We start from the raw sequence: 72,089 nt of genomic DNA, 5'->3' as shown, positions 1-72,089 counted from the left end.
AGATTGAATGGCTGTGTGCTCGATTTTATACACCTGTCAGCAACGGGTGTGGCTGAAATAGCCAAATCCACTACATTTGAAGGGGTGTCCACATACACTATATGTACAAAAGTATGATGGATCTGACAGACAAGGATATGATGGTGCTGAGAGAACCCACCTGCTGGCACTAGAGGGTCAAAGGTTAACAACCTGCTGCCAGGCTAAAGAAAATACACCCAGAGCTACTCAACAGACCGTCAAAATAGCTCATTGAGTTGTTCGGTCTCTGTGTCAAACTGAAGATAGATTCAGGATCCTACCTATCTGTAAGGGCTGTCTGAAGAGAGAGTGGACCAAAACGCAGCGGAGTTAGTGTTCATCATTTAATATTTAATTGAACAACGTGAACACTATACAAAAACAAGAAAAGCGAAAACCGACAGCCAACAGTCCTGTCAGGTGCAAACACTAACAGAAACAATTACCCACAAAACCCAAAGGAAAAACATGCTCCTTATGTGTGACTCCCAATCAGCAACAACGAGCTTCAGCTGTGCCTGATTGTCGAGCCACACACACGGCCCAAAACAAAGAAATACAAAAACATAGAAAAAGGAACATAGAACGCCCACCCAATGTAACACCCTGGCCTAACCAAAATAAAGAACAAAAACCCCTCTCTATGGCCAGGGTGTTACACTATCCTGGGAGAAATCAAGCAAAACCAAGAGTTGAGTCAGCCGCAAATACAAACAGGCATGTAGTTGAGTCAGCCGCAAATACAAAACAGGCATGTAGTTGAGTCAGCCGCAAATACAAAACAGGCATGTAGTTGAGTCAGCCGCAAATACAAAACAGGCATGTAGTTGAGTCAGCCGCAAATACAAAACAGGCATGTAGTTGAGTCAGCCGCAAATACAAAACAGGCATGTAGTTGAGTCAGCCGCAAATACAAAACAGGCATGTAGTTGAGTCAGCCGCAAATACAAAACAGGCATGTAGTTGAGTCAGCCGCAAATACAAAACAGGCATGTAGTTGAGTCAGCCGCAAATACAAAACAGGCATGTCAGGAAAGATTCTCCTTGGATGACTAATAAACACTTTTATGGGTCTCTCTCTCCCTGTCATATATCAGACTCTCAAAGCATACTGACTAGTCCATATAAACCATACTGACTAGTCCATATAAACCATACTGACTAGTCCATATAAACCATACTGACTAGTCCATATAAAACATACTGACTAGTCCATATAAACCATACTGACTAGTCCATATAAACCATACTGACTAGTCCATATAAAACATACTGACTAGTCCATATAAACCATACTGACTAGTCCATATAAAACATACTGACTAGTCCATATAAACCATACTGACTAGTCCATATAAACATACTGACTAGTCTATATAAACATACTGACTAGTCCATATAAACATACTGACTAGTCCATATAAACCATACTGACTAGTCCATATAAACCATACTGACTAGTCCATATAAACATACTGACTAGTCCATATAAACATAATGACTTGCTTATACAAGATGTTTATATTAGCTTATTTTTTTATTGAATCAGATGTTCTGTTTTGACTTCCCCGTAGTCTCTGAAGATAAAGTCTGACTCAGAAAATCCAATGAAGATATCAAAGAGGCTGTGTCCCGAATAGAACCCTACATTCCTGTCCTACACTCTTAGAAAAAAAGCTAGAACCTAAAAAACCTAGAAAAAGGTTATTCGGCTGTCCCTATAGGAGAACGCTTTTTGGTTCCAGATAAAACCCTTTTGGGTTCCATGTAGAACCCTTTCCACAGATGGTTCTACATAGAACCCAAAGGGGTTCTACGTGGAACCGAAAAGAGGTCTACCTGGAATCAAAAAGCATTCTCCTAAAGGGACAGCCCCCAAAAAACTTTTGGAACCCTTTATTCTAAGAGTGTATTCCCTATGGTCAAAAGTAGTGCACTACATGGGAAATAGGGTGCCATTTGGGACACATCCCATGTAATTCTCATCTTGGGGGACAGTGACCCTGTGCAGCGTGTCTCACTGTTATCCCAGATGATATCACCATGGCGTGAGTCAAATCACCCAGAACAACATCAGCACAATAGACACACACACACACAACATGGCAGAAACACCAGAGCCATCATCATTACAGACAGAAGCAACAGAAGTTTTGATCAGAATGAAGCTTCCTTTAATGAGAGAGAGAGACAGACAGATATGGAGATAGAGAGAGATAAAGAGAAAGAGAGAGGAGAGAGACAGACAGAGATGGAGATGGAGAGAGAGATAAAGAGAGAGGAGAAAGAAAGAGAGAGGAGAGAAAAGAGAAAGAGAGAGATATCAAATCATCATCATATGTTTGCTTTGGCAATGCATGTGGTAATACGGTCCATGCCAATAAAGCCATTTGAATTTGAGAGAGAGGAGACAGAGACAGACAGACAGAGGAGAGAGAGAGAGAGAGAGAGAGAGAGATGATGGAAAGAGTGAGAGAGTCAGCAACAACAGGGATAGGGTCAACTCACAGCTTGGATTGTAACTTCTGAACACAAACACACAGCAGAGTCTAACGTAGGCAGGAGGCAAGAGGCAGGAGGCAGGGGACTGGGGGCAGTAGACTGTAGACAGGAGGCAGTAGACATTAAGCAGTAGACATTAAGCAGTAGACAGCAGGCAGTAGGCAGTAGACAGCAGACATTAAGCAGGAGACAGCAGACAATAGACATTAAGCAGTAGACAGCAGACAGCAGGCAGTAGACATTAAGCAGTAGACAGGAGGCAGTAGACAGTAGGCAGTAGACAGGAGGCAGTAGACATTAGACAGGAGGCAGTAGACAGTAGACAGTAGACATTAGGCAGTAGACATTAGGCAGGAGGCAGTAGACATTAGGCAGTAGACAGGAGGCAGTAGACAGGAGGCAGTAGACAGTAGACATTACATTTTACATTTTTAGTCATTTAGCAGACGCTCTTATCCAGAGTGACTTACAGTAGTGAATGCATATATTTCATTTTCATTTCATACATTTTTTTATCTTCTTCGTACTTGGCCCCCCGTGGGAATCGAACCCACAACCCTGGCGTTGCAAACACCATGCTCTACCAACTGAGCTACGGGGAATCTACATTAAGCAGTAGGCAGTAGACGTTAGACATCTGGCAGCAGGTAGTAGACATTAGACAGTAGACATTAGGCAGTAGACAGTAGACATTAGGCATTAGGCAGTAGACAGTAGGCAGTAGGCAGCAGGCAGTAGACAGTAGACATTAGACAGTAGGCAGTAGACAGTAGGCAGTAGGCAGTAGACAGTAGGCAGTAGACATTAGGCATTAGGCAGTAGACAGTAGGCAGCAGGCAGTAGACAGTAGGCAGCAGGCTGTAGACAGTAGGCAGCAGGCAGTAGACAGCAGACAGTAGACAGCAGACAGTAGATATTAGACAGCAGACATTAGACAGCAGGCAGTAGACAGTAGGGCAGTAGACATTAGGCAGTAGACAGTAGACAGCAGACAGTAGGCAGTAGACAGTAGACAGTAGACATTAGGCAGTAGACAGCAGACAGTAGACATTAGACAGTAGACAGTAGGCAGTAGACAGTAGACAGTAGACAGTAGACATTAGACAGTAGGCAGTAGACATTAGACATGAAGCAGTAGACAGTAGACAGTAGACATTAGACAGTAGACAGTAGACATTAGACAGTAGACAGTAGACAATAGATATTAAGCAGTAGACAGCAGACAGTAGGCAGTAGGCAGTAGACAGTAGACAGCAGACAGTAGGCAGTAGACAGTAGACATTAGGCAGTAGACAAGAGGCAGTAGGCAGTAGACAGTAGACATTAAGCAGTAGACATTAGGCATTAGGCAGTAGACAGGAGGCAGTAGACAGTAGACAGGAGGCAGTAGACATTAGGCATTAGACAGGAGGCAGTAGGCAGTAGACAGTAGACAGTAGGCAGTAGACATTAGGCAGTAGACATTAGGCATTAGGCAGTAGACAGTAGGCAGTAGACAGTAGACATTAGACAGTAGGCAGTAGACATTAGGCAGTAGACATTAGGCATTAGGCAGTAGACAGTAGACATTAGACAGTAGGCAGTAGACATTAGGCAGTAGACATTAGGCAGTAGACAGGAGGCAGTAGACAGTAGGCAGTAGACATTAGGCATTAGGCAGTAGACATTAGACATTAGGCAGTAGACATTAGGCATTAGGCAGTAGACAGTAGGCAGTAGACCTTGGGCATTAGGCAGTAGACAGTAGGCAGCAGGCAGTAGATATTAGACAGCAGACAGTAGACAGCAGGCAGTAGACATTAGACATGAAGCATTAGACAGTAGACAGTAGACAATAGACATTAAGCAGTAGGCAGTAGACAGTAGGCAGTAGACAGGAGGCAGTAGACATTAGGCAGTAGACATTAGGCAGTAGACATTAGGCAGTAGACATTAAGCAGTAGGCAGTAGGCAGTAGACAGGAGGCAGTAGACATTAGGCAGTAGACATTACATTTTACATTTTTAGTCATTTAGCAGACGCTCTTATCCAGAGCGACTTACAGTAGTGAATGCATATATTTCATTTTCATTTCATACATTTTTTTTTCTTCTTCGTACTTGGCCCCCCGTGGGAATCGAACCCACAACCCTGGCGTTGCAAACCACATGCTCTACCAACTGAGCTACGGGGAATCTACATTAAGCAGTAGGCAGTAGACGTTAGACATCTGGCAGCAGGTAGTAGACATTAGACAGTAGACATTAGGCAGTAGACATTAGGCATTAGGCAGTAGACAGTAGGCAGTAGGCAGCAGGCAGTAGACAGTAGACATTAGACAGTAGGCAGTAGACAGTAGGCAGTAGGCAGTAGACAGTAGGCAGTAGACATTAGGCATTAGGCAGTAGACAGTAGGCAGCAGGCAGTAGACAGCAGACAGTAGACAGCAGACAGTAGGCAGCAGACAGTAGACAGCAGACAGTAGGCAGTAGACAGTAGGCAGTAGACAGTAGACAGTAGGCAGTAGACATTAGGCATTAGGCAGTAGACAGTAGGCAGCAGGCAGTAGACAGTAGGCAGCAGGCTGTAGACAGTAGGCAGCAGGCAGTAGACAGCAGACAGTAGACAGCAGACAGTAGGCAGTAGGCAGCAGGCAGTAGGCAGTAGACAGTAGATATTAGACAGCAGACATTAGACAGCAGGCAGTAGACAGTAGGCAGTAGGCAGTAGACATTAGGCAGTAGACAGTAGACAGCAGACAGTAGACAGTAGACAGTAGACATTAGGCAGTAGACAGCAGACAGTAGACATTAGACAGTAGACAGTAGGCAGTAGACAGTAGACAGTAGACAGTAGACATTAGACATTAGACAGTAGGCAGTAGACATTAGACATGAAGCAGTAGACAGTAGACAGTAGACATTAGACAGTAGACAGTAGACATTAGACAGTAGACAATAGACATTAAGCAGTAGACAGCAGACAGTAGGCAGTAGGCAGTAGACAGTAGACAGCAGACAGTAGGCAGTAGACATTAGACAGTAGACAGCAGACAGTAGGCAGTAGGCTGTAGACAGTAGACATTAGGCAGTAGACATTAGGCAGTAGACAAGAGGCAGTAGGCAGTAGACAGTAGACATTAAGCAGTAGGCAGTAGACATTAGGCAGTAGACATTAGGCATTAGGCAGTAGACAGGAGGCAGTAGACAGTAGACATTAAGCAGTAGACATTAGGCATTAGGCAGTAGACAGGAGGCAGTAGACAGTAGACAGTAGGCAGTAGACAGTAGACAGGAGGCAGTAGGCAGTAGACATTAGGCATTAGACAGGAGGCAGTAGGCAGTAGGCAGTAGACAGTAGACATTAGACAGTAGGCAGTAGACATTAGGCAGTAGACATTAGGCATTAGGCAGTAGACAGGAGGCAGTAGGCAGTAGACAGTAGACATTAGACAGTAGGCAGTAGACATTAGGCATTAGGCAGTAGACATTAGGCATTAGGCAGTAGACAGGAGGCAGTAGGCAGTAGACAGTAGACATTAGACAGTAGGCAGTAGACATTAGGCATTAGGCAGTAGACATTAGGCAGTAGACAGGAGGCAGTAGGCAGTAGACAGTAGACATTAGACAGTAGGCAGTAGACATTAGGCATTAGGCAGTAGACATTAGGCATTAGGCAGTAGACAGGAGGCAGTAGGCAGTAGGCAGTAGACAGTAGACATTAGACAGTAGACATTAGGCATTAGGCAGTAGACAGGAGGCAGTAGACAGTTGACATTAAGCAGTAGACATTAAGGAATTAGGGAGTAGACAGGAGGCAGTAGACAGTAGACAGTAGGCAGTAGACAGTAGACAGGAGGCAGTAGACATTAGGCATTAGACAGGAGGCAGTAGGCAGTAGGCAGTAGACAGTAGACATTAGACAGTAGGCAGTAGACATTAGGCATTAGGCAGTAGACATTAGGCATTAGGCAGTAGACAGGAGGCAGTAGGCAGTAGGCAGTAGACAGTAGACATTAGGCAGTAGGCAGTAGACATTAGGCAGTAGACATTAGGCATTAGGCAGTAGACAGGAGGCAGTAGGCAGTAGACAGTAGACATTAGGCAGTAGACAGTAGACATTAGGCAGTAGACAGTAGACATTAGGCAGTAGACATTAGGCATTAGGCAGGAGGCAGTAGGCAGTAGACATTAGGCAGTAGACAGTAGACATTAAGCAGTAGGCAGTAGACATTAGGCAGTAGACATTAGGCAGGAGGCAGTAGACATTAGGCATTAGGCAGTAGACAGGAGGCAGTAGGCAGCAGACAGTAGGCAGGAGACAGTAGGCAGTAGGCAGTAGACATTAGGCAGTAGACATTAGACAGTAGACATTAAGCAGTAGACAGTAGACATTAGACAGTAGACAGTAGACATTAGACAGTAGACATTAAGCAGTAGGCAGTAGACATTAGACATCTGGCAGCAGGTAGTAGACATTAGACAGTAGACAGTAGACAGTAGACAGTAGACATTAGGCAGTAGACAGTAGACATTAGGCATTAGGCAGTAGACAGTAGGCAGTAGACATTAGGCATTAGGCATTAGACAGTAGGCAGTAGGCAGCAGGCAGTAGACAGTAGGCAGTAGGCAGCAGGCTGTAGACAGTAGGCAGCAGGCAGTAGGCAGTAGACAGTAGACATTAGACAGTAGGCAGTAGACAGTAGGCAGTAGGCAGTAGACAGTAGGCAGTAGACATTAGGCATTAGGCAGTAGACAGTAGGCAGCAGGCAGTAGACAGTAGGCAGTAGGCAGCAGGCTGTAGACAGTAGGCAGTAGGCAGCAGGCAGTAGACAGCAGACAGTAGACAGCAGACAGTAGGCAGTAGGCAGCAGGCAGTAGGCAGTAGACAGTAGACATTAGACAGCAGACATTAGACAGCAGGCAGTAGACAGTAGGCAGTAGGCAGTAGACAGTAGGCAGTAGGCAGTAGACAGTAGACATTAGACAGTAGGCAGTAGGCAGTAGACATTAGGCAGTAGACAGCAGACATTAGGCAGTAGACAGTAGACAGTAGACATTAGGCAGTAGACAGCAGACAGTAGACATTAGACAGTAGACAGTAGGCAGTAGACAGTAGACATTAGACAGTAGACAGTAGACAGTAGACATTAGACATTAGGCAGTAGACATTAGACATGAAGCAGTAGACAGTAGACAGTAGACATTAGACAGTAGACAGTAGACATTAGACAGTAGGCAGTAGGCAGTAGACAGTAGACATTAGACAGTAGACAGTAGGCAGTAGACAGTAGACATTAGACAGTAGACAGTAGACATTAGACAGTAGACAGTAGACATTAGACATGAAGCAGTAGACAGTAGACAGTAGACATTAGACAGTAGACAGTAGGCAGTAGACAGTAGACATTAGGCATTAGACAGTAGACAGTAGGCAGTAGGCAGCAGGCAGTAGACAGTAGGCAGTAGGCGGCAGGCAGTAGGCAGTAGACATTAGACAGTAGGCAGTAGACAGCAGGCAGTAGGCAGTAGGCAGCAGGCAGTAGACAGTAGACAGTAGACAGCAGGCAGCAGACAGTAGACAGCAGACAGTAGACAGTAGGCAGTAGACAGTAGACAGTAGGCAGTAGACAGTAGACATTAGGCATTAGGCATTAGACAGTAGACAGTAGGCAGTAGGCAGCAGGCAGTAGACAGTAGGCAGCAGACAGTAGGCAGTAGGCAGCAGGCAGTAGGCAGTAGACAGTAGACATTAGACAGTAGACAGTAGGCAGTAGACAGTAGACAGTAGACAGCAGACAGTAGGCAGTAGGCAGCAGGCAGTAGACAGTAGACAGTAGACAGCAGGCAGTAGACAGTAGACAGCAGACAGTAGGTAGTACACAGTAGACAGTAGACAGCAGGCAGTAGACAGTAGACAGCAGACAGTAGGTAGTACACAGTAGCTGGAAGGAGCAGAGCTCTCTTTCACCAGTAATGTCAGTTTGTTTTGCACCCAGACGTTGCTCCTCTTGTGACAGCAGAGCCAGGGTTGGGGACAGGGGACAGAGGGTGAGGTCTGGAGAGGATAGGACAGAGAAGGGAGGACAGGGGATGAGGTCGGGTCTGTGTTGAACCCAGGTCATAAGCACAGCCAAGGCTGTGTTAGACTGCTGGGTGAAGCCTGTGCATTAGTTAGGTGGTCATCATACAACCCCCAGACAACCTCCAATACAGCATCCATCAATCAGCCATAATAATGATCAATAACACTCATGACCTGCTGGGAACCAGAGTACAGTAGTTGATGTTATGTTGTATCCAGATGTACAGGGAACATCTGTGCATAGCCGCAGGAAGTAGTTTGGGGGTGCTGGGATTTTTTGGTCCGTGCTACAAACGGCTAATACAGGACTAGTAAAGGCCCACTGCATTACTTTGTGAGAAAAATATATATATGTTCTCCAAAAACGGTAACTTTTTATATATATACTGCTCAAAAAAATAAAGGGAACACTAAAATAACACATCCTAGATCTGAATGAATGAAATAATCTTATTAAACAACTTTTTTCTTTACATAGTTGAATGTGCTGACAACAAAATCACACAAAAATAATCAATGGAAATCCAATTATCAACCCATGGAGGTCTGGATTTGGAGTCACACTCAAAATTAAAGTGGAAAACCACACTACAGGCTGATCCAACTTTGATGTAATGTCCTTAAAACAAGTCAAAATGAGGCTCAGTAGAGTGTGTGGCCTCCACGTGCCTGTATGACCTCCCTACAACGCCTGGGCATGCTCCTGATGAGGTGGCGGATGTTCTCCTGAGGGATCTCCTCCCAGACCTGAACTAAAGCATCCGCCAACTCCTGGACAGTCTGTGGTGCAACATGGCATTGGTGTATGGAGCGAGACATGATGTCCCAGATGTGCTCAATTGGATTCAGGTCTGGGGAACGGGTGGGCCAGTCCATAGCATCAATGCCTTCCTCTTGCAGGAACTGCTGACACACTCCAGCCACATGAGGTCTAGCATTGTCTTGCATTAGGAGGAACCCAGGGCCAACCGCACCAGCATATGGTCTCACAAGGGGTCTGAGGATCTCATCTCGGTATCTAATGGCAGTCAGGCTACCTCTGGCGAGCACATGGAGGGCTGTGCGGCCCCCCAAAGAAATGCCACCCCACACCATGACTGGCCCACCGCCAAACCGGTCATGCTGGAGGATGTTGCAGGCAGCAGAATGTTCTCCACGGCGTCTCCAGACTCTGTCACGTCTGTCACCTGCTCAGTGTGAACCTGCTTTCATCTGTGAAGAGCACAGGGCGCCAGTGGCGACTTTGCCAATCTTGGTGTTCTCTGGCAAATGCCAAACGTCCTGCACGGTGTTGGGCTGTAAGCACAACCCCCACCTGTGGACGTCGGGCCCTCATACCACCCTCATGGAGTCTGTTTCTGACCGTTTGAGCAGACACATGCACATTTGTGGCCTGCTGGAGGTCATTTTGCAGGGCTCTGGCAGTGTTCCTCCTGCTCCTCCGTGCACAAAGGCGGAGGTAGCGGTCCTGCTGCTGGGTTGTTGCCCTCCTACGGCCTCCTCCACATCTCCTGATGTACTGGCCTGTCTCCTGGTAGCGCCTCCATGCTCTGGACACTACGCTGACAGACACAGCAAACCTTCTTGCCACAGCTCGCATTGATGTGCCATCATTGGATGAGCTGCACTACCTGAGCCACTTGTGTGGGTTGTAGACTCCGTCTCATGCTACCACTAGAGTGAAAGCACCGCCAGCATTCAAAAGTGACCAAAACATCAGCCAGGAAGCATAGGAACTGAGAAATGGTCTGTGGTTCCCACCTGCAGAACCACTCTTTTATTGGGGGTGTCTTGCTAATTGCCTATAATTTCCACCTGTTGTCTATTCCATTTGCACAACAGCATGTGAAATTTACTGTCAATCAGTGTTGCTTCCTAAGTGGACAGTTTGATTTCACAGAAGTGTGATTGACTTGGAGTTACATTGTGTTGTTTAAGTGTTCCCTTTATTTTTTGAGCAGTGTATATAAATATACAGTTGAAGTCGGAAGATTACATACACTTACAGTGTGGGAAAAAAGTATTTGATCCCCTGCTGATTTTGTACGTTTGCCCACTTACAAAGAAATGATCAGTCTATAATTTTAATGGTAGGTTTATTTGAACAGTGAGAGACAGAATAACAACAAAATAATACAGAAAAACGCATGTCAAAAATGTTATAAATTGATTTGCATTTTAATGAGGGAAATAAGTATTTGACCCCTCTGCAAAACATGACTTAGTACTTGCTGGCAAAACCCTTGTTGGCAATCACAGAGGTCAGATGTTTCTTGTAGTTGGCCACCAGGTTTGCACATATCTCAGGAGGGATTTTGTCCCACTCCTCTTTGCAGATCTTCTCCAAGTCATTAAGGTTTCGAGGCTGACATTTGGCAACTCGAACCTTCAGCTCCCTCCACAGATTTTCTATGGGACTAAGGTCTGGAGACTGGCTAGGCCACTCCAGGACCTTAATGTGCTTCTTCTTGAGCCACTCCTTTGTTGCCTTGGCCGTGTGTTTTGGGTCATTGTCATGCTGGAATACCCATCCACGACCCATTTTCAATGCCCTGGCTGAGGGAAGGAGGTTCTCACCCAAGATTTGACGATACATGGCCCTGTCCATCGTCCCTTTGATGCAGTGAAGTTGTCCTGTCCCCTTAGCAGAAAAACACCCCCAAAGCATAATGTTTCCACCTCCATGTTTGACGGTGGAGATGGTGTTCTTGGGGTCATAGGCAGCATTCCTCCTCCTCCAAACACGGCGAGTTGAGTTGATGTCAAAGAGCTCCATTTTGGTCTCATCTGACCACAACACTTTCACCAGTTGTCCTCTGAGTCATTCAGATGTTCATTGGCAAACTTCAGACGGGCATGTATATGTATTCTTGAGCAGGGGGACATTGCGGGCGCTGCAGGATTTCAGTCCTTCACGACGTAGTGTGTTACCAATTGTTTTCTTGGTGACTATGGTCCCAGCTGCCTTGAGATCATTGACAAGATCCTCCCGTGTAGTTCTGGGCTGATTCCTCACCGTTCTTATGATCATTGCAACTCCACGAGGTGAGATCTCGCATGGAGCCCCAGGCCGAGGGATATTGACAGTTCTTTTGTGTTTCTTCCATTTGCGAATAATTGCATCAACTGTTGTTACCTTCTCACCAAGCTGCTTGGCGATGGTCTTGTAGCCCATTCCAGCCTTGTGTAGGTCTACAATCTTGTCCCTGACATCCTTGGAGAGCTCTTTGGTCTTGGCCATTTTGGAGAGTTTGGAATCTGATTGATTGATTGCTTCTGTGGACAGGTGTCTTTTATACAGGTAACAAACTGAGATTAGGAGCACTCCCTTTAAGAGTGTGCTCCTAATCTCAGCTCGTTACCTGTATAAAAGACACCTGGGAGCCAGAAATCTTTCTGATTGAGTGGGGGTCAAATACTCATTTCCCTCATTAAAATGCAAATCAATTTATAACATTTTTGACATGCGTTTTTCTGTATTTTTTGTTGTTATTCTGTCTCTCACTGTTCAAATAACCCTACCATTAAAATTATAGATGGATCATTTCTTTGTCAGTGGGCAAACATACAAAATCAGCAGGGGATCAAATACTTTTTCCCTCACTGTAGGTTGGAGTCATTAAAACTCGTTTTTCAACCACTCCACAAATTTCTTGTTAACAAACTATTGTTTCGGCAAGTCGGTAAGGACATCTACTTTGTGCATGACACAAGTAATCTTTCCAACAATTGTTTACAGACAGATTATTTTGCTTATAATTCACCGTATCTCAATTCCAGTGGGTCTGAAGTTTACATACAGTAAGTTGACTGTGCCTTTAAACAGCTTGAAAAACATCTATATCCACAGTAAAATTAGTCCTATATCGACATAACCTGAAAGGCCGCTCAGCAAGGAAGAAGCCACTGCTCCAAAACCGCCATAAAAAAGCCAGACTACGCTTTGCAACTGCACATGGGGACAAAGATCGTACTTTTTGGAGAAATGTCCTCTTATGTTTGGAGGAAAAAGGGGGAAGCTTGCAAGCCAAAGAACACCATCCCAACCGTGAAGCACGGGGTTGGCAGCATCATGTTGTGGGGGTGCTTTGCTGCAGGAGGGACTGGTGCACTTCACAAAATAGATGGCATCATGAGGGAGGAAAATTATGTGGACATACTGAAGCAACACCTCAAGACATCAGTCAGAAAGTTAAAGCTTGGTCGCAAATGGGTCTTCCAGATGGACAATGACCCCAAGCATACCCCAAGCATACTTCCAAAGTTGTGTCAAAATGGCTTAAATGGGTCTTCCAGATGGACAATGACCCCAAGCATACTTCCAAAGTTGTGTCAAAATGGCTTAAAGGACAACAAAGTGAAAGTATTGGAGTGGCCATCACAAAGCCCTGACCTCAATCCTATAGACAATTTGTGGGCAAAACTGAAAAAGCATGTGCGAGCAAGAAGGCCTACAAACCTGACTCAGTTACTCAGTTACTCCAGCTCTGTCAGGAGGAATGGACCAAAATTAACCCAACTTATTGTGGGAAGCTTGTGGAAGGCTACCCGAAATGTTTGACCCAAGTTAAACAATTTAAAGGCAATGCTACTGTCACAGTTGTCAAAAGGAGAAGCGGACCAAAGTGCAGCGTGTGTGTCGTTCCACATTTTATTTACTCTGTGAAACTATGCAGTACATAAATAAACTTGTAACGGTTGTCGTCGGGAATGGAGGACCAAAACGCAGCAGGAATGTGGATGCTCATCTTGAATTTATTTGAAAATAAAGTGAACACCAAAATAACAAAAACGAAGAACTCACGAACAACAAAACAGTCTTGTCATGCTCACACACGCAAAACAAGAAACAATCTCCCACAACACTACACCAAACAATTACCCATATATAGGACTCTCAATCAGAGGCAACGAGAAAGCACCTGCCTCCAATTGAGAGTCCAACCTCCCATTAACCTACACATAGAAATACACCAACCCAGAAAGAACATAGAACATAAACCAAAACCCGGAAATAATAAATCAAACGCCCTACTAAATAAACCACCACCCCGAACCACATAAAACAAATACCCTCTGCCACGTCCTGACCAAACTACAATAACAGATAACCCTTATACTGGTCAGGACGTGACAAAACTGAATACACAAAACAATAAACTGCGACACAGAGGTGAAACAAACACTACTCAAAAATAATCACTCACAAAACCCAGGTAGAAAAAAACCCTACTTAAGTATGATCTCCAATTAGAGACAACGAGGACCAGCTGCATCTAATTGGAGATCATCCCAAACAAACCAACATAGAAATACAAAAACTAGAACCTAACAACATAGAAATAGAACACATAGAATAAACCCCCTTGTCACGCCCTGACCTGCTCTACCATAGAAAATAACAGCTTGCCATGGTCAGGACGTGACAGCTACCAAATAATAATGAAGTGTATGTAAACTTCTGACCCACTGGGAATGTGATTAAAGAAATATATATATATATATATATATATATATATATATATATATATATATATATATATATATAAAAATTCAGGGGGTACTGCAGCACCCTCAGCACCCCTACTTCCCACGGCTATGCATCTGTGTAATAGTTAATGTACTGTAACTCCAATGGTCTTAACATGGAGTTCTTCATTATCTCCACACTCATCAGAGAGGCTGTGAGCTTTACTGTAACATAAAGGACTTATTCACTAGTCTCCACAATCATCAGAGAGGCTGTGAGATTTACTGTAACCGTGCCAACGCCTCCACACAGAGTTACCATGACGACCGCAGAGGTCCTGCTCCCAACAGGAAGTGTTGTGCTGCGAGGGGTTAATGAGAGCTTCCGTGTTGCCAGAGGGAATTGGAAAAGACCCTTTGTTCCTGCTGCGTCATTCTGACCCCATCACAGGGGTTTTCCATCTTCTGACACGTCAACAATTATTATAATCTTTTTAATATATATACAGTATATACCTACTCATTCAAGGGTTTTTCTTTATTTTTACTATTTTCTACATTGTAGAATAATAGTGAAGACATCAAAACTATGAAAAAACACATATGGAATCCAATCATGTAGTAACCAAAAAGTGTTAAACAAATCAAAATATATTTTAGATTTTAGATTCTTCAAAGTAGCCACCCTTTGTCTTGATGACAGCTTTGCACACACTTGGCATTCTCTCAACCAGCTTCACCTGGAAAGCTTTTCCAACAGTCTTGAAGGAGTTCCCACATATGCTGAGCACTTGTTGGCTGCTTTTCCTTCACTCTGCAGTCCAATTCATCCCAAACCATCTCAATTGGGTTGAGGTTGGGTGATTGTGGAAGTCATCTGATGCAGCAGTCCATCACTCTCCTTCTTGGTCAAATAGCCCTTACACAGCCTGGAGGTGTGTTGAGTCATTGTCCTGTTGAAAAACAAATGATAGTCCCACTAAGCGCAAACCACATGGGATGGCGTATCGCTGCAGAATGCTGTGGTAGCCATGCTGGTTAAGTGTGCCTTGAATTCTAAATAAATCACTGACGGTGTCACCAGCAAAGCACCCCAACACCATCACACCTCCTCCTCCATGCTTCACAGTGGGAACCACACATGCGGAGATCATCCGTTCACCTACTCTGCCTCTCACAAAGACACAGCGGTTGGAACCAAAAATCTCAAATTTGGACTCATCAGACTAAAGGACAGATTTTCACCGGTCTAATGTCCATTGCTCATGTTTCTTGACCCAAGCAAGTTTTTTCTTGTTATTGGTGTCCTTTTGTAGTGGTTTCTTTGCAGCAATTTGACCATGAAGGCCTGATTCTGTCCTCTGAACAGTTGATGTTGAGATGCGTCTGTTACTTGAACTCTATGAAGCATTTATTTGGGCTGCAATTTCTGAGGCTGGTAACTCTAATGAACTTATCCTCTGCAGCAGAGGTAACTCTGTGTCTTCCTTTCCTGTGGCGGTCCTCATGAGAGCCAGTTTCATCATAGCGCTTGATGGTTTTTGCGACTGCACTTGAAGAAACTTTAAAAGTTCTTGACATTTTTCGTATTGACTGACCTTCATGTCTTAAAGTAATGATGGACTGTCATTTCTCTTTGCTTATTTGAGCTGTTCTTGCCATAATATGAACTTGGTCTTTTACCAAATAGGGCTATCTTCTGTATACCACCCCTACCTTGTCATAACACAACTGATTGGCTCAATTGCATTAAGAAGGAAAGAAATTCCACAAATTAACTTTTAATGAGGCACACCCTCTAATTGAAATGCATTCCAGGTGACTACCTCATGAAGCTGGTTGAGAGAATGCCAAGTGTGTGCAAAGCTGTCATCAAGGCAAAGGGTGGCTACTTTGAAGAATCTCAAATATAAAATATATTTTGATTCGTTTAACACTTTTTTGGTTACTACATGAGTCCATATGTGTTATTTCATAGTTTTGATGTCTTCACTATTATTCTACAATGTAGAAAATAGTAAAAATAAAGAAAAACCCTTGAATGAGTAAGTGTTCTAAAACTTTTGACTGGTACTGTATATATATATATTTTTTAATCACCAGGTGTTGCAGCACCCTCAGCACCCTACTTCCCACGGCTATGCATCTGTGTAATAGTTCATATAACTCCAATGGTCTTAACATGGAGTTCTTCATTATCTCCACACTCATCAGAGAGCCTGTGAGCTTTACTGTAACATAAAGGAGTTATTCACTAGTCTCCACAATCATCAGAGAGGCTGTGAGCTTTACTGTAACCGTGCCAATGCCTCCACACAGAGTTACCATGACGACCGCAGAGGTCCTACTCCCAACAGGAAGTGTTGTGCTGCGAGGGGTTAATGAGAGCTTCCGTGTTGCCAGAGGGAATTGGAAAAGACCCTTTGTTCCTGCTGCGTCATTCTGACCCCATCACAGGGGTTTTCCATCTTCTGACACGTCAACAATTATTTTTAGGGATCTTATTATTTTAACAGTCATTATATCCCAGATAATCAGAGCAGTGTTATATTTGTTTTATTTTTCCGTCTGCGGATATGTTTTATGTTTTTATGTTTTCCTGTCTTTGTGTGTGTGTGTGATAGTGTGATAGTTGTCACAGGTGTTGTGTTTTCACACACACACACACACACACACACACACACACACACACACACACACACACACACACACACACACACACACACACACACACACACACACACACACACACACACACACACACACACACACACACACATGTCTGACAAGGCTGGAGTCTGGATTATGGTGAGATATAAAAACTTTTAATGACAGCAGTCAGCCAGGGAAAAGGAACTGCATGGAGTCTTTGTTGTCCTAAATCTCTGGACTTGGTCTCACGCAGCTCTCTGACTGTTTGGCTAGACTCCAGATCAGTGAACAATGGTAGTGCGTGCTGCTGGTGAGTGTTTTGGAGCCAGTGACACTGCTCACAGGTCAGTTCTTAAATTATGGTGTGGATTCCAAATGGCACCCTATTCCCTACATAGTGCACTACTTTTGGCCAGGGTCCAGTGGGAGCCCCATAGGGTTCTGGTCAAAAGTAGTGCACTGTGTAGGGAATTGGGGACCATTTGGGAAGCAGATTTGGTCAGGGCTGATGTTCAGCAAAGTGGTCACCTCCCTGTTCTGTCAATGCAGAGGGCCCCAGTGGGCTGATACACTGAACAAACACAGAACCACCTTGTTGGTTTTGGCAGATCATCAAGATTATCGGCTCTACCCCTCCTCTCCTTCTTCCCTCTTCTCGTTCATCCCTCCCCTCATTCACCCCTCCTCTCGTTCATCCCTCCTCTCGTTCTCCCCTCCTCTCCTTCTTCCCTCCTCTCGTTCATCCCTCCCCTCGTTCATCCCTCCTCTCGTTCATCCCTCCCCTCGTTCATCCCTCCTCTCGTTCATCCCTCCCCTCGTTCATCCCTCCTCTCGTTCTTCCCTCCTCTCGTTCTTCCCTCCTCTCGTTCTTTCCTACTCTCGTTCTTCCCTCCTCTCGTTCTCCCCTCCTCTCGTTCATCCCTCCTCTCGTTCTCCCCTCCTCTCGTTCTTCCCTCCTCTTGTTCTCCCCTCCTCTCGTTCACCCCTCCTCTCCTTCTCCCCTCCTCTCGTTCTCCCCTCCTCTCGTTCATTCCTCCTCTCGTTCTCCCCTCCTCTCGTTCTTCCCTCCTCTCGTTCTTCCCTCCTCTCGTTCACCCCTCCTCTCCTTCTCCCCTCCTCTCGTTCATCCCTCCTCTCGTTCTCCCCTCCTCTCGTTCTTCCCTCCTCTCGTTCATCCCTCCTCTCGTTCTTCCCTCCTCTCGTTCTCCCCTCCTCTCGTTCATCCCTCCTCTCCTTCTTCCCTCCTCTCGTTCTTCCCTCCTCTCGTTCTTCCCTCCTCTCGTTCTCCCCTCCTCTCGTTCACCCCTCCTCTCCTTCTCCCCTCCTCTCGTTCTCCCCTCCTCTCGTTCTTCCCTCCTCTCGTTCATCCCTCCTCTCATTCTCCCCTCCTCTCGTTCTTCCCTCCTCTCGTTCATCCCTCCTCTCGTTCTTCCCTCCTCTCGTTCATCCCTCCTCTCGTTCTTCCCTCCTCTCGTTCTTCCCTCCACTCGTTCATCCCTCCTCTCGTTCATCCCTCCTCTCGTTCATCCCTCCTCTCGTTCATCCCTCCTCTCGTTCTTCCCTCCTCTCCTTCTTCCCTCCTCTCGTTCTTCCCTCCTCTCGTTCTTCCCTCCTCTCGTTCTCCCCTCCTCTCGTTCACCCCTCCTCTCCTTCTCCCCTCCTCTCGTTCTCCCCTCCTCTCGTTCTTCCCTCCTCTCGTTCATCCCTCCTCTCATTCTCCCCTCCTCTCGTTCTTCCCTCCTCTCGTTCACCCCTCCTCTCCTTCTCCCCTCCTCTCGTTCATCCCTCCTCTCGTTCTCCCCTCCTCTCGTTCTTCCCTCCTCTCGTTCATCCCTCCTCTCGTTCTTCCCTCCTCTCGTTCTCCCCTCCTCTCGTTCATCCCTCCTCTCCTTCTTCCCTCCTCTCGTTCTCCCCTCCTCTCGTTCTTCCCTCCTCTCGTTCATCCCTCCTCTCATTCTCCCCTCCTCTCGTTCTAACTATTCAAGGATAGTTATATTGCACACAGTAGGCTGGACACATGACATTTTTAACAATGCTTTTTTCTGATAAAAACTAGTTCATCATCACCGTGGAGCCCAGTTTCATAATATTACCATATGTCCCAGCTGCCTGCCATAGTTTTGAAGTACTCACAAAAAAACAGGTCTTATTTTAGGGCACTGTGGTACCAACCCGCCTCCGAACGTCCTATTCCCAGTTTATTGTTCTACGTCACAATGCCTGCTTTGCTATTGTTGGCAATGAAGACCAACAATAGTCCACGTTGTTTGTAGTTAAAATGTAATCAACAAAAAATGACTCATGGAACTCTGTGGTCGTCCCATTGTTTACTAGAGGGATATATAGGTATGTCTGACTATTTCGCCAAATATCTCGCAATTGTTTTTTTACATTGGATACCATTTTATTCATGAGAATCTCCTCTTTCTAATTGTGTAAGGCTGAGCAGTGTATTCTGTTGCCATCAAACGCTAGCCCCGAAATACCTTTTGTCCTTGGAACGATGAGCTCCCCCCATTGTTTTCCTATGATGTCACGCCCTGACCTTAGAGAGACGTTTTTATTTGGTTAGGTCAGGGTGTGATGTGGGGTGGGCAATCTAGTTTTCGTATTTCTTTGTTTTGGCCGGGGATGGTTCCCAATCAGAGGCAACTATCTATTGTTGTCTCTGATTGGGAATCATACTTAGGCAGCCTTTTCCCCACCTATGTTTGTGGGTAATTATTATTTCTGTGTGTGTTTGTGTGCGCCACAGTTGCGTCACGTTCATTTCTGTTTACCTGTTTATTGTTTTGTTCGGTTTCACTTCAATAAAGGATGTGGAATTACATGCACGCTGCGCCTTGATTGATTTACGACAGGGAGTTTGAGGACAGTGAACGTGACATATGGAGAGGCATGCTGGTATATTTCGGCAAATATCTCGCAATGTGTATATTTACATTTTTTCAAGTCGGACACCATTTTAATCATGATAATCTCCTCTTCTTAATTATGTAAGGCTGGGCAGTGTATTCCGTAGACCAGAAATAGTCAAAAGCATTTTTTTTCCGACTTCCTTGTTATGCAGACATGAGCACACTTGGCACCATCGAGGTGCGGATGTTTACTTTCTACACGAGTTGTTATTTTTCAATTTCGTCCTAAGAACAGATTGTTTTGGTGCCATTTAGGCGAAATGGAATTATAAGCATCACTCCAGTCAAAACAGGCTCTGCGAACGTTCGATTCCATTCATTTGCTATGGTCTCGCGCTAGTGTTCCAGCTTAGCCAACGTTCCTTTGCCATTTTCAGCCTTGGGTGAATTTTGACTAATTCTATTGTCCAGCCTGCACGCAAAGACATGCGCGCACACACACACACACACACACACACACACACACACACACACACACACACACACACACACACACACACACACACACACACACACACACACACACACACACACACACACACACACACACACACACACACACACACACACACACACAACACACAGATATACACAAACAGACACAAACACACATATGTGTATGTGTGGGTTCTGTGGACCCTGTGTGTTAAAGAGAGAGTATCAGGTCTATTCTGGCAACCGAGCAGCATTTCATTCACATCCTAATCATCATGATACCTTCCTGTTTCTCCAAGTCCATTTCCAGCTGGATACAGGATCCTCAGGGGTCTCATCCTCTGATGTGTCATTTCCAGTCCAGTATAACCACATCATGATGTTGGTTCAAACTCTGAATCAGTCAACACCCCTCCAGTATAACTACATCATGATGTTGGTTCAAACTGAGTCAGTCAACACCCTTCCATTATAACCACATCATGATGTTGGTTCAAACTCTGAATCAGTCAACACCCCTCCAGTATAACTACATCATGATGTTGGTTCAAACTGAGTCAGTCAACACCCTTCCATTATAACCACATCATGATGTTGGTTCAAACTGAGTCAGTCAACACCCTTCCATTATAACCACATCATGATGTTGGTTCAAACTGAGTCAGTCAACACCCTTCCATTATAACCACATCATGATGTTGGTTCAAACTGAGTCAGTCAACACCCTTCCATTATAACCACATCATGATGTTGGTTCAAACTCTGAGTCAGTCAACACCCCTCCATTATAACCACATCATGATGTTGGTTCAAACTGAGTCAGTCAACACCCCTCCATTATAACCACATCATGATGTTGGTTCAAACTGAGTCAGTCAACACCCTTCCATTATAACCACATCATGATGTTGGTTCAAACTGAGTCAGTCAACACCCTTCCATTATAACCACATAATGATGTTGGTTCAAACTGAGTCAGTCAACGCCCTTCCATTATAACCACATCATGATGTTGGTTCAAACTGAGTCAGTCAACACCCCTCCATTATAACCACATCATGATGTTGGTTCAAACTCTGAGTCAGTCAACACCCCTCCAGTATAACCACATCATGATGTTGGTTCAAACTGAGTCAGTCAACACCCTTCCATTATAACCACATCATGATGTTGGTTCAAACTGAGTCAGTCAACACCCTTCCATTATAACCACATCATGATGTTGGTTCAAACTGAGTCAGTCAACGCCCTTCCATTATAACCACATCATGATGTTGGTTCAAACTGAGTCAGTCAACACCCTTCCATTATAACCACATCATGATGTTGGTTCAAACTGAGTCAGTCAACACCCCTCCATTATAACCACATCATGATGTTGGTTCAAACTGAGTCAGTCAACACCCTCCATTATAACCACATCATGATATTGGTTCAAACTGAGTCAGTCAACACCCTTCCATTATAACCACATCATGATGTTGGTTCAAACTGAGTCAGTCAACACCCCTCCATTATAACCACATCATGATGTTGGTTCAAACTGAGTCAGTCAACACCCTTCCATTATAACCACATCATGATGTTGGTTCAAACTGAGTCAGTCAACACCCCTCCATTATAACCACATCATGATGTTGGTTCAAACTGAGTCAGTCAACACCCCTCCATTATAACCACATCATGATGTTGGTTCAAACTGAGTCAGTCAACACCCCTCCATTATAACCACATCATGATGTTGGTTCAAACTGAGTCAGTCAACACCCCTCCAGGATAACCACATCATGATGTTGGTTCAAACTGAGTCAGTCAACACCCCTCCATTATAACCACATCATGATGTTGGTTCAAACTGAGTCAGTCAACACCCCTCCATTATAACCACATCATGATGTTGGTTCAAACTGAGTCAGTCAACACCCTTCCATTATAACCACATCATGATGTTGGTTCAAACTGAGTCAGTCAACACCCCTCCATTATAACCACATCATGATGTTGGTTCAAACTGAGTCAGTCAACACCCTTCCATTATAACCACATCATGATGTTGGTTCAAACTGAGTCAGTCAACACCCTTCCATTATAACCACATCATGATGTTGGTTCAAACTGAGTCAGTCAACACCCCTCCATTATAACCACATCATGATGTTGGTTCAAACTCTGAGTCAGTCAACACCCTTCCATTATAACCACATCATGATGTTGGTTCAAACTGAGTCAGTCAACACCCTTCCATTATAACCACATCATGATGTTGGTTCAAACTGAGTCAGTCAACACCCCTCCAGTATAACCACATCATGATGTTGGTTCAAACTGAGTCAGTCAACACCCTTCCATTAAAACCACATCATGATGTTGGTTCAAACTGAGTCAGTCATCACCCTTCCATTATAACCACATCATGATGTTGGTTCAAACTGAGTCAGTCAACACCCTTCCATTATAACCACATCATGATGTTGGTTCAAACTGAGTCAGTCATCACCCTTCCATTATAACCACATCATGATGTTGGTTCAAACTGAGTCAGTCAACACCCTTCCATTATAACCACATCATGATGTTGGTTCAAACTGAGTCAGTCAACACCCTTCCATTAGAACCACATCATGATGTTGGTTCAAACTCAGAGTCAGTCATCACCCTTCCATTATAACCACATCATGATATTGGTTCAAACTGAGTCAGTCAACACCCTTCCATTATAACCACATCATGATGTTGGTTCAAACTGAGTCAGTCAACACCCCTCCATTATAACCACATCATGATGTTGGTTCAAACTGAGTCAGTCAACACCCCTCCAGGATAACCACATCATGATGTTGGTTCAAACTGAGTCAGTCAACACCCCTCCATTATAACCACATCATGATGTTGGTTCAAACTGAGTCAGTCAACACCCCTCCATTATAACCACATCATGATGTTGGTTCAAACTGAGTCAGTCAACACCCTTCCATTATAACCACATCATGATGTTGGTTCAAACTGAGTCAGTCAACACCCTTCCATTATAACCACATCATGATGTTGGTTCAAACTGAGTCAGTCAACACCCCTCCATTATAACCACATCATGATGTTGGTTCAAACTCTGAGTCAGTCAACACCCTTCCATTATAACCACATCATGATGTTGGTTCAAACTGGGTCAGTCAACACCCCTCCAGTATAACCACATCATGATGTTGGTTCAAACTGAGTCAGTCAACACCCTTCCATTAAAACCACATCATGATGTTGGTTCAAACTGAGTCAGTCAACACCCTTCCATTAGAACCACATCATGATGTTGGTTCAAACTCTGAGTCAGTCATCACCCTTCCATTATAACCACATCATGATATTGGTTCAAACTGAGTCAGTCAACACCCTTCCATTATAACCACATCATGATGTTGGTTCAAACTGAGTCAGTCAACACCCCTCCATTATAACCACATCATGATGTTGGTTCAAACTGAGTCAGTCATCACCCTTCCATTATAACCACATCATGATGTTGGTTCAAACTGAGTCAGTCAACACCCTTCCATTATAACCACATCATGATGTTGGTTCAAACTGAGTCAGTCAACGCCCTTCCATTATAACCACATCATGATGTTGGTTCAAACTGTCATCACCCTTCCATTATAACCACATCATGATGTTGGTTCAAACTGAGTCAGTCAACACCCTTCCATTATAACCACATCATGATGTTGGTTCAAACTGAGTCAGTCAACACCCTTCCATTAGAACCACATCATGATGTTGGTTCAAACTCTGAGTCAGTCATCACCCTTCCATTATAACCACATCATGATATTGGTTCAAACTGAGTCAGTCAACACCCTTCCATTATAACCACATCATGATGTTGGTTCAAACTGAGTCAGTCAACACCCCTCCATTATAACCACATCATGATGTTGGTTCAAACTGAGTCAGTCAACACCCCTCCAGGATAACCACATCATGATGTTGGTTCAAACTGAGTCAGTCAACACCCCTCCATTATAACCACATCATGATGTTGGTTCAAACTGAGTCAGTCAACACCCCTCCATTATAACCACATCATGATGTTGGTTCAAACTGAGTCAGTCAACACCCTTCCATTATAACCACATCATGATGTTGGTTCAAACTGAGTCAGTCAACACCCTTCCATTATAACCACATCATGATGTTGGTTCAAACTGAGTCAGTCAACACCCTTCCATTATAACCACATCATGATGTTGGTTCAAACTGAGTCAGTCAACACCCTTCCATTATAACCACATCATGATCATCCTGCCAGGACAACATATTGTACCAAGGTCCTGCCAGGACAACATATTGCACCAAGGTCCTGCCAGGACAACATATTGTACCAAGGTCCTGCCAGGACAACATATTGTACCAAGGTCCTGCCAGGACAACATATTGTACCAAGGTCCTGCCAGGACAACATATTGTACCAAGGTCCTGCCAGAACTCAACATATTGTACCAAGGTCCTGCCAGGACAACATATTGTACCAAGGTCCTGCCAGGACAACATATTGTACCAAGGTCCTGCCAGGACAACATATTGTACCAAGGTCCTGCCAGGACAACATATTGCACCAAGGTCCTGCCAGGACAACATATTGTACCAAGGTCCTGCCAGGACAACATATTGTACCAAGGTCCTGCCAGAACTCAACATATTGTACCAAGGTCCTGCCAGGACAACATATTGTACCAAGGTCCTGCCAGGACAACATATTGTACCAAGGTCCTGCCAGGACAACATATTGTACCAAGGTCCTGCCAGGACAACATATTGTACCAAGGTCCTGCCAGGACAACATATTGTACCAAGGTCCTGCCAGGACAACATATTGCACCAAGGTCCTGCCAGGACAACATATTGCACCAAGGTCCTGCCAGGACAACATATTGTACCAAGGTCCTGCCAGGACCAACATATTGTACCAAGGTCCTGCCAGGACAACATATTGTACCAAGGTCCTGCCAGGACAACATATTGCACCAAGGTCCTGCCAGGACAACATATTGCACCAAGGTCCTGCCAGGACAACATATTGCACCAAGGTCCTACCAGGACAACATATTGTACAGGTTTACACACATGAGGTCATAGATGTTAGTAAGCGGTTCTGGCCGGTTCCATTTCTGTTCATTCAAAGTAAAAGAGACATTGTTTCAATAGAACACATGATGTCACAGATGTCTTCTTTTACTTCCTGACTCCAGATGGATTATTACTGTGTTATACATGTCATCTGATCCTCCACTGGTTTCTGTTCATAATGGTGAGTCCAGGGACAGACCACTGGACCACAGGATACAGCAGGGCTAACACACACACAGAGCTGGGCTGGAGTAGGGCTGGAGTAGGGCTGGATCAGGGCTGGATCAGGGCTGGATCAGGGCTGCAGTAAGGCTGGGGGGATTGGACAGGAATATGTAGCAGGGCTGGAGCAGGGCTGGGGGGATTGGACAGGAATATGTAGCAGAGCTGGAGCAGGGCTGGGGGGATTGGACAGGAATATGTAGCAGAGTTGGAGCAGGGCTGGGGGGATTGGACAGGAATATGTAGCAGAGCTGGAGCAGGGCTGGGGGGATTGGACAGGAATATGTAGCAGAGCTGGAGCAGGGCTGGGGGGATTGGACAGGAATATGTAGCAGAGTTGGAGCAGGGCTGGGGGGATTGGACAGGAATATGTAGCAGAGCTGGAGCAGGGCTGGGGGATTGGACAGAAATATGTAGCAGAGCTGGAGCAGGGCTGGGGGGATTGGACAGGAATATGTAGCAGAGCTGGAGCAGGGCTGGGGGGATTGGACAGAAATATGTAGCAGAGCTGTGGGGATTGGACAGGAATAAGTAGCAGAGCTGGAGCAGGGCTGGAGCAGGGCTGGGGGGATTGGACAGGAATATGTAGCAGAGCTGGAGCAGGGCTGGGAGGATTGGACAGGAATATGTAGCAGAGCTGGAGCAGGGCTGGGAGGATTGGACAGGAATATGTAGCAGGGATGCGGGGATTGGACAGGAATATGTAGCAGGGCTGGAGCAGGGCTGGAGCAGGGCTGGGGGGATTGGACAGGAATATGTAGCAGGGCTGGAGCAGGGATGCGGGGATTGGACAGGAATATGTAGCAAGGCTGGAGCAGGGCTGGGGGATTGGACAGGAATATGTAGCAGGGCTGGAGCAGGGCTGGGGGGATTGGACAGGAATATGTAGCAGAGTTGGAGCAGGGCTGGGGGGATTGGACAGGAATATGTAGCAGAGCTGGGGGGATTGGACAGGAATATGTAGCAGGGCTGGGGGGATTGGACAGGAATATGTAGCAGGGCTGGGGGGATTGGACAGGAATATGTAGCAGAGCTGGGGGGATTGGACAGGAATATGTAGCAGAGCTGGGGGGATTGGACAGGAATATGTAGCAGAGCTGGGGGGATTGGACAGGAATATGGAGCAGGGCTGGGGGGATTGGACAGGGATATGGAGCAGGGCTGGAGCAGGGCTGGGGGGATTGAACAGGAATATGTAGCAGAGCTGGAGCAGGGCTGGGGGGATTGGACAGGGATATGTAGCAGAGCTGGAGCAGGGCTGGGGGGATTGGACAGGGATATGTAGCAGAGCTGGAGCAGGGCTGGGGGGATTGGATAGGAATATGTAGCAGAGCTGGAGCAGGGCTGGGGGGATTGGATAGGAATATGTAGCAGAGCTGGAGCAGGGCTGGGGGGATTGGACAGGAATATGTAGCAGAGTTGGAGCAGGGCTGGGGGATTGGACAGGAATATCCACCCATTGATTAGGAGGTGTTGACATGGGAACAGGTCTGTGTTTTAACCTAGCTGAACATCATCATGACTCATGAGGTGTGTGTGTGTGTGTGTGTGTGTGTGCGTGCGTGCGTGCGTGTGTGTGTGTGTGTGTTTATCTGTGTGCTCAGTCTCAGAGCTCTCTCTGGCACAGCTAGACTTCCAGCATAGTTTGTCCATAAACAGGCATGATATGCATCACCATCCTCATCATCAGGAGACCCAGACGTTGCTACTCTCTTTAATCATCCCTTATGTCTCACTCACTTGTTTATGGCCTCTTTATGTGGTCTTTATTTTCATAGGTAGTCATCGGTGCCCTTCAATAACTGGACTAAAGACACAGCAGTTTTTAAGGAACACATTTCTGATCTTCAGATCAGTGAGTGTTTACATTAGATGTGTAATGTTGGACACTCAGTTGTTTGTGCCAGAACCAGCACCTTGTTGTCTAGGAGACACACTGCTGCCTGTGCACAGGGCCACGCCCACAGGACCTGTTGTGGACAGGAATGTGAGAAATGAAATGGTTCAGCAGCAACATGAACATACAGAGATGCAGCTCAATCACTGACAAGAGCACTGGCGCTGCAAGGGGATGGAAGATAACATGAACACACAACTCTTCTCTGCCAATGATCTGATATGATCTCCCCTGGGTTCAGCTGTAGTTCTGTCTGTTTAAATGATCTGATGTGATCTCCCCTGGGTTCAGCTGTAGTCCTGTCTGTTTAAATGATCTGATGTGATCTCCCCTGGGTTCAGCTGTAGTCCTGTCTGTTTAAATGATCTGATGTGATCTCCCCTGGGTTCAGCTGTAGTCCTGTCTGTTTAAATGATCTGATGTGATCTCCCCTGGGTTCAGCTGTAGTCCTGTCTGTTTAAATGATCTGATATAATCTCCCCTGGGTTCAGCTGTAGTCCTGTCTGTTTTTAATTAAGACGTGGGAAGTAAAGCCCATTAGCAAGAACTCCCTGTTACGCTGGACGGAGGAAGGGGACAGGGAGGAGGAGGAGGAGAGGAAAGGAGGCCAAGATCACCCCTCACAGGGGACAGAAAAGTGAGGATGAAGGAGGTGTTGGATGGCTGGATGGATGGATGGATGGATGGAGGAGTATTGTCATGGACTGGTCCAGATTAGTATATTTCGAGCATAGATTTGGCTGAGAAAGACAATTCAGCCAGTCCAAGGCAGCACATAATGTAGAACCACAGTACAGTAGCTGTATGAGCTCCTATGTGCATGCACGTGTGTGTGTGTGTGTGTGTATGTGTGTGTGTGCGTGCGTGCGTGCGTGCGTGCGGGTGCGTGCATGCGTGCGTGTGTGTTTAGGTAGGTTGTGGACTGGAGCGGGGGCCACAGACAGGAAAGGTGTTGTCTGTTTGGAAGTGTGTATCCATCAGGGTGTTCTGTATATCCCACCGTCAGGATCTCAGGAAGTCTATTTCCATGTGGAACTGGAAGTGTGTGTTTCTGTAACTGACACTGCATCCCAAATGGCATCCTTTTCCCTATATAGTGCACTACTTTTTTTTACCACAGCCCTGTGCCCGTGGTCTAAAGTAGTGCACTATATAGGGAATAGGGTGTCATTTGGAACGCAGATTCTGACACTGTAGTAACCAGGGGGAGTGCTGAGGCACACCGTTAGGGAACTCTGGGAACAGGGAGCGGTTCCTTTTGGACCCCGACTCCGGTCCCTGGCACTAGGCTCTCAGATCTGTGAGACTACAGGGACCTGACACACACACACATCTCTGAGTGATACTACAGGGACCTGACACACACACATCTCTGAGTGATACTACAGGGGCCTGACACACACACATCTCTGAGTGATACTACAGGGACCTGACACACACACATCTCTGAGTGATACTACAGGGGCCTGACACACACACATCTCTGAGTGATACTACAGGGGCCTGACACACACACATCTCTGAGTGATACTACAGGGACCTGACACACACACATCTCTGAGTGATACTACAGGGACCTGACAGCTCATGGATCTGTAACAGCTGTTCTCAGAACTGTGTTCACAACACTAATAGAACACAGATGATACTGTATTATGATTGGGAAGATAACGTGTTGGCTTGATACACTGTTGGTTCTGTTTCATATCAGGCCATTTCTTCAGAACTTGGAACTTGGAATTTGGAATCCACTTCGATGGGAATGGAATGGAACACAGTGTGTTCATTACTGTAATACATTTTGAGCCTAAGCTTCCATCATGGTATCCTCTGATTGAATGACAGTTGTTTGTCTACTGATGTCACAATGATCCCTATAAGGGCTTCTTCCCAGCGTTCTACTGTAAAGGTCAAGCGAGGAGAAATATGTCAGAGTGGAGCTTTTATAAGCTTTGAGAACTTAAGCTGAGACAAGCAGCCTTTTATAAACTGAGACAAGAAGTTGTTGTTGGGAAAGATGCCAAAGTAGAGCTTTATAAAGTTGAGACAATAGTTTGTTGTTATTCTTTTAATGTTTAGAGAAGTGTGTCAGTGATTGGTGTTTGCATAGTTCAGAGTGATTTGCTGTTACACTTAGTGCAGTATACAGTCTGCCATATTGTTTAGTCTGTCATATTGTTGACAGTCTGTCATATTCTTACAGTCTGTCATTATCTTTACAGTCTGCCATATAGTTTACAGTCTATCATATTCTTACAGTCTGTCATATTCTTACAGTCTGCCATATAGTTTACAGTCTATCATATTCTTACAGTCTGTCATTATCTTTACAGTCTGTCATATTGTTTACAGTCTGCCATATTGTTTACAGTTTGCCATATTGTTTACAGTCTGCCATATTGTTTACAGTTTGTCATATTGATTACAGTTTGCCATATTGTTTACAGTCTGCCATATTGTTTACAGTTTGTCATATTGATTACAGTTTGCCATATTGTTCACAGTCTGCCATATTGTTTACAGTCTGTCATATTGTTTACAGGCTGCCATATTGTTTACAGTCTGCCATATTGTTTACAGTCTGCCATATTGTTTACAGTCTGCCATATTGTTTACAGTCTGCCATATTGTTTACAGTCTGTCATATTGTTTACAGGCTGCCATATTGTTTACAGTCTGCCATATTGTTTACAGTCTGTCATATTGTTTACAGGCTGCCATATTGTTTACAGTCTGCCATATTGTTTACAGTCTGTCATATTGTTTACAGGTTGCCATATTGTTTACAGTCTGCCATATTGTTTACAGTCTGTCATATTTGTTACATTGTATCTTATTGTATCTGTGTCACGTCATGCTCAGCTCTAGTCAAGTGGGTTAGAGGGATGCCTCTGACCATTGCTGCTTGAGTAACTGACCGGGTATCGAACCCGGTTCATCAGCATGCCACAAGACTATCTCGACCCACTGAGCTAAAGCCTAGGAATGATCTCAGGTGGTTAACACAAGTCTTTAGGTCTCAGACAAGGTTACTCATCATGCGAGAGTGGGTTCACCAAACCCCTTCCGTTACCCTTGGTCATGTCCAGGGCAGGGTAGGACAGGGGTAGAAGGATGATGGTGGGCTGATGGTGGGTGTTGTATGGCATGTGTGTAGTGAATTGTGTGTTCTGCTTTCGTTGTGGTGAAACATCTGGAGTCACTAATAAACTTACAGCCAAACAAAGTCTGTACTGCCAGTAAAGCTGGGATATCGATTTGATCTGCTGCCCTGTTGATCTGCTGCCCTGGGAAACTGGAACTGCACACACCTATCTCTCTTTCTTTCTCTCTCTCTTGTAACTCCCTCCCGCCTCCCCCTCTTATATCCCTCCTGTCTTGCCCTCATAACCTCCTTCTCTATCACCCATATTCTCCCTGCTCCTCCTCTCTGGCCCTCATACTCCCTTACTTTCTGAGGGTAGTGACCTGATGCAATGCTAGAGAGAGATAGAGAGAGAACCCTACTGCCAGACTTTCCCTGACTTATCAATAGTTGTCAATAATTGAAGGGCTGCTTTCAACAAGGTTTCAGAGGGCTGCATTCAACAAGGTTTCAGAGGGCTGCATTCAACAGGGTTCAGAGGGCTGCTTTCAACAAGGTTTCAGAGGGCTGCATTCAACAGGGTTTCAGAGGGCTGCATTCAACAGGGTTTCAGAGGGCTGCTTTCAACAAGGTTTCAGAGGGCTGCATTCAACAAGGTTTCAGAGGGCTGCATTCAACAGGGTTTCAGAGGGCTGCATTCAACAGGGTTTCAGAGGGCTGCATTCAACAGGGTTTCAGAGGGCTGCTTTCAACAAGGTTTCAGAGGGCTGCATTCAACAAGGTTTCAGAGGGCTGCATTCAACAGGGTTTCAGAGGGCTGCATTCAACAGGGTTTCAGAGGGCTGCCTTCAACAGGGTTGCAGAGGGCTGCATTCAACAGGGTTTCAGAGGGCTGCATTCAACAGGGTTTCAGAGGGCTGCATTCAACATGGTTTCAAAGGGCTGCCTTCAACAGGGTTTCAGAGGGCTGCATTCAACAGGGTTTCAGAGGGCTGTCTTCAACAGGGTTTCAGAGGGCTGTTACAGTGCAGTCATGATAACAGGTCCATGGGTCTAAGACAGGACTGGATCATATGAGTAATGATTGGGTTTATTGGTATCAGAGCACACAAGAGAAGAGATCAGTGATTTAAGAGGGGGGAGAAGGTGGTTATCCCCATGTCTCATACAGATGTAGGATCTTCATTTGAGCCAGTTTGCTACTGCAGAAAAATAATCCTGCAGCAACAGGAAATGCGAATTATTATATAGATGATAATTCATGGGTGTTTTTGTAAGGGTTAATACATTTTTCATTAGGGCGAATCAAGTCTGAAATGTCAAAGTGGAAATTACAAAGTTTATAAGACTTTAACACTCAAATACACCTAGAAGTTCCTGCAATGCAGGAAAATTCTCAGCAACAAAATAGTGATCAAATGAAGATCCTACATCTGTAGATAGGGCGCGGCTCTGCGGAATCCCTCTGCTCCAGGCTGCCCAACCTAATGTGTTTATATATGTGTCAGTGTGTATCGGAGCTGTTGGGGAAAAAAGCAGAACACACATTTCCATCCCGTATGGACTAATAAAGTATATCGTATGTCTCAGTGTAGCTAGCTATAGTTGTGGTGAGAGTCATAGGTCTGGGACCAGAGACACATGTTTCAGGGAGGAAGTCCATCTTGTTCTAATAATTCTAGGGGAGGAGGCAGGGAGCAAACACGTGTACGCAATCAATCAACTATACAGACCACAAGCGCACACATAATTTCTGTTGATTTTTTTCATTCACATACTATAGGTTCCACACAACTCCTAGTACAGAGGCAAGAAAAAGTCAGTGAACCCTTTGGAATTACCTGTACTTCTGCATAAATTGGTCATAAAATTTTATCTGATCTTCATCTAGGTCACAACAATAGACAAACAGTCTGCTTAAACTAATAAAACACAAACAATTATGCGTTTTCATATATTTTTTGAACACACTCTGTAAACATTCACAGTGCAGGGTGGAACAAGTATGTGAACCCTTGGATTTATTAACTGGTTAACCCTCCTTTGGCAGCAATAACCTCAAACAAACGTTTTCTGTAGTTGCGGATCAGACCTGCACAACGGTCAGGAGGAATTTTGTACCATTCCTCTTTACAAAACTGTTTCAGTTCAGCAATATTCATGGGATGTCTGGTGTGAACCGCTCTTTTGAGGTCATGCCACAGCATCTCAATCGGGTTGAGGTCAGGACTCTGACTGGGCCACTCCAGAAGGCGTATTTTCTTCTGTTGAAGCCATTCTGTTGTTGATTTACTTCTGTGTTTTGGGTCGTTGTCCTGTTGCATCACCCAACTTCTGTTGAGCTTCAATTGGCAGACAGATAGCCTTACATTCTCCTGCAAAATGTCTTGATAAACTTGGGAATTCATTTTTCCATCGATGATAGCAAGCTGTCCAGGCCCTGACACAGCAAAGCAGCCCCAAACCATGATGCTCCCGCCACCATACTTTACAGTTGGGATGAGGTTTTGATGTTGGTGTGCTGTGTCTTTTTTTCTCCACACATAGTGTTGTGTGTTCCATCCAAACAACTCAACTGTAGTTTAATCTGTCCACCGAATATTTAGCCAGCAGCACTGTGGAACATCCAGATGCTCTTTTGCAAACTTCAGACATGCAGAAATCTTTTTTTTGGACAGCAGTGGCTTCTTCCGTGGTGTCCTCCCACGAACACCATTCTTGTTTAGTGTTTTACGTATCGTAGACTCGTCAACAGAGATGTTAGCATGTTCCAGAGATTTCTGTAAGTCTTTAGCTGACACTCTAGGATTCTTCTTAACCTCACTGAGCATTCTGCTCTGTGCTCTTGCAGTCATCATTGCAGGATGGCCACTCCTAGGGAGAGTAGCAACAGTGCTGAACTTTCTCCATTTATAGACAATTTGTCTTACCGTGGACTGATGAACATCAAGGCTTTTAGAGATACTTTTGTAACCCTTTCCAGCTTTATGCAAGTCAACAATTAGGTCTTCTGAGATCTCTCTTGTTCGAGACATGGTTCACATCTGGCAATGCTTCTTGTGAATAGCAATCTCACATTTTGTGAGTGTTTTTTATAGGACAGGGCAGCTCTAACCAACATCTCCTATCTCGTCTCATTGATTGGACTCCAGGTTAGCTGACTCCTGACTCCAATTAGCTTTTGGAGAAGTCATTAGCCTAGGGGTTCACATACTTTTTACAACCTACACTGTGAATGTTTAAATGATGTATTCAATATAGACAAGAAAAATACAATAATTTGTGTATTATTAGTTTAAGCACACTATGTTGTCTGTTGTTGTGACTTAGATGAAGATTAGATCTAATTTTATGACCAATTTATGTAGAAATCCAGATAATTCCAAAGGGGTTCACATACTTTTTCTTACAACTGTGTGTGTACAGATAAGTAGCAGTGTGAGAGGACTGGGAAAGAAGAGACTGATACAGAGAGTCCACTAACTAACAAGCTAAAATAACCTCTTCTTGAACTTCAGCAGAACATACATCATAGTTTGTATCCCAAATGGCACCCTATTCCCTTCATAGTGCACTACTTTTGACCAGAGCCCAATGGAGCGTAGTGCACTATGTCGGGAATTGGGTGCCATTTGGGATGCATCCCATACTCTGTGTAATGAAGCCGACACATGCACTTCTCCCCCTCATTCACTCCCTGCAGTCTTTCATCCATCCTCTCTCCCTTCTGCACCTCTCCTCCTTGACTGTACTCCATCCCTCCATCCCTCCATCTATCTTCTACTATCTCTGATTAACAGACAGTCATCCTTCTCTCCCTCCTCGAGACCTTCTGCTCTATCACACCCCCTAGTGTTTGTTATACGTCATCACAGACTAGTTGGCCAGTTTGTGCACTGGAGAGAATGGTAACTAGGTAAGAGATGAGTCCACAGCCAATGGGTCATTTTGTTGACCGACAGGATTGGTTAAGCTGCTTTACGATCAATCAAAGATGACAAAACACACACACACACACACACACACACACACACACACACACACACACACACACACACACACACACACCAAAACATACAAAAAATAATAATAATACAGAAGAGCAGAAACAAACACTCATGAAGGCATGATTAACACACACACTCAATTAGCCTGCAAGCACAAACATATTAAAGTATTATCCTTCACAGACTGGTGTTTATTTATAGGATTAAGTCTAAGATTTGTAGTCTTCTGATGATTGTTCAGGGTTGGAGTCAATTCTATTTAAATTCCAGTCAATTCAGGAAGTACACTGAAATTCCAACTCCAATTATCTTCGATGCTTTTCAATGAGGCAAATTTGGAATTTGATTTACTTTCCGAAATTGACTGGAATTGAAATGGAATTGACTGGAATTGAAAAGGGATTGATCCCAGCTCTGTTGCGGTTACACATCATGCGTTCCACCAGACTGGTCTCAGAACATATTTTAGATTTTACTAAAATCCGTGCCACTCCAATAGAACATCTCCTTTTTAGCATATGTAAATCCAGGAACACTCAAATGAGCATGATATGTTACGTTGGTATGACAGTAGGTTACTTAAGGCAGAGCAAACGTTCAGCAAGCCAAAGGTTACGTATTTCAATCTAATCACAGACAACTTTAGCATTTTAGCTAATTAGCCGCTTTGCAGCTACATACTACTTTTTAGGTACTTTGCAACTACTTAGCATGCTAGCTAACCCTTCCCCTAACCCTTTAATCTAACTCCTAACCTTAACTCCTAACCTAATGTAGCATATCATACTAAAGCAGTTGAGTGTGATATATCATACTAAAGCAGTTGAGTGTGATATATCATACTAAAGCAGTCGAGTGTGATATATCATACTAAAGCAGTCGAGTGTGATATATCATACTAAAGCAGTCGAGTGTGATATATCATACTAAAGCAGTCGAGTGTGATATATCATACTAAAGCAGTCGAGTGTGATATATCATACTAAAGCAGTTGAGTGTGATATATCATACTAAAGCAGTTGAGTGTGATATATCATACTAAAGCAGTTGAGTGTGATATAGCATACTAAAGCAGTTGAGTGTGATATAGCATACTAAAGCAGTCGAGTGTGATATAGCATACTAAAGCAGTCGAGTGTGATATATCATACTAAAGCAGTCAAGTGTGATATATCATACTAAAGCAGTCGAGTGTGATATAGCATACTAAAGCAGTTGAGTGTGATATATCATACTAAAGCAGTTGAGTGTGATATATCATACTAAAGCAGTTGAGTGTGATATATCATACTAAAGCAGTTGAGTGTGATATAGCATACTAAAGCAGTTGAGTGTGATATATCATACTAAAGCAGTTGAGTGTGATATAGCATACTAAAGCAGTTGAGTGTGATATAGCATACTAAAGCAGTTGAGTGTGATATATCATACTAAAGCAGTTGAGTGTGATATAGCATACTAAAGCAGTTGAGTGTGATATATCATACTAAAGCAGTTGAGTGTGATATATCATACTAAAGCAGTTGAGTGTGATATAGCATACTAAAGCAGTTGAGTGTGATATAGCATTCTAAAGCAGTTGAGTGTGATATGTCATACTAAAGCAGTTGAGTGTGATATATCATACTAAACGGGTCAAAGGATACTGGTGCGATCAAGACGTAGGATACGTCCTACAATTTGTATTATATTACGACCGCTATTATGTTGTTAAGCCAATGTAATGTAATCTAATGTAAAGTAACATATCATACTAAATGGAGTGGCATGGATACGTTTGCTCTGAGACCAGGTTTCAGCGGTCTACACCATGAGGCGAGAGCCAGGGATGTAGTGAGACTCTTTCCAGATGTTTGTCTCTCCACAGTTCTCTGTTTTCCTCTTGCACTGGTAACAGCGGCGGTACTGCTCACACTGGTCAATCAGCAGACTGCTCCCAGACCTGTCAAAGACATCAGATATCAACCTCAGAATGTGGTAAATCAATCAGCAGACTGCTCCCAGACCTGTCAGAGACATCAGAGATCAACCTCAGAATGTGGTCAATCAGCAGACTGCTCCCAGACCTGTCAAAGACATCAGAGATCAACCTCAGAATGTGGTCAATCAATCAGCAGACTGCTCCCAGACCTGTCAGAGACATCAGAGATCAACCTCAGAATGTGGTCAATCAGCAGACTGCTCCCAGACCTGTCAAAGACATCAGAGATCAACCTCAGAATGTGGTCAATCAATCAGCAGACTGCTCCCAGACCTGTCAGAAACATCAGAGATCAACGTCAGAATGTGGTCAATCAGCAGACTGCTCCCAGACCTGTCAGAGACATCAGAGATCAACCTCAGAATGTGGTCAATCAATCAGCAGACTGCTCCCAGACCTGTCAAACACATCAGAGATCAACCTCAGAATGTGGTCAATCAATGAGCAGACTGCTCCCAGACCTGTCAAAGACATCAGAGATCAACCTCAGAATGTGGTCAATCAATCAGCAGACTGCTCCCAGACCTGTCAGAGACATCAGAGATCAACCTCAGAATGTGGTCAATCAGCAGACTGCTCCCAGACCTGTCAGAGACATCAGAGATCAACCTCAGAATGTGGTCAATCAATCAGCAGACTGCTCCCAGACCTGTCAAAGACATCAGAGATCAACCTCAGAATGTGGTCAATCAATCAGCAGACTGCTCCCAGACCTGTCAAAGACATCAGAGATCAACCTCAGAATGTGGTCAATCAATCAGCAGACTGCTCCCAGACCTGTCAAAGACATCAGATATCAACCTCAGAATGTGGTCAATCAATCAGCAGACTGCTCCCAGACCTGTCAGAGACATCAGAGATCAACCTCAGAATGTGGTCAATCAGCAGACTGCTCCCAGACCTGTCAGAGACATCAGAGATCAACCTCAGAATGTGGTCAATCAATCAGCAGACTGCTCCCAGACCTGTCAAAGACATCAGAGATCAACCTCAGAATGTGGTCAATCAATCAGCAGACTGCTCCCAGACCTGTCAAATACATCAGAGATCAACCTCAGAATGTGGTCAATCAATCAGCAGACTGCTCCCAGACCTGTCAGAGACATCAGAAATCAACCTCAGAATGTGGTCAATCAGCAGACTGCTCCCAGACCTGTCAGAGACATCAGAGATCAACCTCAGAATGTGGTCAATCAATCAGCAGACTGCTCCCAGACCTGTCAAAGACATCAGAGATCAACCTCAGAATGTGGTCAATCAATCAGCAGACTGCTCCCAGACCTGTCAGAAACATCAGAGATCAACGTCAGAATGTGGTCAATCAGCAGACTGCTCCCAGACCTGTCAGAGACATCAGAGATCAACCTCAGAATGTGGTCAATCAATCAGCAGACTGCTCCCAGACCTGTCAAAGACATCAGAGATCATCCTCAGAATGTGGTCAATCAATCAGCAGACTGCTCCCAGACCTGTCAAAGACATCAGAGATCAACCTCAGAATGTGGTCAATCAATCAGCAGACTGCTCCCAGACCTGTCAGAGACATCAGAGATCAACCTCAGAATGTGGTCAATCAGCAGACTGCTCCCAGACCTGTCAAAGACATCAGAGATCAACCTCAGAATGTGGTCAATCAATCAGCAGACTGCTCCCAGACCTGTCAGAGACATCAGAGATCAACCTCAGAATGTGGTCAATCAGCAGACTGCTCCCAGACCTGTCAAAGACATCAGAGATCAACCTCAGAATGTGGTCAATCAATCAGCAGACTGCTCCCAGACCTGTCAGAAACATCAGAGATCAACGTCAGAATGTGGTCAATCAGCAGACTGCTCCCAGACCTGTCAGAGACATCAGAGATCAACCTCAGAATGTGGTCAATCAATCAGCAGACTGCTCCCAGACCTGTCAAACACATCAGAGATCAACCTCAGAATGTGGTCAATCAATCAGCAGACTGCTCCCAGACCTGTCAAAGACATCAGAGATCATCCTCAGAATGTGGTCAATCAATCAGCAGACTGCTCCCAGACCTGTCAAAGACATCAGAGATCAACCTCAGAATGTGGTCAATCAATCAGCAGACTGCTCCCAGACCTGTCAGAGACATCAGAGATCAACCTCAGAATGTGGTCAATCAGCAGACTGCTCCCAGACCTGTCAAAGACATCAGAGATCAACCTCAGAATGTGGTCAATCAATCAGCAGACTGCTCCCAGACCTGTCAGAGACATCAGAGATCAACCTCAGAATGTGGTCAATCAGCAGACTGCTCCCAGACCTGTCAAAGACATCAGAGATCAACCTCAGAATGTGGTCAATCAATCAGCAGACTGCTCCCAGACCTGTCAGAAACATCAGAGATCAACGTCAGAATGTGGTCAATCAGCAGACTGCTCCCAGACCTGTCAGAGACATCAGAGATCAACCTCAGAATGTGGTCAATCAATCAGCAGACTGCTCCCAGACCTGTCAAACACATCAGAGATCAACCTCAGAATGTGGTCAATCAATGAGCAGACTGCTCCCAGACCTGTCAAAGACATCAGAGATCAACCTCAGAATGTGGTCAATCAATCAGCAGACTGCTCCCAGACCTGTCAGAGACATCAGAGATCAACCTCAGAATGTGGTCAATCAGCAGACTGCTCCCAGACCTGTCAGAGACATCAGAGATCAACCTCAGAATGTGGTCAATCAATCAGCAGACTGCTCCCAGACCTGTCAAAGACATCAGAGATCAACCTCAGAATGTGGTCAATCAATCAGCAGACTGCTCCCAGACCTGTCAAAGACATCAGAGATCAACCTCAGAATGTGGTCAATCAATCAGCAGACTGCTCCCAGACCTGTCAAAGACATCAGATATCAACCTCAGAATGTGGTCAATCAATCAGCAGACTGCTCCCAGACCTGTCAGAGACATCAGAGATCAACCTCAGAATGTGGTCAATCAGCAGACTGCTCCCAGACCTGTCAGAGACATCAGAGATCAACCTCAGAATGTGGTCAATCAATCAGCAGACTGCTCCCAGACCTGTCAAAGACATCAGAGATCAACCTCAGAATGTGGTCAATCAATCAGCAGACTGCTCCCAGACCTGTCAAATACATCAGAGATCAACCTCAGAATGTGGTCAATCAATCAGCAGACTGCTCCCAGACCTGTCAGAGACATCAGAAATCAACCTCAGAATGTGGTCAATCAGCAGACTGCTCCCAGACCTGTCAGAGACATCAGAGATCAACCTCAGAATGTGGTCAATCAATCAGCAGACTGCTCCCAGACCTGTCAAAGACATCAGAGATCAACCTCAGAATGTGGTCAATCAATCAGCAGACTGCTCCCAGACCTGTCAGAAACATCAGAGATCAACGTCAGAATGTGGTCAATCAGCAGACTGCTCCCAGACCTGTCAGAGACATCAGAGATCAACCTCAGAATGTGGTCAATCAATCAGCAGACTGCTCCCAGACCTGTCAAAGACATCAGAGATCATCCTCAGAATGTGGTCAATCAATCAGCAGACTGCTCCCAGACCTGTCAAAGACATCAGAGATCAACCTCAGAATGTGGTCAATCAATCAGCAGACTGCTCCCAGACCTGTCAGAGACATCAGAGATCAACCTCAGAATGTGGTCAATCAGCAGACTGCTCCCAGACCTGTCAGAGACATCAGAGATCAACCTCAGAATGTGGTCAATCAATCAGCAGACTGCTCCCAGACCTGTCAGAGACATCAGAGATCAACCTCAGAATGTGGTCAATCAATCAGCAGACTGCTCCCAGACCTGTCAAAGACATCAGAGATCAACCTCAGAATGTGGTCAATCAATCAGCAGACTGCTCCCAGACCTGTCAAAGACATCAGAGATCAACCTCAGAATGTGGTCAATCAGCAGACTGCTCCCAGACCTGTCAAAGACATCAGAGATCAACCTCAGAATGTGGTCAATCAGCAGACTGCTCCCAGACCTGTCAGAGACATCAGAGATCAACCTCAGAATGTGGTCAATCAATCAGCAGACTGCTCCCAGACCTGTCAAAGACATCAGAGATCAACCTCAGAATGTGGTCAATCAATCAGCAGACTGCTCCCAGACCTGTCAAAGACATCAGAGATCAACCTCAGAATGTGGTCAATCAATCAGCAGACTGCTCCCAGACCTGTCAGAGACATCAGAGATCAACCTCAGAATGTGGTCAATCAGCAGACTGCTCCCAGACCTGTCAGAGACATCAGAGATCAACCTCAGAATGTGGTCAATCAATCAGCAGACTGCTCCCAGACCTGTCAAAGACATCAGAGATCAACCTCAGAATGTGGTCAATCAATCAGCAGACTGCTCCCAGACCTGTCAAAGACATCAGAGATCAACCTCAGAATGTGGTCAATCAATCAGCAGACTGCTCCCAGACCTGTCAAAGACATCAGAGATCAACCTCAGAATGTGGTCAATCAATCAGCAGACTGCTCCCAGACCTGTCAGAGACATCAGAGATCAACCTCAGAATGTGGTCAATCAGCAGACTGCTCCCAGACCTGTCAGAGACATCAGAGATCAACCTCAGAATGTGGTCAATCAATCAGCAGACTGCTCCCAGACCTGTCAAAGACATCAGAGATCAACCTCAGAATGTGGTCAATCAATCAGCAGACTGCTCCCAGACCTGTCAAATACATCAGAGATCAACCTCAGAATGTGGTCAATCAATCAGCAGACTGCTCCCAGACCTGTCAGAGACATCAGAGATCAACCTCAGAATGTGGTCAATCAGCAGACTGCTCCCAGACCTGTCAGAGACATCAGAGATCAACCTCAGAATGTGGTCAATCAATCAGCAGACTGCTCCCAGACCTGTCAAAGACATCAGAGATCAACCTCAGAATGTGGTCAATCAATCAGCAGACTGCTCCCAGACCTGTCAGAAACATCAGAGATCAACGTCAGAATGTGGTCAATCAGCAGACTGCTCCCAGACCTGTCAGAGACATCAGAGATCAACCTCAGAATGTGGTCAATCAATCAGCAGACTGCTCCCAGACCTGTCAGAGACATCAGAGATCAACCTCAGAATGTGGTCAATCAACCAGCAGACTGCTCCCAGACCTGTCAGAGACATCAGAGATCAACGTCAGAAGGTGGTCAATCAACCAGCAGACTGCTCCCAGACCTGTCAGAGACATCAGAGATCAATGTCAGAATGGGATGGTACAGATAGCAGACGTCAACTATCATGATAGTGATCGACTCATTCAGCCGGTCCCAAATCACTACTTTTTATCCTTCTTGACCCTAACCCCCAATGCTAGCATGTCTGAAGGGTCTGGATAGGTATAAACAGTGTAGTAGTGGATCTGAAGGATCTGGATAGGTATAAACAGTGTAGTGGTGGATCTGAAGGGTCTGGATAGGTATAAACAGTGTAGTGGTGGATCTGAAGGGTCTGGATAGGTATAAACAGTGTAGTGGTGGATCTGAAGGGTCTGGATAGGTGTAAACAGTGTAGTGGGGGATCTGAAGGGTCTGGATAGGTATAAACAGTGTAGTGGTGTATCTGAAGGGTCTGGATAGGTATAAACAGTGTCGTGGGGGATCTGAAGGGTTTGGATAGGTATAAACAGTGTAGTGGGAAAGCTTCCATCATATTGTGTCCATCTTACAGATCTGTAAACATAGAAGGGTTAGGGCCAATCCAGGTTGTGATTTGAGTACATTACCTGATGAATTCCTTCTCCTCTCTGTCTCGGTGGCGTTTCAGGTCGGCGCTGCGTCTCCAGGTCTCCTCCAACGAGGCCCGCAGGTTACGCAGCTTCTCAAAGCGGTTGATGTGGTCGTTTATCAGTCTGCCAGGAGAGAGTGAGATGAAATATAGAAACAGAACATATAGACAAGACATCTCATTTAAAATGGCCTTTAACTTTTAACCTTGAACCGTTCCACAAACCAATTTTTTCTGCATTCTCATTGTATTTACTCATTTTCTGAATTTCAAGTGGAGAATTTCACCCTCCCCACACCCCCGTCTCTCCATGACTCCCTCTCTCTCCCTTTCCCCCACCTCTCTCCCCCCCACTCACTCCTTCCTGTTCCTGTTGAGCATCTCTCTCTCGTTCTTCTGTTTGGTGCTGCGGTTAAGGAGCAGCTCTTTTCTCTTGTTATTAGCCGTGGTCAGCTGTTCCTGGTAGACCTTCTCCGCCCGCTGCCTCTGCTCTGACAGCCCAGCAGGGGTGCAGTCCAGCTGGCCAAACACAGGGCCGTCTGAGTCGGGCAGGCGCGCTGGGAGGCCCAAGCCCTGGTACTTCACCTGGTAGATACGTTAGTTAAATAACATCCATTAGATTTGTGGAGCATCAAGATCATCAAATGACTTATCTACTCAATCTGGGTGAAGATTACAATCACAGAGGAGCTCACAACTACTGGAAACTCATCTGTATCTATAAGTACTGGAATCTCTCAACTATGACTTCCTGTTCTCGGTTAAAGAAGAGCCATTTGATTGGCAGAGCATGAAGATCACCAGTGTGCTGGGATTGTTTTCTACTCAACCTGGACTAGTCATAGACACCACAGAGGAGCTGGACTACTGTTCAACCTGGACTAGACATAGACACCACAGAGGAGCTGGACTACTGTTCAACCTGGACTAGACATAGACACCACAGAGGAGCTGGACTACTGTTCAACCTGGACTAGACATAGACACCACAGAGGAGCTGGACTACTGTTCAACCTGGACTAGACATAGACACCACAGAGGAGCTGGACTACTGTTCAACCTGGACTAGTCATAGACACCACAGAGGAGCTGGACTACTGTTCAACCTGGACTAGACATAGACACCACAGAGGAGCTGGACTACTGTTCAACCTGGACTAGTCATAGACACCACAGAGGAGCTCGACTACTGTTCAACCTGGACTAGACATAGACACCACAGAGGAGCTGGACTACTGTTCAACCTGGACTAGACATAGACACCACAGAGGAGCTGGACTACTGTTCAACCTGGACTAGTCATAGACACCACAGAGGAGCTGGACTACTGTTCAACCTGGACTAGTCATAGACACCACAGAGGAGCTGGACTACTGTTCAACCTGGACTAGTCATAGACACCACAGAGGAGCTGGACTACTGTTCAACCTGGACTAGTCATAGACACCACAGAGGAGCTGGACTACTGTTCAACCTGGACTAGACATAGACACCACAGAGGAGCTGGACTACTGTTCAACCTGGACTAGTCATAGACACCACAGAGGAGCTGGACTACTGTTCAACCTGGACTAGTCATAGACAGCACAGAGGAGCTGGACTACTGTTCAACCTGGACTAGACATAGACACCACAGAGGAGCTGGACTACTGTGCAATTCCCTCATCTACTGCATTTCCTTCCTCAACTGCCTTCTTTATGTACTTCAAGTCTAGCTCAACTGTCCTTCTTTACCATGCATTTTACCTCCTCTTCCTCCCCCATTTCTCCTTCCTCTTTCCTTCCCTCTCTATCCCTTCCCTTCTTTATCTTAAACCTCTCCATCTGTTTCCCCCCTCTCCTCTCCTCTCCTCTCCTCTCCTCTCCTCTCCTCTCCTCTCCTCCTCCCTCTCCCTCTCCTCTCCTCTCCATAGAGACTTGTCTATATTATGTTTCCTGCCTGCTCTGAGTCATCTCCTGGTGCTGTCTGTCCCTGGATGGGCGGGAACATCACTCTCCTATCTCCCTTGGCTTTCTGCGGCTTGCCCTTTCCTGTTTCCACCTGTACAACAAGACAGTAAGTCAGGTAAACATCAATCTGTAGTGGTCCCCTCTGCCTTGCTCAGCCTTAACCTGTGCAGCACACCTGGGAGTTCAGTTATTCAATCCACAGCCTTGTAATCAACATAATAAATATCCCTCCACTTCAACCTGCACTTGTGTAACACATGGTGGGAGGCATGTCTTTGGTAGGTATGGTCTGGTAGGTATGGTCTGGTAGGTATGATCAGGTAGGTATGGCCTGGTAGGTATGATCAGGTAGGTATGGCCTGGTAGGTATGATCAGGTAGGTATGGCCTGGTAGGTCTGGCCTCATTGGTAGGGTCTGGTAGGTATGGCCTGGTAGGTATGATCAGGTAGGTATGGCCTGGTAGGTATGGCCTGGTCTGGTAGGTATGGTCTGGTAGGTTTGGTCTGGTCTGGTAGGTATGGTCTGGTCTGGTAGGTAGGGTCTGGTAGGTCTGGTAGGTATGGTAGGTAGGGTCTGGTAGGTAGGGTCTGGTAGGTATGGTCTGGTAGGTCTGGTCTGGTAGGTATGGCCTGGTAGGTAGGGTTTGGTAGGTCTGGCCCGGTAGGTAGGTTCTGGTAGGTATGGTCCGGTAGGTAGGGTCCGGTAGGTATGGTCTGGTAGGTAGGGTGCGGTAGGTAGAGTCCGGTAGGTAGGGTCTGGTAGGTAGGGTCCGGTAGATATACTATATAATATATGGTATAGTATGGTCTGGTAGGTATGGCCTGGTAGGTATGATCAGGTAGGTATGGCCTGGTAGGTATGGCCTGGTCTGGTAGGTATGGTCTGGTAGGTTTGGTCTGGTCTGGTAGGTATGGTCTGGTAGGTAGGGTCTGGTAGGTCTGGTAGGTCTGGTCTGGTAGGTATGGTAGGTAGGGTCTGGTAGGTAGGGTCCGGTAGGTATACTATATAATATATGGTAGGTATGGTCTGGTAGGTATGGCCTGGTAGGTATGATCAGGTAGGTATGGCCTGGTAGGTATGGCCTGGTCTGGTAGGTATGGTCTAGTAGGTTTGGTCTGGTCTGGTAGGTATGGTCTGGTAGGTAGGGTCTGGTAGGTCTGGTAGGTCTGGTCTGGTAGGTATGGTAGGTAGGGTCTGGTAGGTAGGGTCTGGTAGGTATGGTCTGGTAGGTCTGGTCTGGTAGGTCTGGCCTGGTAGGTAGGGTTTGGTAGGTCTGGCCTGGTACGTTTGGTAGGTAGGGTCTGGTAGGTCTGGCCTGGTACGTTTGGTAGGTATGGTCTGGTAGGTATGGCCTGGTAGGTATGGTAGGTCTGGTCTGGTAGGTATGGCCTGGTAGGTTTGGTAGTTATGGTCTGGTAGGTATGGTCTGGTAGGTCTGGCCTGGTAGGTAGGGTCTGGTAGGTCTGGTCTGGTAGGTCTGGTCTGGTAGGTAGGGTCTGGCCTGCTAGGTAGGGTTTGGTAGATCTGGCCTGGTACATTTGGTAGGTATGGTCTGGTAGGTATGGCCTGGTACGTTTGGTAGGTAGGGTCTGGTAGCTCTGGCCTGGTACATTTAGTAGGTATGGACTGGTAGGTCTGGCCTGGTACGTTTGGTAGGTATGGTCTGGTAGGTATGGCCTGGTAGGTTGGTAGGTCTGGTCTGGTAGGTATGGCCTGGTAGCTTTGGTAGGTCTGGTCTGGTAGGTAGGGTCTGGTAGGTAGGGTCTGGTAGGTAGGGTCTGGTAGGTTTGGTCTGGTAGGTAGGTATGGTCTGGTAGGTAGGGTCTGGTAGGTATGGCCTGGTAGGTAGGGTCTGGTAGGTCTGGCCTGGTAGGTATGGCCTGGTAGGTCTGGTCTGGTAGGTAGGGTCTGGTAGGTATGGCCTGGTAGATCTGGTCTGGTAGGTAGGGTCTGGTAGGTATGGCCTGGTAGATCTGGTCTGGTAGGTAGGGTCTGGTAGGTATGGTCCGGTAGGTAGGGTATGGTAAGTATGATCAGGTAGGTATGGTCTGGTAGGTATGGTCTGGTAGGTCTGGCCTGGTAGGTAGGGTCTGGTAGGTCTGGCCTGGTAGGTATGGCCTGGTAGGTATGGCCTGGTAGGTAGGGTCTGGTAGGTCTGGCCTGGTAGGTATGGCCTGGTAGGTATGGCCTGGTAGATCTGGCCTGGTAGGTATGGCCTGGTAGGTATGGCCTGGTAGGTAGGGTATGGTAAGTATGATCAGGTAGGTATGGTCTGGTAGGTATGGTCTGGTAGGTCTGGCCTGGTAGGTAGGGTCTGGTAGGTCTGGCCTGGTAGGTATGGTCTGGTAGGTAAGGTCTGGTAGGTAGGGTCTGGTAGGTATGGTCTGGTAGGTATGGCCTGGTAGGTCTGGCCTGGTAGGTAGGGTCTGGTAGGTCTGGCCTGGTAGGTCTGGTCTGGTAGGTAGGGTCTGGTAGGTATAGTCCGGTAGGTAGGGTCTGGTAGGTAGGGTCCGGTAGGTAGGGTCCGGTAGGTAGGGTCCGGTAGGTAGGGTCCGGTAGGTCTGGTAGGTAGGGTCTGGTAGGTAGGGTCCGGTAGGTAGGGTCCGGTAGGTAGGGTCCGGTAGGTATGGTCCGGTAGGTAGGGTCCGGTAGGTAAGGTCCGGTAGGTATGGTCTGGTAGGTAGGGTCTGGTAGGTAGGGTCTGGTAGGTATGGTCCGGTAGGTAGGGTCCGGTAGGTATGGTCTGGTAGGTAGGGTCCGGTAGGTAGGGTCTGGTAGGTATGGTCCGGTAGGTAGGTTCTGGTAGGTATGGTCCGGTAGGTAGGGTCCGGTAGGTATGGTCTGGTAGGTAGGGTCCGGTAGGTAGGGTCCGGTAGGTAGGGTCTGGTAGGTAGGGTCTGGTAGGTATGGTCTGGTAGGTAGGGTCCGGTAGGTAGGGTCCGGTAGGTATACTATATAATATATGGTAGGACAGACTCTTACCTGTGTATCCAGGGCTTTCTTGTAGCAGCTAGTGTTCTTCTGTTTCAGGTGGAGCTGCTGGGACTTATGCAAGGCGATTCTGAGACACACAACAGCTATTCACACACTGTAGAAACTGAGACATAGGTACAATGACCACAGCATTCTGTATGTAGAGTAGAGACCACAAGCCTGTTTACATGGGTTCATTCCTTTTAGACAAACATATTGACGCGGTACCCTACTCCCTTTATAGTGCACTGAAGAGCCCTGGCCAAAACAAAGTAGTGCACTACACAGGGAATGGGGTGCCATTTGGGACTCAGATGCATCACCTACTCATGTGCCAGCTGGACCTGTTGTAGCAGGTCAATAAGCTCCTGGTCCTGCTGAGTCTGGCTGACCTGGCCCTTCCTCCACTCTGCCTGGGCCCGCAGATCCTGCATGTAGCCGCGCTGCTTATGGACCCTGGGAGGGGTGAGGGGACGGCCCCTGAAGATGTACGAACCCTGTGGGAGGGGGTTCAATATCATCACAACATCATTCATTGATACGTTTAGACCATTGGCTAAGTGTTGCAATAGTAACTGTGCATAGACCAATGCATGCGAAATGCAGCAACTGAAAAGCCGTGAACCATTTGAACTAGAACAAACCCCCTGAGGATCAGTGTGCTGATTGGACAAGGCCAGGGCTCACATGGAAGTGGGAGGAGCGAGCAACCTTCTTCTCCTTCATGGCTTCAGACACTGCCAGGTTGAACGCTGCCACCTTCTGGTTGTTCTCACGTATCTCCAGACGGTCCTCCTAACACACACACACCACCACATCACACACACACACACACACCACACACACACACACACACACACACACACACCCCACATCACAAAAACAAACACACACACACCACCACGTCACAAATACACACAGAGGGACCACACACATGCTCAGTGTCACCTCACTACTGAGTTTAATCTGACTACTGAGTTTAATGTGACTACTGAGTTTAATCTGACTACTGAGTTTAATCTGACTACTGTGTTTCATCTCACTACTGAGTTTAATCTGACTACTGAGTTTAATGTGACTACTGAGTTTAATCTGACTACTGAGTTTAATCTGACTACTGTGTTTCATCTCACTACTGAGTTTAATCTGACTACTGAGTTTAATGTGACTACTGAGTTTAATCTGACTACTGAGTTTAATGTGACTACTGAGTTTCATCTGACTACTGAGTTTCATGTGACTACTGAGTTTCATCTGACTACTGAGTTTAATGTGACTACTGAGTTTAATCTGACTACTGAGTTTCATCTCACTACTGAGTTTAATCTGACTACTGAGTTTAATCTGACTACTGAGTTTCATCTCACTACTGAGTTTAATCTGACTACTGAGTTTAATGTGACTACTGAGTTTAATCTGACTACTGAGTTTAATCTGACTACTGAGTTTAATCTGACTACTGAGTTTAATGTGACTACTGAGTTTAATCTGACTACTGAGTTTCATCTGACCACTGAGTTTAATCTGACTACTGAGTTTAATGTGACTACTGAGTTTAATGTGACTACTGAGTTTAATCTGACTACTGAGTTTAATGTGACTACTGAGTTTAATGTGACTACTGAGTTTCATCTGACTACTGAGTTTCATCTGACCACTGAGTTTAATCTGACTACTGAGTTTAATGTGACTACTGAGTTTCATCTGACTACTGAGTTTCATGTGACTACTGAGTTTAATCTGACTACTGAGTTTAATCTGACTACTGAGTTTAATCTCACTACTGAGTTTAATGTGACTCCAGGACTAAAACAAAAGTAGAAATGCAGACTCTCCCTGGGCTTTTAGTGGAGTAGTATTCTGTCTATTCATCACTCCAAGACAAAGAATAAAAGACAATAGGGAACATGTAACATGTTCCTCATCTCATCATCAGAGTGGTGTTGGCCTCACCTGCTCCCTCTGTAGGTAGTACTGGTCTCTGCGCTGCTCGTTGAATAGTAACACCCTCTCTTCCTCCTGCTGTTCCCTCAGCCTCTCCTCTGCCAGGTAATAGGGGATGTTACGCTGGGCCCGCTGCATGCACAGATAACACAACTCCTATAGGGAAAGATAGGTGATGTTATATACACAGGTAACACAACTCCTATAGGGAAAGATAGGTGATGTTATATACACAGGTAACAACCCCTATAGGGAAAGATATGTGATGTTATATACACTGGTAACACAACTCCTATAGGGAAAGATAGGTGATGTTATATACACAGGTAACACAACTCCTATAGGGAAAGATAGGTGATGTTATATACACAGGTAACACAACTCCTATAGGGAAAGATAGGAGATGTTATATACACAGGTAACACAACTCCTATAGGGAAAGATAGGTGATGTTATATACACAGGTAACACAACTCCTATAGGGAAAGATAGGTGATGTTATATACACAGGTAACAACTCCTATAGGGAAAGACAGTTATTGATTGAGTGATTGATTGATTGATTGATACCCCTCATACACACTCATAAAAGCAGAGTGTCCGGCACACACACACACACCTGTCCAGCCCTGTTGTGGTTGACACAGCGCATGTCCAGGTGAGAGTCCGCCCACTTCACCTTCCCCTCCTTCAAAGCAGCGCCCTCCAGTGGTAGGATAGACACTGTGGACCTACAGGACAGCAGGTTAGAAACAGATAGCAGTCCTGGGTTATCTTTCAGATCAGGGGCTATTCAACCACAGTCCTGGGTTATCTTTCAGATCAGGGGCTATTCAACCACAGTCCTGGGTTATCTTTCAGATCAGGGGCTATTCAACCACAGTCCTGGGTTATCTTTCAGATCAGGGGCTATTCAACCACAGTCCTGGGTTATCTTTCAGATCAGGGGCTATTCAACACAGTCCTGGGTTATCTTTCAGATCAGGGGCTATTCAACACAGTCCTGGGTTATCTTTCAGATCAGGGGCTATTCAACACAGTCCTGGGTTATATTTCAGATCAGGGGCTATTCAACACAGTCCTGGGTTATCTTTCAGATCAGGGGCTATTCAACCACAGTCCTGGGTTATCTTTCAGATCAGGGGCTATTCAACCACAGTCCTGGGTTATCTTTCAGATCAGGGGCTATTCAACACAGTCCTGGGTTATCTTTCAGATCAGGGGCTATTCAACCACAGTCCTGGGTTATCTTTCAGATCAGGGGCTATTCAACCACAGTCCTGGGTTATCTTTCAGATCAGGGGCTATTCAACCACAGTCCTGGGAGACCAAAATAAATCTGGTTATGTACCCCAAATGGCACCCTATTCCCATAGTGCACTACGTTTGACTAAAAGTAGGGAATAGGGCGCCATGTGGGACGCAAAACTGGTTCCCTTTCTTTCCTGTTAATCAGAGAGTGTACCCTCTGGCCAATCAATGATGACCAGCAGTACTTATTTTAATCAGAGAGTGGACCCTCTGGCCAATCAATGATGACCAGCAGTACTTATTTTAATCAGAGAGTGGACCCTCTGGCCAATCAATGATGACCAGCAGTACTTATTTTAATTAGAGAGTGGACTGTCTGGCCAATCAATGATGGCCAGCAGTACTTATTTTAATCAGAGAGTGGACTATCTGGCCAATCAATGATGACCAACAGTACTTATTTTAATCAGAGAGTGGACTGTCTGGCCAATCAATGATGACCAGCAGTATTTATTTTAATCAGGGAGAGGACTGTCTGGCCAGTTAATAGTGACCAGCAGTACTTGGGCCCCTAAGGGCCAGTAATTGAATAGCTCTGTGTCAGCTTACCCAACAGCTCTATTAGCACGTCAGCCTCCCTCAACCTTCCCTCCCTTTCCACTTTAGCTGGTGACAAACACTGAATACAGGCAGTTGCCCAAAATGCGTCTCGAATGGCACCCTATTCCCTATATAGTGCACTACTTTTGACCAGGGCCCATGGCACCCTATTCCCTATATAATGCACTACTTTTGCCCAGAGCCCTATGGGTTTCCTCAGAGCCATACATTAAGAGAGTTGGGCCAGGTTTCAGAACAGACACCATATTCTCAACATGTTGATGATATAACAATACGAGAGCCTCCGACAGTTCCCTGTGAAATGACCTGCTGTAAACAAGCAAAACAGAGCAGCGGATTTAACAGAAATGTTCAAATGATCATGTGTATCCAAGTCTGTAGTGTGTTGTAGTGTCAACAAACGGCATATCTGCTTTCACCGGACATGTTCATAAGTTTAGGAAACTAGCAGCAGTAAACAGCACAATGTGGAAGCCTTCAATTATCACTTGGCTCCGGCTGTGCAGGAGAAAGTGACGCTCTCAGAATGTTCAACAGCATTGACTCAACTCTCTCTACTGTATATATATGACTCTGGGTTTCCTGATGGGCCCTGGTCAAAAGTAGTGCACTATATAGGGAATAGGGTGTCATTTAGGATGCAACCAGTGTCTGTATGGACGGAGGAACGTCCAGAGGGGTCTAGTTTCAGAGCCCAGGGCCACGGGACCGCTGTGGGGGGTACAGGGCAGGCTAAACCTCAGGGCACACTGTCTGTATGATCAGGTGGTGACAGGTGAGGGACTGTCCCACACAGGGAGAGCTGCATCATTCATGGAGCTACTGCCCCAGGACAGGAGAGTAACACCCTCTCCTAGACTCCCGCAGACTCCCAAGGGTGTGTAAATCTAAAAGCATTGAATTGGAGGCATGGGGCTACTGGGAGTTTCCACCATATTTCTTATACCAGTCATTTCCTTTCAAATCAGTGAAGGGAAGTGAACAAGTGCACACTTTGGGAGGAAGGAGAGATAATTGGGACATAGCCTAGGTATTGGGTCTTCAGGTTTTAGTCAAGGCTACTCACTGAATTTAACTTATTATTGGGTCAGAGAGCTAACGCCGTCTTCAGGTTTTAGTCATGGCTACTCACTGAATTTAACTTATTATTGGGTCAGAGAGCTAACGCCGTCTTCAGGTTTTAGTCAAGGCTACTCACTGAATTTAACTTATTATTGGGTCAGAGAGCTAACGCCGTCTTCAGGTTTTAGTCAAGGCTACTCACTGAATTTAACTTATTATTGGGTCAGAGAGCTAACGCACGTCTTCAGGTTTTAGTCATGGCTACTCACTGAATTTAACTTATTATTGGGTCAGAGAGCTAACGCACGTCTTCAGGTTTTAGTCATGGCTACTCACTGAATTTAACTTATTATTGGGTCAGAGAGCTAACGCACGTCTTCAGGTTTTAGTCAAGGCTACTCACTGAATTTAACTTATTATTGGGTCAGAGAGCTAACGCCGTCTTCAGGTTTTAGTCAAGGCTACTCACTGAATTTAACTTATTATTGGGTCAGAGAGCTAACGCACGTCTTCAGGTTTTAGTCAAGGCTACTCACTGAATTTAACTTATTTGGGTAAAACATATACAACTAGATGTACATTGGCTCCCTATAGGATAGCACTTAGAAGTGATGATTAAAACACTTGTTTCCAAACTGGTTTTCTGTTACATTATGCAATCTGCTGTAGGCTGGGAGTGGGGTCTTGTGTTACTGTCCTGGATTAACAGGTTTAGAGAGGAGACCAACCAGGGTCTTGTGTTACTGTCCTGGATTAACAGGTTTAGAGAGGAGACCAACCAAGGTCTTGTGTTACTGTCCTGGATTAACAGGTTTAGAGGAGACCAACCAGGGTGTTGTGTTACTGTCCTGGATTAACAGGTTTAGAGGAGACCAACCAGGGTCTTGTGTTACTGTCCTGGATTAACAGGTTTAGAGAGGAGACCAACCAGGGTCTTGTGTTCCTGTCCTGGATTAACAGGTTTAGAGAGGAGACCAACCAGGGTCTTGTGTTCCTGTCCTGGATTAACAGGTTTAGAGAGGAGACCAACCAGGGTCTTGTGTTCCTGTCCTGGATTAACAGGTTTAGAGAGGAGACCAACCAGGGTCTTGTGTTACTGTCCTGGATTAACAGGTTTAGAGGAGACCAACCAGGGTCTTGTGTTACTGTCCTGGATTAACAGGTTTAGAGGAGACCAACCAGGGTCTTGTGTTCCTGTCCTGGATTAACAGGTTTAGAGAGGAGACCAACCAGGGTCTTGTGTTACTGTCCTGGATTAACAGGTTTAGAGAGGAGACCAACCAGGGTCTTGTGTTCCTGTCCTGGATTAACAGGGTTAGAGGAGAGACCAAACAGGGTCTTGTGTTACTGTCCTGGATTAACAGGTTTAGAGAGGAGACCAATCAGGGTCTTGTGTTCCTGTCCTGGATTAACAGGGTTAGAGGAGAGACCAACCAGGGTCAAGCGTCACTCACTATCCTGTGGCAGTGTGTGGCTATGTCTCAAACGGCACCCAAACAGCCCTATGAAGTAGTGCACTACGTAACATATGGAATATGATGCCATTTGGGATGCAGCCTGGTCAGTAGGAGATGAGGTTAGCAGTGTTAGCCGACAATAGCTGGGGTTAGCAGTGTTAGCCGACAATAGCTGGGGTTAGCAGTGTTAGCCGACAATAGCTGGGGTTAGCAGTGTTAGCCGACAATAGCTGGGGTTAACAGTGTTAGCCGACAATAGCTGGGGTTAGCAGTGTTAGCCGACAATAGCTGGGTTAACAGTGTTAGCCGACAATAGCTAGGGTTAGCAGTGAGGCCTACAACAGGTGGGGTTAGCAGTGAGGCCGACAAAAGCTGGGGTTAGCAGTGTTAGCCGACAATAGCTGGGGTTAACAGTGTTAGCCGACAATAGCTGGGGTTAACAGTGTTAGCCGACAATAGCTGGGGTTAGCAGTGTTAGCCGACAATAGCTGGGTTAACAGTGTTAGCCGACAATAGCTAGGGTTAGCAGTGAGGCCTACAACAGGTGGGGTTAGCAGTGAGGCCGACAAAAGCTGGGGTTAGCAGTGTTAGCCGACAATAGCTGGGGTTAACAGTGTTAGCCGACAATAGCTGGGTTAACAGTGTTAGCCGACAATAGCTAGGGTTAGCAGTGAGGCCTACAACAGGTGGGGTTAGCAGTGAGGCCGACAAAAGCTGGGGTTAGCAGTGTTAGCCGACAATAGCTGGGGTTAACAGTGTTAGCCGACAATAGCTGGGGTTAGCAGTGTTAGCCGAAAATAGCTGGGGTTAGCAGTGTTAGCCGACAATAGCTGGGGTTAACAGTGTTAGCCGACAATAGCTGGGGTTAGCAGTGAGGCCGACAACAGCTGGGGTTAGCAGTGGGGTTAGCCGACAATAGCTGGGGTTAGCCGACAATAGCTGGGGTTAACAGTGTTAGCCGACAATAGCTGTGGTTAGCTGTGTTAGCCGAAAATAGCTGGGGTTAGCAGTGTTAGCCGACAATAGCTGGGGTTAGCAGTGAGGCCGACAACAGCTGGGGTTAGCAGTAGGGTTAGCCGACAATAGCTGGGGTTAGCCAACAATAGCTGTGGTTAACAGTGTTAGCAGACAATAGCTGGGGTTAGCAGTGTTAGCCGACAATAGCTGGGGTTAGCACTGTTAGCCGACAATAGCTGGGGTTAACAGTGTTAGCCAACAATAGCCGGGGTTAGCAGTGAGGCCGACAATAGCCGGGGTTAGCAGTGAGGTCGACAATAGCCGGGGTTAGCAGTGAGGCCGACAATAGCCGGGGTTAGCAGTGAGGCCGACAATAGCCGGGGTTAGCAGTGAGGCCAACAATAGCCGGGGTTAGCAGTGAGGCCGACAACAGCTGGGGTTAGCAGTGAGGCCGACAACAGCTGGGGTTAGCAGTGAGGCCGACAACAGCTGGGGTTAGCAGTGAGGCCGACAACAGCTGGGGTTAGCAGTGAGGCCAACAATAACAATACCTGTCAGTGTTGGTCTCTGCTGGAGGTCTGGGCTCCAGGTCATCAGTGAGACTGATCCCGTTGACCTTGGCTGGGTGCAGGGTGTATCTAGATCTGGACCGCGGAGTAATCAGGGACTCTGGGTACACATGGTAACATAACTATAGATCAGAAAGACTTGACAGATGAAGCTACCGTAGGAAGAGAAATACATGTTCTGGGATACGCCCCTAAATCTAGATAATGTTATATTAGCTTACCTTTCTCTCCAACACAGGGTTATCAAGGTTAAGTGAGCCCAACACATATCTCTCACCAGAGACATTACACCCATTAAAACCCCTCAATCTGATCGAGATATTCACTGAGCAAATCCAAAGCAATTGAATTTGGCCATAAAAACCCTTAATGTTTTTAGAGGACTAGATTACACCACTGTCTCTCCCTCACCTCTATTCTCCTCCTTCCTGTCTGAGTCTGTCTGGACCTGGGCCAGGGCCTCCTCTCCCCAGTCCTTCCCCCGCTGTTTGGAAGAGATCCTGGGGAGGATGATGGTGCTGCTGGTCCCTGGTATGCTGGATCTCCCAAACAGGACAGAGTTGCTGGTGCCAGGTCTCTGGGATAGAGAGTGGATAGGGGGATTGTCATCAACACAAATACAAACGCACTTGTACAATCATACACACCTGCTCACTCTCTCTCTCTCTCTCTCTCTCTCTCTCACACACACACACACACACACACACACACACACACACACACACACTTACACACACACACACACACACACACACTTACACACACACACACACACACACACACATACTGTACACACACACACACACACACACACACACACACACACACACACACACACACACACACACACACACACACACACACACACACACACACACACACATACTGTACACACACACACACACACACATACTGTACACACACACATACTGTACACACACACACACACACACACACACACACACACACACACACACACACACACACACACACACACACACACATACTGTACACACACACACACACACACACACACACACACACACACACACACACACACACACACATACTGTACACACACACACACACATACACACACCCTACCCAATCCCCCCACACACCCACACACACACACACACACACACACACACACACACACACACACACACACACACACACACACACAATTTACCCAACCCCCGTCCCCGATACACATACTACCTACATGGCATATCTAATCCACCCTACTGACATTGGAGAGCGCCAAGAGCAGCTTCCCGCTGCCGTCCAGGGCTGTGACAAAGTCGTGGTAGAACTTCATCTTGACTTTGCTCTGGCAGAACAACAGCTCTCCGATGGCGTGGAAGGTGAAGAGGACTGAGCGTCCGGTGGCCACGGCTCTCAGCAACACCAGCAAAGTCTCTCTCACACAGCCCTCCACCACGTGACGCTCAAACGGGCTCTCCACAGACAGGGCTGTGAAGTTGAGCTGGACCAGTGGCACGTCCCCTGCTGTGATGACAGATGGATGACACACATTCCTAGTGTTAGTGTACTGGACTCCTGTGATGACAGATGGATGACACACATTCCTAGTGTTAGTGTACTGGACTCCTGTGATGACAGATGGATGACACACATTCCTAGTGTTAGTGTACTGGACTCCTGTGATGACAGATGGATGACACACATTCCTAGTGTTAGTGTACTGGACTACTGTGATGACTAACCTGCTTGTCTGAGACCTGAAGACTTTGTTATCCAAGTTAAAGCTATAGGCTTTAGCTCAGCAGGCTAACAGTCGTGTATAGACAGACAACCCGGGTTGGATAAGGCTCAGCCACACCAAGATGGCTCTCTCTATCCCATTCCCAACAGACTCTCCACAGACAGACATATTAACACACCAAGATGGCTCTCTCTATCCCATTCCCAACAGACTCTCCACAGACAGACATATTAACACATCAAGATGGCTCTCTCTATCCCATTCCCAACAGACTCTCCACAGACAGACATATTAACACATCAAGATGGCTCTCTCTATCCCATTCCCAACAGACTCTCCACAGACAGACATATTAACACATCAAGATGGCTCTCTCTATCCCATTCCAAACAGACTCTCCACAGACAGACATATTAACACACCAAGATGGCTCTCTCTATCCCATTCCCAACAGACTCTCCACAGACAGACATATTAACACATCAAGATGGCTCTCTCTATCCCATTCCCAACAGACTCTCCACAGACAGACATATTAACACACCAAGATGGCTCTCTCTATCCCATTCCCAACAGACTCTCCACAGACAGACATATTAACACATCAAGATGGCTCTCTCTATCCCATTCCCAACAGACTCTCCACAGACATATTAACACATCAAGATGGCTCTCTCTATCCCATTCCCAACAGACTCTCCACAGACAGACATATTAACACATCAAGATGGCTCTCTCTATCCCATTCCCAACAGACTCTCCACAGACATATTAACACACCAAGATGGCTCTCTCTATCCCATTCCCAACAGACTCTCCACAGACAGACATATTAACACATCAAGATGGCTCTCTCTATCCCATTCCCAACAGACTCTCCACAGACATATTAACACACCAAGATGGCGCTCTCTATCCCATTCCCAACAGACTCTCCACAGACAGACATATTAACACATCAAGATGGCTCTCTCTATCCCATTCCCAACAGACTCTCCACAGACATATTAACACATCAAGATGGCTCTCTCTATCCCATTCCCAACAGACTCTCCACAGACAGACATATTAACACATCAAGATGGCTCTCTCTATCCCATTCCCAACAGACTCTCCACAGACATATTAACACACCAAGATGGCGCTCTCTATCCCATTCCCAACAGACTCTCCACAGACAGACATATTAACACATCAAGATGGCTCTCTCTATCCCATTCCCAACAGACTCTCCACAGACAGACATATTAACACATCAAGATGGCTCTCTCTATCCCATTCCCAACAGACTCTCCACAGACATATTAACACACCAAGATGGCGCTCTCTATCCCATTCCCAACAGACTCTCCACAGACAGACATATTAACACATCAAGATGGCTCTCTCTATCCCATTCCCAACAGACTCTCCACAGACAGACATATTAACACATCAAGATGGCTCTCTCTATCCCATTCCCAACAGGCTCTCCACAGACAGACATATTAACACATCAAGATGGCTCTCTCTATCCCATTCCCAACAGACTCTCCACAGACAGACATATTAACACATCAAGATGGCTCTCTCTATCCCATTCCCAACAGACTCTCCACAGACAGACATATTAACACATCAAGATGGCTCTCTCTATCCCATTCCCAACAGACTCTCCACAGACAGACATATTAACACATCAAGATGGCTCTCTCTATCCCATTCCCAACAGGCTCTCCACAGACAGACATATTAACACATCAAGATGGCTCTCTCTATCCCATTCACAACAGACTCTCCACAGACAGACATATTAACACACCCAGATGGCTCTCTCTATCCCATTCCCAACAGACTCTCCACAGACAGACATATTAACACATCAAGATGGCTCTCTCTATCCCATTCCCAACAGACTCTCCACAGACAGACATATTAACACACCAAGATGGCTCTCTCTATCCCATTCCCAACAGACACAGACATATTAACACACCAAGATGGCTCTCTCTATCCCATTCCAAACAGACTCTCCACAGACAGACATATGAACACACCAAGATGGCTCTCTCTATCCCATTCCCAACAGACTCTCCACAGACATATTAACACACCAAGATGGCTCTCTCTATCCCATTCCCAACAGACTCTCCACAGACAGACATATTAACACACCAAGATGGCTCTCTCTATCCCATTCCCAACAGACTCTCCACAGACAGACATATTAACACATCAAGATGGCTCTCTCTATCCCATTCCCAACAGGCTCTCCACAGACAGACATATTAACACATCAAGATGGCTCTCTCTATCCCATTCCCAACAGACTCTCCACAGACAGACATATTAACACATCAAGATGGCTCTCTCTATCCCATTCCCAACAGGCTCTCCACAGACAGACATATTAACACATCAAGATGGCTCTCTCTATCCCATTCCCAACAGACTCTCCACAGACATATTAACACACCAAGATGCTCTCTCTATCCCATTCCAAACAGACTCTCCACAGACAGACATATGAACACACCAAGATGGCTCTCTCTATCCCATTCCCAACAGACTCTCCACAGACATATTAACACACAAGATGGCTCTCTCTATCCATTCCCAACAGACTCTCCACAGACATATTAACACACCCAGATGGCTCTCTCTATCCCATTCCCAACAGACTCTCCACAGACAGACATATTAACACATCAAGATGGCTCTCTCTATCCCATTCCCAACAGGCTCTCCACAGACAGACATATTAACACATCAAGATGGCTCTCTCTATCCCATTCACAACAGACTCTCCACAGACAGACATATTAACACACCCAGATGGCTCTCTCTATCCATTCCAACAGACTCTCCACAGACAGACATATTAACACACCAAGATGGCTCTCTCTATCCCATTCCCAACAGACTCTCCACAGACAGACATATTAACACACCAAGATGGCTCTCTCTATCCCATTCCCAACAGACTCTCCACAGACAGACATATTAACACACCAAGATGGCTCTCTCTATCCCATTCCCAACAGACTCTCCACAGACATATTAACACACCAAGATGGCTCTCTCTATCCCATTCCCAACAGACTCTCCACAGACAGACATATTAACACACCAAGATGGCTCTCTCTATCCCATTCCCAACTGACTCTCCACAGACAGACATATTAACACATCACGATGGCTATCTCTATCCCATTCCCAACAGACTCTCCACAGACAGACATATTAACACATCAAGATGGCTCTCTCTATCCCATTCCCAACAGGCTCTCCACAGACAGACATATTAACACACCAAGATGGCTCTCTCTATCCCATTCCAAACAGACTCTCCACAGACAGACATATTAACACACCAAGATGGCTCTCTCTATCCCATTCCCAACAGACTCTCCACAGACATATTAACACACCAAGATGGCTCTCTCTATCCCATTCCAAACAGACTCTCCACAGACAGACATATTAACACACCAAGATGGCTCTCTCTATCCCATTCCCAACAGACTCTCCACAGACATATTAACACACCCAGATGGCTCTCTCTATCCCATTCCCAACAGACTCTCCACAGACAGACATATTAACACATCAAGATGGCTCTCTCTATCCCATTCCCAACAGGCTCTCCACAGACAGACATATTAACACATCAAGATGGCTCTCTCTATCCCATTCCCAACAGGCTCTCCACAGACATATTAACACATCAAGATGGCTCTCTCTATCCCATTCCCAACAGACTCTCCACAGACAGACATATTAACACATCAAGATGGCTCTCTCTATCCCATTCCCAACAGACTCTCCACAGACATATTAACACACCAAGATGGCTCTCTCTATCCCATTCCCAACAGACTCTCCACAGACAGGGCTGTGAAGTTGAGCTGGACCAGTGGCACATCCCTTGCAGTGATGACAGACGGACAGGCGCATGGAACAGGCACACACATAGAAATACAACGACTAGAGCGGACATGTCATTGTGTTGCCGCTGCTAAAAGCAGCACTTGGATTTAGACACACAGCTGTGCACTGGGTTTTCTCATTCATTCTCTTTCATCATAGTGTTTCTATGGGACACATTGCTGGTATTACTGTAACATACTGTTTCTATGGGACACATTGCTGGTATCACTGTAACATAGTGTTTCTATGGGACACATTGCTGGTATCACTGTAACATAGTGTTTCTATGGGACACATTGCTGGTATCACTGTAACATAGTGTTTCTATGGGACACATTGCTGGTATCACTGTAACATAGTGTTTCTATGGGACACATTGCTGGTATCACTGTAACATACTGTTTCTATGGGACACATTGCTGGTATCACTGTAACATAGTGTTTCTAAGGGGAACATTGCTGGTATCACTGTAACATAGTGTTTCTATGGGACACATTGCTGCTATCACTGTAACATAGTGTTTCTATGGGACACATTGCTGGTATCACTGTAACATAGTGTTTCTATGGGACACATTGCTGGTATCACTGTAACATAGTGTTTCTATGGGACACATTGCTGCTATCACTGTAACATAGTGGTTCTATGGGACACATTGCTGGTATCACTGTAACATAGTGTTTCTATGGGACACATTGCTGGTATCACTGTAACATAGTGTTTCTATGGGACACATTGCTGGTATCACTGTAACATAATGAATGGAAGTGGGATGATTAATCATCTTTCCTGACACCTGAATAATTGTACTAGTTCCCCAAGCTACTGCCCAGGCTTTAGCTCAGCGGGCTATCAGCACAACTCAGGGTTGATATCTGCGCTCGTTCACATAAACGTGCCAGCGTTGACAGAAGATGTCTCATGTGTGTGTGCGTGTGTGTGTGCGTGCGTGCGTACTCGTGTGTGTGTGTGTGTGTGTGTGTCTGTGTTGTTGGCCCATCGCCACTCACCTGCAGACAGCGGTTTGACCTGCTTGAGGCCGTGTGACTGGGACAGCTTCTCAGAGAGCAGGAAGATGGGTCGCTGGATCAAAACAAACTTGTTGCCTACGTCCAGCTTCTGCTGAGAGAAGGTGAAGGTTCCCAGGCCTGCGATGTAGACCCCCTGGACAGACAGACACACAGACACAGCAAGTTGTCAACCAGTTCTCCTAGACCTGATGATGAATACAGCTGAAGGACAATCATGATAATGCCTCTACTATTTATGATATGTCATATTTACTTTCCTAATGCCTTGCCTAACTTTCCTCAGAGCTGAAAGATTTCTTAATCTCACTGAAAATTGGGCAATAAGATAACTGCCAGCTTCAAATCTATGTCACATGGTAAAATAGTCCTATTTCAGAGTTGATATTCATACACTACCGTAGCTCCAGAGCAAAAATGTCAAGTTAAACTCAATTCATTCCAATCCCAAATAAAATACAACAGCTGGCTTTCATTGGCTGACTGGCATCGCTCGGAGAGCAGCTGCCCTTTTCTCTCACTTGTAGAAAGCAGAGAACAGAGATGGTGCCAGTTTGCTTTGCCAGTCAGCCGTTTAGTCAGCGCGCCACTTGTAGAAAGCAGAGAACAGAGATGGTGCCAGTTTGCTTTGCCAGTCAGCCGTTTAGTCAGTGCGCCACTTGTAGAAAGCAGAGAACAGAGATGGTGCCAGTTTGCTTTGCCAGTCAGCCGTTTAGTCAGTGCGCCGATTGCTTTCAGTTTGATGTCGGCATTTTGTAAACCTTGTTGTAATCTGATAGCCAGGGGTTGATCGAATTGGGAATTGAGAGGTGAGGGAGCCCTCATTTTTGGTGACCAATCGAAATATAAAGCTATTTTATTGCTATTAAAATATGGGCTGTGATAGCTGCAGGCCTAATTGATATTTGTATTCATTTGCCCCAGAGGCTAGTGTAATTTTGCTCTCATGTATTGGTATGAAAATAAACACAACTGAACAACGTACACTACCTGATCCTACTTGTAGCCAACCTGATCCCTACCTGTAGCCTACCTGATCCCTACCTGTAGTCTACCTGATCCCTACATGTAGCCTACCTGATCCCTACCTTTTTGTCTACCTGATCCTACCTGCAGTCTACCTGATCCTACCTGTAGTCTACCTGATCCCTACCTGTAGTCTACCTTATCCCTACCTGTAGCCTACCTGATTCCTACCTGTAGTCTACCTGATCCCTACCTGTAGACTCCCTGATCCCTGCCTGTAGTCTACCTGATCCCTACCTGTAGGCTACCTGATCCCTACTTGTAGTCTACCTGATCCTACCTGCAATCTACTTGATCCCTACCTGTAGTCTACCTGATCCCTACCTGTAGTCTACCTGATCCCTACCTTTTTGTCTACCTGATCCTACCTGTAGTCTACCTGATCCTACCTGTAGTCTACCTGATCCCTACCTGTAGTCTACCTGATACCTACCTGTAGACTCCCTGATCCCTGCCTGTAGTCTACCTGATCCCTACCTGTAGGCTACCTGATCCCTACTTGTAGTCTACCTGATCCTACCTGCAATCTACTTGATCCCTACCTGTAGTCTACCTGATCCCTACCTGTAGTCTACCTGATCCCTACCTGCAGTCTACTTGACCACTACCTGTAGTCTACCTGTTCCCTACCTGTAGGCTACCTGCCTCTGGAATAAAAAACCATGCATTTCCATCTCTCACTCTATCAATCTTGCTTGTCCATCTTCCTCAGTTAAAATGAGATATTTTTTACTGATCTATCTTGCTGGCAAAACGTCATTAAACATAGCTAAGTTATTTAGCTATAGTGTGGATGTTATTAAATATAATATTCACACAGATAATCCACCTGCGTAGGTAACATACCACCAGGGAAATGTTGCAATCAATATTCTCGGAGCCGCCTTGTTGATACAAAATGCTTCAATATTCTCAGAATGTTTTCCTTCCATGGCGATGAAAGGAAATGCAAAAATGAACTGAGCGCACACATGAGGATCATCTCTGAATGAAGCACGTGAGACAATGACACTGTCATGGTACACTGTAGGCCTACGAGCCATTCGACAAGGATGGCTTCATACAGCCTATAGCAGGGGAGTCTGCAGCCTTTTTCATGTGGAGTGCCAATTTACAATTCATCCTACCATTTCTAAAGATCTGCGTACCAGTTATGATTTTCATATACGCATTGTAGGATACCTAACTGTGCCCAAAACATTTCTAACTGCCCACAAATTAAATAATTATATACAGTGCATTCAGAAAGTATTCAGACACCTTGACATATTCCGCATTATGTTACGTTACAGCCTTATTCTAAAATTACACAAAATACCCCATAATGACAAAGCAAAAACAGGTTTAAAAAATAAAACTGAAATATTTCATTTACATAAGTATTCAGACCCTTTTCTCAGTACTTTGAGCACCTTTAGCAGTGATTACAGCCTCGAGCCTTCCTGGGTATGACACTACATGCTTGGTCCACCTGTATTTGGGGAGTTTCTCCCATTCTTCTCTGCAGATCCTCTAAAGCACCTTCAAGTTGGATGGGGAGAGTCGCTGGACAACTATTTTTAGGTCTCTCCAGAGATGTTTCGATTGGGTTCAAGTCCGGGCTCTGGCTGGGCCACTCAAGGACATTCAGACACCGAAGCCACTCCTGCATTCTCTTGGCTGTGTGCTTAGGGTCGTTGTCCTGTTGGAAGTGGACTCTTCGCCCCAGTCTGAGGTCCTGAGCACTCTGGAGCAGGTTTTCATCAAGGTTCTTTCTGCACTTTGCTCCTTTCATCTTTCCTTCGATCCTGACTAGTCTCCCAGTCGCTGCTGCTGAAAAACATCCCTACAACATGATGCTGCCACCACCATGCTTCACTGTAGGGATGGTGCCAGGCATTCAGGCTAAAGAGTTCAATCTTAGTTTCATCAGACCAGAGAATCTTGTTTCTCATGGTCTGAGTATTCCTTTAGGTTCCTTTTGGCAAACTCTAAGTGGGCTGTCATGTGCCTTTTACTGAGGAGCGGCTTTCGTCTGGCCACTCTACCATAAAGGCCAGATTGGTGGAGTGCTGCAGAGATGGTTGTCCTTCTGGAAGGTTCTCCCATCTCCACAGAGGAATTCTGGAGCTCTGTCAGAGTGACCATAGGGTTCTTGGTCACCTCCCTGACCAAGACCCTTCTCCCCCAATTGCTCAGTTTGGCCGGGCGACCAGTGATATTGGGGACCTTCAATGCTGCAGAAATGTTTTGGTACTTCCCCAGATCTGTGCCTCAACACAATCCTGTCTCGGAGCTCTACGGACAATTCCTTCAACCTCGTGGCTTGGTTTTTGCTCTGACATGCACTGTCAACTGTGGAACCTTATATAGACAGGTGTGTGCCCTTCCAAATCATGCCCAATCAATTAAATTTACCACAGGTGGACTCCAATCAAGTTGTAGAAACATCTTAAGGATGATCATGCACCTGAGCTCAATTTTGAGTCTTATAGCAAAGGGTCTGAATACTTATTAAGGTATTTCTGTTTTTTATTTGTAATTAATTTGTGAAAATATCAACATGAATTTTTTTTACATCCATTTTAGATTAAGGCTGTAATGTAACAAAATGTTGGAAAGGGAAGGGGTCTAAATGCTTTCCGAATGCCCTGTAGCTGACTACTAGACAGAGGCGCTGTCCATTCAGCACCACGTCACGGAGCTCCACTATGCCTGTACCGAGGCGCTGTCCATTCAGCACCACGTCACAGAGCTCCACTATGCCTGTACCGAGGAGCTGTCCATTCAGCACCACGTCACAGAGCTCCACTATGCCTGTACCAAGGCGCTGTCCATTCAGCACCACGTCACAGAGCTCCACTATGCCTGTACCGAGGCGCTGTCCATTCAGCGGTGCTGAATCACGGGCGTGGCCTTAGTGCCCTTTAAAAATTTGATTTTCCCTTTGTATTTCATGATATTCATCATTCTTTAGTCGAGTTTGTTTGTCTTCATGCGTCCTTGTCAATTAAAGGCCTAAGTAAGTCTGATGTAGGCTATGCCTTTTATTTCAATGCATGTGTAGGATTTATCTGGCATAATTTGCATTCACAGTCAGCTGTTTTATGCATCGGTTACTCAAGCAATCAAAAGCCCTTTTTACATCAGCAGATGTCACAAAGTGCTTCTACAGAAACCCAGCCTAAAACCCCAAAGAGCAAGCAATGCAGATGTAGAAGCACTGTGGCTAGGAAAAACTCCCTAGAAAGGCCGGAACCTAGGAAGAAACCTAGAGAGGAACCAGGCTCTGAGGGGTGGCCAGTCCTCTTCTGGCTGTGCCGGATGGAGATTATAAGAGTACATGGCCATTAAGGCCAGATCGTTTCACACTGATGTCAGCATTTAATGTCGGGCCTTGATAGCATGTATTATGCATCTATTTCATGTTCACTGTATGTACCGTTCCACAAGTAAATTAGTCAATTTATGACGAGGTTGAGTAGTGGTTGACATTGTAGCCGGTGGTGTAAAGTAAAATACAACGTAACAAGTAATACGTTTTTTGGGGTAGCTGTACTTTACTATTTATATTTTCGACAACTTTTACTCCACTGCATTCTCAAAGAAGATAATGTACTTTTTACTCAATACATTTTCCCTGACACCCAAAAGTACTCATTACATTTCAAATGCTTAGCAGGACAGGAAAATGGTCCAATTCACACAGTTACCAAGAGAACAACTCTGGTCATCCCTACCTCCTCTGACCTGGTGGACTTACTGAACACACATGCTTGGTTTGTAAATTCTATCTGAGTGTTGGAGTTTGCCCCTGTCTGTCCGTGAGAAATAAAACCAGATAATGGTACCATCTGGTTTGCTTAATATAAGTAATGGATAATGATGTATACTTTTACTTTTGATACACAAGTTTATTTTTGCAATTACATTTACTTTTGATACTTAAGTATGTTTAAAAGCAAATCGTTTTAGACTTTTACTGGGTGACTTTCACTTCTACTTGAGTCATTTTCTATTAAGGTATCTTTACTTTTACTTAAGTGTGACATGTGGGTACTTTTTCCCCCACTGATTGTAGCCTACACGCAGTTCCTGTCACAAAATCCTTCGTTGTGTTGCAGGGAAGACCAAAATGCAGTGGAGTTGTGGATACTCATATTTTAATTAACAAAAAAAGAGTAGCGCATCCACTTGACAAAACAATAAATGATACCCACAACACTAAACAGTTTTGCAGGCTCACCAACGCAGTGCAAAAACAACTACCCACAAAACCAAGTGACAAACATACTCCTACATATATGACTCCCAATCAGGAACAACGATCCCCAGCTGTTCCTGATCAGGAGTCACAAGACCAACACAGAACAATCACACACACACACAAGACTGCCACGTCCTGACCCCAAAACTACTACAACAGCTCCATCTGCTGGTCAGGACGTGACAGTTCCCCAGACCTTTAAACCTGATACTGCATGATAATTAATACCTGATGTCATTTTGTTTCATTTTGCTGTTCGTCAAATAGCATTTTCCAGTTTTTAAATGGTGTATAAATGCAGTAAATAAGCTTCAAACTGCTAAAAACATCCTCTGCTATACCCTCAGTTTAGCTGAACTGACTGAACACTAACTATGGCAATATCGACTTTCTAAAGTGCTCTCACCTTTTGCAAGGTCATCTGTCGCTCCACGAAAGATGACACGTTTGACCAAATGCTGTCAACGTCTGAAATAAAGGGGAACATTTTCAGAACAATTTTCAGAAAATAAAAATTGCTTATACAGCTAAATGTTTAAAAAATGTAGTATAAATCAAATGACATGCACACCTTGATTCTATATTGTGCAAAGTTTGCAAACAAATGCGCATAGCCTAGGTGTTTTTAAGATGCAGCAAGGTGGGCTATATATTTTCTACTGTACAATAAAATAGGCTAGAAAGTGTGTCCTGTCCTGACCGTTTTCTGAGAGCTGAGAGAGGGTTGGAAAGGACTTCATCTCCGCCTCCGACACCACGGACAACAAGTCGGTCATCATGACAATTACAGCAAAATCTTTTTTTTAAAAGATAGAAAAGAAACCCAGAGTTGTTTCAGTTCAATCCACCGCCTTCCAGATTCTCCCCCGCCGATAGCCCATTACAGTGCGTCTCCTCGGGTGATAAATCTCGATGGGAAATGCATCCGTGCGCGCAACTCCAACACTGACCTTGTTGCTACGAGTAACGTCACAATAGCCACTTGCAACCCCCGCAGCGACAGTCACTGGGGCCAAAGTTTAGCCCTGCAGATTAGAAACTCCGTTTATTTTAACTTTAGCATGTCTTCTAAAAGCAAATAGGCCTGTATAATGACTTTAAGGATCCCTTCCGAGTTGAATCCAGATAGCTCATGTCATGAAAATGGTCACTGTATTTCTGAGACCGATTTAATCAAGAATGGTAGATGAGCAATTGTGCATTTGCATCCCTCTTGTGAAGCAATTTTCACTGCCCCCCAGCTATATCTGTTGAAACGTAATAAAGCCGTACATGTGTGTCATTCAGCAGGCTTTTGAAGTAAAGTGTAAACCAGCACATTGGCAGGTTTACAACTGACCGGGTAGTGAGTGTTGATTTTACGTGCTTTCGCTGTGATTGTTCATGTGAGTGTTTTTGACTATTCATGTCCCTCCGTACATTTTAGGAATTTGGGTCATAAGTATAATAACACACACTGCACAGTTAGGCCCGAATCTGACCAGCTTTTTAAATAGTTTTATTTTAGTAGCCAAGTCTAATTTTAAAAGGCTCTGTGCCTAATTTGTATATATTGACTGTGGACTAATTTGATATATTTTGTCATTTCAGAGTTGAATTGCCTAAAATGAATCACTCCGGGCCTGAGAAGCGCGAGCAGAAGTTCGTGCTCGACTGCATCGCTGTCAGTTCGGTTGCGCTCGGGTATGAACACATGCGCCCCCGGCTCTGGTCGGTGCTCCCCCGGTACGACGCACGCAATGACCCCCACGCTGCGCGCTACACGACAATCCCGTCCGTGCAGAGGGTCCCGCAGAAGACCACCCCGTCGGTGCAGAGGGTCCCGCAGAAGACAACCCCGTCGGTGCAGAGGGTCCCGCAGAAGACCGAGAACAAGGAATTTAAGAGTGCCGCTGCCCAAAAGTCTCTAGACCTGAGGAACACTTCCGGAGCAGGTAGGCTATTCTATTGTATTCTAGGATATTCTATTATATTATATAGGCTGTTCTATTCTATATATATTTTTTTTATTTGGATGAAATGGGATTCATAATATGTCCTGTTTGACATCAAATTAGTTCCACAGAATCAGAGAAATAAGTTTAAATTTACATTGTATATTTTGGTCATTTAGCAGACTCTTATCCAACACCTACTTTTTATACAGGTTGTGGCTTTTCTGGCCACCAGGGAGAAATAATCAATGCATGCCATTGCTTTGACCTATCGAATTAAGGATGGGGGAGATAGGCCTATAGGCTATGTGAAGTGACAAACAGTTGGAGGAGACTGAAGAATAGGCTACAGTTATATTCTGAAGAAACTATTCTATACCCTGCAGAAATGCTCTTCTATTCTATTCAATAAATCAAGGTACTTTTAGTTAGCAGTAGTCCTACATGGGATTCATAATCTATACAGGTTTTACATCAGTAGGCCTACATGGGATTCATAATCTATACAGGTTTTACATCAGTAGGCCTACATGGGATTCATAATCTATACAGGTTTTACATCAGTAGGCCTACATGGGATTCATAATCTATACAGGTTTTACATCAGTAGGCCTACATGGGATTCATAATCTATACAGGTTTTACATCAGTAGGCCTACATGGGATTCATAATCTATACAGGTTTTACATCAGTAGGCCTACATGGGAATCATAATCTATACAGGTTTTACATCAGTAGGCCTACATGGGATTCATAATCTATACAGGTTTTACATCAGTAGGCCTACATGGGATTCATAATCTATACAGGTTTTACATCAGTAGGCCTACATGGGATTCATAATCTATACAGGTTTTACATCAGTAGGCCTACATGGGATTCATAATCTTTACAGGTTTTACATCATCATCATCATTGCTCAGAGTCACTGGTATAGGCTATCTTGTCTCTGCACCGGACAGGTCACTCCCGAGAGCAGGTGAGCAACCACAGTGGTCTCATGTCGGACATCAAGCCGCTGATAGGCTACAACGGGCGGTTTGGGTTTCGGCGCAACACGCCCAACCTCCGGCGGAACCCGTCCAGCTTCGGAGAGGTGACCACGTTCCAACTCCATTGAGTCCAACGACTGAAAAGGCATCATCATCATCATTATGAGGTTCCAATGAGCAACAATAAATGCGTCCAGAGAATGCCATCCTATAACTTGATGAGTCATTATTTAGGCCTGTGTATCTCAGCTTAACCCTAGGGTGATAATATAACAATAATAATATTTTGTTCACAGACTGCTATAGCCTACTTTCACAGGCAATGGATTTCAGGTAGCACCATTGATGTACACTATATATACAAAAGTATGTGGACACCCCTTCAAGTGTAGTGGATTCGGCTATTTCAGCCACAACAGTTGCTGACAGATGTATAAAATTGAGCACACAACCATGCAATCTCCATAGACAAACATTGGCAGTATAATGGCCTTACTGAAGAGCTCAGTGACTTTCAACGTGGCACCGTCATAGGATGCCACCTTTCCAACAAGTCAGTTTGTCAAATTTCTATCCTGCTAGAGCTGCCCCGGTCAACTGTAAGTGCTGTTATTGTGAAGTGGAAACGTCTAGGAGCAACAACGGCTCAACCGGGAAGTGGTAGGCCACACAAGCTCACAGAATGGGACCGCTGACCGCTGAAACACGTAAAGAACGTCTGTCCTCGGTTACACCACTCACTACTGAGTTCCAAACTGCCTCTGGAAGCAACGTTAGCACAGTAACTGTTCGTCGGGAGATAATGAAATGGGTTTCCATGGTCAAGCAGCTGCACACAAGCCTAAGATCACCATGCGCAATGCCAAGTGTCGGCTGGAGTGGTGTAAAGTTTGCCGCCATTGGACTCTGGAGCAGTGGAAACACGTTCTCTGGACTGATGAATCAGGCTTCCCCATCTAGCAGTCCGACGGACAAATCTGGGTTTGGCAGTAAAGTTTAGTGGAAGAGGAATAATGGATGTGCTTCCATCTTTGTGGCAACAGTTTGGGGCAGGCCCTTTCCTGTTTCAGCATGACAATGCCGCCATTCACAAAGCGAGGTCCATACAGATTTTTTTTCCCCCGAGATCATTGTGGAAGAACTTGACTGGCCTGTACAGAGCCCTGACCTCAACCCCATTGACCACCTTTGAGATGAATTGGAATGCCGACTGCGAGCCAGTCCTAATCACCCAACACCAGTGCCCGACCTCAGTAATGCTATTGTGGTTGAATGGAAGCAAGTCCCCGCAGCAGTGTCCAACATCTAGTGGAAAGCCTTCCCAGAACAGTGGAGGCTGTTATAGCAGCAAAGGGGGAACCAACTCCATATGAATGCCAATGATTTTGGAATGACATGTTGGACGAGCAGGTGTCCACATACTTTTGGTCATGTAGTGTATTAGTTTACTATCACTAACCAGGTTTCCATCCAAACTTTTTATGCGAGTTAAGTAGACTACATCAACAAAATTACAGACCTGATGGAAACGGATTTTTTTTGTAAACTTTCCAAATGTCCACAAAACAAAAATGCTCTTTTTCTGTCAGTAAAATGAATTATGCGAGAAATGTTATGGAAACGCTTTTATGAGCAAATATTGATATAATAACCATCATATCAAAGTAAATGGTGTCAACTATGCCTTGTGTTGTCCTCCCATTATGACGTAGTAGAGAAAGCATGGAGTTTATTAGGATACAGATGAAATAAGTTAGGATTCATTTCACCGGGTCTGATTCAGTTTGGCTTCCGTTTGACAAATACAAATATTCTTACTTTTATCCACAACAATCTCATCATGTAGCCTACCCGCCCAGCCAGCCCGAGCTGTTGGCTAGAGCGCACAAGACCAGAGTATGCACATACTGAATGCTATTTAACTACAGTTTTTGTGACAAAACTATATGTTGAGTTGAAAATGGGATGGAAACACATTGAAATGTAGATTTTTATTACATACATGAAAACGCACAGATTTTCATCCACAAGTCATGTTGGTGGAAACACCACTGGTGAGGTCATTTTCTTTCAGTATCTGTAGTTTAAAAATGACGGTTTTTTTTTATGGGGATTTTCTTTATTAAGCCAATTAAAGGTAACTCGAGCCACGATGTAGCAGGGGATGTTAAGTCATAACAAATACACTTTTTCAGCTGCCGATTATGATGATAATGTCCAAAACTACACTGAAGTCTAACAAAACATGATGATCGATGCTTGACTGCTGTTTGACAAATAACAATACTATGTCTTAATTATTATCTCATGTAGACTCACTAGCCTACCTGCACAGCCTG

General features: G+C 45.4%; 1 protein-coding gene across 1 annotated transcript; it reads right to left on the bottom strand.

Moving 5' to 3' along the window:
- Nucleotides 1-34,562: 34,562 nt before the first annotated feature.
- Nucleotides 34,563-67,310, bottom strand: LOC106595002 (coiled-coil domain-containing protein 81). The gene is made up of 13 exons (XM_045699487.2): nt 67,230-67,310; nt 61,534-61,687; nt 56,137-56,396; nt 55,296-55,461; nt 54,867-54,984; nt 49,587-49,698; nt 48,977-49,123; nt 47,711-47,818; nt 47,351-47,520; nt 47,033-47,111; nt 42,458-42,684; nt 42,098-42,223; nt 34,563-36,334 (listed from the first exon to the last, which is right to left on the bottom strand). Exons 1-13 carry the CDS (start codon nt 67,308-67,310, stop codon nt 36,196-36,198), a joined length of 1,887 nt encoding a protein of 628 aa, XP_045555443.2. The 3' UTR covers nt 34,563-36,195.
- Nucleotides 67,311-72,089: the final 4,779 nt, after the last annotated feature.

This window comes from Salmo salar, chromosome 17, assembly GCF_965601325.2.
Source record: "Salmo salar chromosome 17, fSalSal1, whole genome shotgun sequence".
Lineage (NCBI taxonomy): Eukaryota > Metazoa > Chordata > Actinopteri > Salmoniformes > Salmonidae > Salmo > Salmo salar.
Note: the sequence above shows the minus strand (reverse complement) of the source record. Positions and strands in the feature narration are given on the sequence as shown.

Excerpts from the sequence above, each read along its gene's own strand:
- LOC106595002 (XM_045699487.2), bottom strand. The coding sequence starts at position 67,310 with ATGTTCCCCTTTATTTCAGACGTTGACAGCATTTGGTCAAACGTGTCA. Across the intron at positions 49,699-54,866 it reads GCAGAGACCAACACTGACAG|GTCCACAGTGTCTATCCTAC; the intron begins GTATTGTTATTG and ends GCTGTCCTGTAG. Across the intron at positions 42,224-42,457 it reads CTCAACAGGAACAGGAAGGA|ACTGATAAACGACCACATCA; the intron begins GTGAGTGGGGGG and ends CTCTCCTGGCAG.